This window comes from Protomyctophum bolini, assembly GCF_963924005.1.
Source record: "Protomyctophum bolini genome assembly, chromosome: 8".
In the NCBI taxonomy this organism is placed as follows: Eukaryota; Metazoa; Chordata; class Actinopteri; order Myctophiformes; family Myctophidae; genus Protomyctophum; species Protomyctophum bolini.
In genome coordinates, this window is record NC_137869.1 from 48,007,984 (window position 1) to 48,080,072 (window position 72,089).

A 72,089-nucleotide genomic window follows, 5' to 3' on the forward strand; every position below is an offset into this window, starting at 1 on the left:
TCGGTCTGATCCACACAGACATAAAAATGGAGAACATCATGCTGGTGAACCAACGAGAACAACCCCTGAGAGTCAAACTCATTGACTTTGGTCTGGCCGTTCCTGCCTCCGAGACCAAGCAATATAGGATCGTGCCAAATCTTGAGTATAGGTATGTGTGCTACATTTTTGTGTTAAATTGTGTTTATCCTGGCCTCCAGAAAGAACATACAATTGTTATACAGTTATTATACAGCTAACATTCTGTTATTTTAAAACCCACAGAGCACCAGAAGTATTCCTGGGTCTCCCGCTAACAGAGGCACTTGACATGTGGTCACTGGGCTGTGTCGTGGCCAATGGGATGCTGAGCCGGGATTTATTCCGTGGAAAGACTGAATATGATTTGGTGAGTAATCTACGGACATTACAACGCTGATTCTACGGCGTTAACATACAGTTGGTTACATGTTCGTCTTAGATCTGCATGAATTGGGATTACCCGGATTAGCCTATATGTGAAATATATCCTGGTGTTTTTTTCTGCAGGTTCAATCCATCCTCTTGACACTTGGTATGCCAGAGCAATCTCTCTTGGATGCTGGAAAAATAACCTGCAGCTTTTTCATTCAGGACGACGATACATGGAGATTTATGGTATGACACACACACACACGCACACGCACACACACACACACACACACACACACACACACACACACAGACACAGACAAACATTGTTCTTCATTCAAATCACTGAAACTCTTTGTTTATTTCTTTATTTTGTCTAGAAACCGGAGGAGTATTCCGCAGTGCTAGAGTTTGGAGCAGAAGATGAAGACCTCTTCTTGGACGATAGCTGCTCACTGGAAGAAGTGTTCGCCTCCCTGTGTGACGATGCTGATGAAAGCGGTAACGCGTGGGTCTTCATGGACCTGTTGAAACGAATGCTTCATCTGGATCCAGAGGAGAGGATAACACCTGACCAGGTGTTGGACCATCCCTTCATCACCAACAAGTCAACGTCCCACCAAACCCACTGCGTCGGTCGTAGCAAGTCCACACAATAGTGTGATCTTGAGGTGGAGGTTTTTGTTTTGAGGAACACTTTGTACACTCGACCGAATCAATGGAGAGATTACACTCCACTGCTGTTGCACTGGTACTGTCACTTACAGTGATATTTCTCCCACCTGTACAAGAGACTGCATTTATATCTCTGCTGCTACTCATTGCATGCTGCAAATCTTTCTCTGTACTTGACAAATTTGATTTCAATTTTTTTAATTTTGATATTGTAACTTGGACATTGTTTATTGGACCATGCAGCTTATAGTATATAAGACATTTTATATTTATATTAGACATTGTGGTGTGGTCAAATGTGGTCAGTGACACAGAAAAGACCAGGTGTTTCTTCCATCCTCTGCCAGTTCTCTGGTTTCTGTTTCACATCATTATCTTTCCAACTGAGGGAGACGAAATTAGCACATATTAAAGCATTACATAAATGTTTTTGTGATCTATTTTGTAAGCACAAATTGTAAGCATGATTGAAATAAAACTGGTTGAAAACAAACATTGTGTACTTTCTTATTATGGTACAGTCTGCAGTTTCATAGTTTCTTTACGACGCATAACTGTTGCTTAATTATATTTCATTATAAGGGATATTTCTTGGTTAATTTTAATGTGTATTATATAGCAGCTTCACAAACACCTGCACATCCAAGTATATGTTAAAATCCCTGCATAACTAGATTTACCTTGCTGAGGGGCCCCGGGCTGGAGCAAATTTGAGGGCCCCTTAGACTCCTTCAAAACCGCTCTCAAAGAGCACAAGTTTATGGGCAGCTGCAATTCAAAACTGCCCCCCCACTGTAGACCTACATACATTTTACTTATTTTTTTGTTGTTGTAAGGTTGTCATGGCTAGGGCATCCCAGCTAGCAAGTCATGGCGTGACACTGACGTGAGGCCGGTCCCAACACGCTGCCAATCGTGTCCTCCGCCTTTGAGCCGTCACTGCCGACACTGAAGTCCAAGATCCCCTGGTTTTAACCACTTTAACCATTATTTTAAAAGCTGTAAGCTGTTAAACGAGCTTGTAGATTTGCTAATTTTGAAACATTGTGAAAATGTGGCACAAATCTGTAAATATATATTCTTTCGCAGCAAACGTTTTAACTCAAATCTGTGAGGATTAGTCTCAAGTTTACACTAAGTGCACATTTGGTTTAAATTGTTGAATTACTTTGAAACTCCTGTAAATCCAGGAGGTATAGATCTGCTGCTGAAATGATGAAATTGTTTATAACATTATAACCATTAGGCTTACACCAATTATGTCACAAATTGTAAATCACGTTGAAAGCTTTAGAACGCAATAGCCTCAAATGATTATGATCCTTCATGTCCAACTGACAGGGGAAACTTCTACTGAACAAACTAAAATAATGGTGACTCCACCATGTTATATTTAACCCTCCAAATTCAAATAATGCTTTTATTAAGCAAATACAAATGTGATTTGGTTATTAGTGTAGGCCTACTAGATATTTGTATTATACTATATTTATCAAGGTTGAGATGAAGCATTGTGTAAATATCATATTGATTTAAATGCAATCAGTTTAAAATGAAATGAATATATAGCTTACATGTATGACATAAATAGATATTTTACTTTGTTTTAGTTTAAATTTGTATATGACAAATCCAGCGAGATGACCCCAATATAATCCTGTCACGGTCAAAGACTGTTGTGCAAGATGTATCTTTGCAGTGAGCGTAGCAGGAATTGTTGACTTAATGATGGCTCAAAGTGACATTGATGAAAAAAAAAAAAAAATGACTTTACGCATTGTGAGCTTATACATCGGCTATTTTCAAATGGCCGAAATGTATATAGGGCTGAAGTGGTTAATGTGCTTTGTAAAACTAGTAACTAAAGCATGCTGCTTTGTTGTTGGTAAGTTCTTTAAACCCCCAAACACAACAACGATGGCTGTTGTGTTTGACTCTGAGCTCTGTATTGAGACCCAGGTAAAAGCGGTCATACAGTCCAGACACGTTTCCTTTGATAATCATTTCTAGAATGTAATGCCCTCGGCCTCAAAGCTTGACATATCATTGACATCCTGTGTTCAGGGTTTGGTGAACAATAGAACAAGTCATTGGTACATTGTTGCTTCCCCACAAAACAATGGAAGCACACCTTTAATGATGATAATGTGGTCATTCACAGGTGAGCTAGCTAGTCTTGGTGGCCATTAGCACGTTTTATCACAGCAGTTACATACATGCATGCATCAAACAACCACAAACTGCTGAATCTTTACATGCAGTTATGTGCATCAAATAAGCAGTAAGCCTATATATATTCCATGTTTTACTGTAACAGTTTGACCTACTAGGGGTGTAACAATACATTTCAACAGCGATGCGTTACGTATCACAATACATGGTTGACGATATGATACATGGATCAATTTACAATTTAGGCATTTAGCAGACGCTCTTAATCCAAGTTAATCGACTTACATTAAGCAAGAACAAAAGCATGGGAATACATCACATAAAAGCATTTATCATGAAACATGCGTAGGCTAAGAAAGTAACAGTGGAATATCTATATAATTAAACTATACATACAGTATATACTACTATGCTATACATATGTACTATGGTGTGCTATGACTATATACAATGCAATTCTAGTGCTGTCTACATAAAGTCTGTTTCAAATGCTATCTAAGTCTACAGAAATGCTATCTAAGGGGGTAGGGTAAGTGCTATGGGCCATGATGGAGTCTGAAAAGGTGGGTTTTCAGACTACGGCGGAAGATTGGGAGTGATGCTGCAGTTCTGACTGCAATGGGAAGTGCATTCCACAGTTTTGGAGCCAGAAGGGAGAAGAGTTTGGGATGTGTGGAGCGTTGTCCCGGCGTTTTTAGTGAGGGTACTTCCAACTTCCCTGCGTTGGCTGGTCTGAGTGCGCGGGAGGGTTTGTAGGGTTCAATCATACTTGCAAGATATGGGGGAGCCATACCTTTGGTTGCTTTGAATGCCAGCATCAGAGTTTTGTATTCTGTGCGGGCAGCGACCGGGAGCCAGTGGAGGGAGCGGAGCAGGGGGGAGACATGTGAGAATTTTGTCTGGTTGAAGACCAAGCGATGATATTGGTTCATTATGGCAATATGATACGATTTCAATGATTTGAAATCGATACAGTAACTATTTAGCAAATATATAAAATATGTGTGAAACATGTTGATAGGGCAGGTTTTTTAAGGCAAAGATTTATTATTGTGGATATAAATTAGAAAACAGTGATTCTCTGGCAAAAATATGGACACAGTATTTGAACACATAATATAGACAAACCGACGCCTTGACATGAACACAGAGAATACACACACTAGCCACATGGTATCAGTAAGACGCCTGAGGGCGAGAATTTAACAGTTACAAAAACTGTTCAATGTGAGTGGACGACCCAATAAAGCATTACACTTGTTTGCAAGAGGGTCCACCTTGTTCAATTCATCAAAACATTTAGAGACATAACAGCTCCATATATGGAGATCTAAGGGTGGCAGTGTCTTGAGTGTACAGGCTTTGATGAGGGCCCAGGTAGGTCTGGGTCTTAACTTCTGGGCCTACAACAGCTGTGGACTCTGTCATTGAACAGGAAGTGTTTGTGTGATGAGTCATATCGTTGCTGTCGGGGGGAAACCTCATAACTCCATTTTTGAGGTTTTTGTTTTGCATAAATCAGTGCTATTGAACACCCTTTACGTATGCGACGTGTTGTTTCTAACATATTGAACCAATGGAAAGTAGTACAAAGCAATTGCCGTAGAACATCCCAGCTAACATTGCCCCGCTAGCTACCGCCTCCCGCTGTCTATTTCACAGCGTAGCACGCCCGCCGTGGCCCGGACTTCCCCCCGCTGTCCTCACGTCATACAATCTCGCTCAGTTCGATTTTCACACCTCTTCAGAGTTACAGCCGTCTTCCATTTGTACTCTGAGTTAAATTAACAGTGATTTACAATTATAAACTAGGGGTCCCAGAGATAGAAATGGGATTTAATGGGGGACTGTAGCCTAATTCAAGTCAAACTGTGGGGGTCCTTGAAATTAAACGGGTTGAGAATCACTGCTACTGTCACGTCCTGTCCTAGGACGTACCACGTCTAGACCGCCGTCCTTATGTTTGCTCCTTACCCCCCTCCTTACCCCCTGTGTGTTTGCACCAAGTCACACCGTGTCAGCTAACCTCGCCTCACCAGGCTTTCCACCGCCTCGGAGGAAAGCCTGGTCTCTGTTTCAAAAGTCCGTATGATCCCGCCTGGGGCCGGATGATGTGGTTACGTCATGTAGTATTGTTTTGTAGTCGCCAGACAGGATGAACAGGCGGCGACAACTTCCTTTTCCCTCTCAATAAAAGCTCTCGCTTACGAGAGCTTTTATTGCTTTTAATCAAACAGGAAGCAACAAACAGCTTCCTTTTTGTTGTAGGCAAACCATTGGCTACAACATTACGTAAGCATATCATCCGGCTCCAGCCCGGATCATATACCGAAATGAAATGGTGCCCAGGCTACGTGTCAGCTAAAGCCGTAGAAATCCCTTTGGGAACCACTGGTGTAGGCTACAGAAACAATAGCAGTTGGCATGCTTGCCAACTTGATGGTCACTGACTGTGTTCGATGTTCTCCTTGTTTTGTTGTGAAAGAAAGAAGATATAAACACAATGAAAGGGCCAAAAAGAGGTAAACAGAAGTGCATTGATATCTTTTTCAAACCCTGTGAGTTGAGTGAGTATAAAATGCCATGTACAACTACAATGTGTTTATGTATATTAAAGCTCATGTCGTGCAAAGCACTGAGCTAACTGTCAACTAAGCAATAATGAGTTATGTGTCGTGTGCTCCTCCGATCTCCTGCATGTTTATGATTGTAGCTCCCGTCCAGCCAACACAGTGGGAGAACCAACTGAAGTTGCAGAGGTGAGCCTCCAAATGATTGATTACTTGATTATTTTAGCCCAATTCCTCCCCACTCAAAAGGCTTTTTGCTAGGCCACAATTGTAAATAAAGATTTGTCTATAATTTGTTTGTCTGAAAGCATTGAGTTATGTCAATATGTTTTATTTGTTTTTACATTATAGGATGTTGGATTAGGAGAAGCAGGCAAACTTGTTGAAGCAGACGAGGACATTACAGAGGTGAGCTGTCAAGGTGATGACGAGGACATTACAGAGGTGAGCTGTCAAGTGAAATGATTATGATGAGTACTGAGCTTGTAGATCTGCTATTTTTCAACAGCTAGATTTTAAAATAATGTTTAAAACCTATGAGGCGACACAGATGCGTCCTCAGGTCTAAATGGGTTAAGCCAGTGGTTCTCACAGCCATCAAAACGTTATCCCACATATGCTGGGGTGTGGGTCTTCTACAATCCTCGCTCTGCAGAAACTTAATGTGCAAAGCAAATCATTTTGTGGGGATACCAATTAATACATAGTGATTTTTACATGATATTTCTGTCAGACTCAAACAAATAACTGGAGTAAAATGGTGTCCATCCATAATGTGATCATGAACAGCTGATCTATGATAACCAGTGAACATTAACAGGGATAATCTCTGCATTTGAATGTGTTATTGTTCACAATACGTGATAGACTACTAGACTCTAGAGAATCCTGGTGTCTTTGTTTCCATTGAAAATGCATTGAATGAAATGATCAAAACCCCATTGAAGGTCATTTCACACGTCACCTGAGTGCCCCATATTCCATTCCAGTCGTTGCATTGATATCATCAATGCAGAATAAGTTTAGCTACATATATTGGAAGCCCTTTTCCATTCTGGGCTAGTGATTTAAATCAAATCAATTAAATTTAAAGGAGCTTCATTGGCATGGGAAAACATACGTTTACATTGCCAAAGCAAAATACAATAAAAACAGTTGGATATGGGGAAAGTATATACAGTTGGATTTTGAAAAACAGAGCCATGTCACATTGCATCATTACATACATGTTATAAAGCGTATAAAGCAGTTTTTTAATCAAATGGCAGCATTTGTTTGCAGTTACTTTGGGAAAATGGCAGCATTTCTTCTCAAGACTATTTAAGACAGATTTAAGATGCAGTGTTTACATGTGCAGTAGGTCTACTTGGTACAGATAGTAGTATTATTAAATCCCTTGAAAGTATAAAGTGATATGACTCCACTCAACTATTACTGTTCACACTGACCAGTATCACCTGCTGTGACCAATACTGTGACAGCGCTACCGACTGCACCACCACCGTGCCCCCCGTGTAGTTGGCTGATGAGTAACTTCCAAGGCTCACGTGGTTTATGTTTTCGTCAACTTTATGATCAAGATGTATATTGTTTTGCAGATTTGGCCATGGCAGTTACGTTTATTTGTATGCCTATTGCTCTGTTTTGGGAGTTTCACATGGTGGGTTTCCTTGTTTTTTTTTCCAATTTTAAGTTTTTTATTCATCATAGAAAGAGGGGTATAGACCGGGAAAAATGCAGTACATTATATTATCCTTCTTTTTCTATTTTTTTTAGTTATTGAATTGGGTTGATACTTAGTTACAAAACTGTTTCCTTGTTTTGAAGCATTTGGTGAGCTTGCCTTGGCACCCTTTATCCAGGTGTCGACCCAACATCTTTTAACTAGAAAGTTTGGTTTTAGCTTAACCAGTTCGTGACGACGTGGACTGATGATTCTTTTTTACTGGTTTAACATTCTTTTGTACTGGTTTAACAAGATGTTTGTTGGACTGTAGCACTCGCCTGCTATTATAAAATCAGCTCAGTGTCTCCATGACTGCTGACTCAACACAATACAGGTGACTGCTCTATTAGTATTATCTATCATGTATGCATTATTGTTGTTCTTGTAGCAAGTGTTATTATTATTATTATTATTATTATTATTATTATTATTACTACTACTACTACTTCTACTACTATTATTATTGTCGACGTTTTTGGTCTTGTTCTTGTTGTTGATGTTAATGTTAATCAATATAAACTATGCCACATAGATGCCTTCATCATTACTGATGATAGTGCCGTCATATAAATCTATGTATCCATCAAAGCTGTAGCATTACCTTCAACCCATAGCACTTAAATGTAGGGTAAGGGATATTTTAGGGTAAAACCAAAAGCTTTTCCCCCCTTAAATCATCAAAGTTCTATTCTGATAGTAATCATTGCGGGTATGTAGGGGTATCTACATCTTTAATAAGCAAGAAATACCTTTTCAGGTGGTTTGCAAATGTCTGCCAATCAGGAGAGGGTACCCATTTATCAGCTTCAATTTGACCTTCCAATGTCCTTCAAAGTTCATTTCTTTGAGTCATCACTTCCAATTTCAGTCGTTAATCCTGCATCCTGTATGCGTTTTCTCTCCTGATTGGAAATGCATTTTTTGTTTAGAGCTGGACAGACAGGGGCGACATCTGTTAGTGAACAAACACCTGTATATAGCGATGATTCTTATCAGAATATAGAGCAATTTAACACTTATTTGAACAAAAAGAAAATCACTTGTCCTACCTTTAAAATAATCTCTCAATGGTCAGCAGACATTGTCAGCAGACAAAACACTGGAATATGGTGATCTAGCTTTGAAAAAGATCAAGTGGCATGGAAGCTTTCTCAAAAAAAAATTATAACACAATTCTAATAAAATACACTATGTTATATGTGGGGGTCCTGCTTCATCTCTCTCAGGTAAAGCGTCCTTGACCAGAGAAACGTTGAAGACTCCTGACCAATAGACTATTAGATCTACTAACAAAAATATATATTCAAATAATTTGACCACTTGTGTTGTGAACAGGCTGGTGAATAGGCTTGGAATTCTGCCAATCATGTTGCCTGTGTTGCTTTTAGGGATAATAAGTAAGTACATTATTGACAGTACTGGAAATGTAACTAAATTCTGTGGCTATTCGTATATTTTCTTTTCATTTATTATAATGTTTTCCCTTTATTTTGCAGGTATGGTGGCATCTGGAGGTATGGTGGCGTCTGGTAAGTTACTATACCAGAACTTACGAATACATAAGAATATATACAGGAAATATATTATAAGAAATAATACATGCATACGTGTGCGTGTGTGTGTGTGTGTGTGTGTGTGTGTGTGTGTGTGTGTGTGTGTGTGTGTGTGTGTGTGACTGTGTGTGTGTGTGTGTGTACACTCTCTGGAAAATAATGTATATCCGGCAGAGCAAAGTAGTTTTATTTATTTTTGAATAAAGTCTGAGCCCTCGCACGGCAGTGGACTTTTCAGACTTAAAGACCTGACCTGCTTGCCTGCACTTCGACTGACCTATGGGTTAGCATTATGGTATGAATTTGCAGATCAATATTACGTGCAATCTATCACCAGTGAAAAGGACTTATTGTGGTAGATATGTAAATTTACCTACCAAGTATCAACAAGGATATGGATCAATATATACATACAGGCATGTGTAGTATATTGGTATAGTGGTATGTTAGTAATTCAATATAAATATAGGTGCAAGTTTATTGTACAATCTGCTACACCAACCAACCACTTTCAAATTGAAAAAATCACTTCCCATTACAGAGCTAGCTTACTTTTTTAACACCAATTTGTTGTTTTAAGTTTGTTTTAAGAAGTGAGCAAAAAGACAATCAAGCTTGAGCTCCTATAGGGCAGGTCATTCCAGAGCCGAGGAGCCCTGACAGCAAAGTCTAGCTAGATAAAGTGCCCATCGGCACAGGTCTCCACCAGGGCAGGGCAGGTTGTGGCCTCCTGGTGGCGCTATAATAGGCCAATGTGAAAAGGGTGCCATTTATTCTTGCCGTGGATGGCAATTGGAAGATTTGAGGCTTTTTGTTCAAAACGGGGCAATCCTGCAAACGTTGTAAGCCAATGATAGCCAATTAGGATAGAAAATGATATATCGGACAGATCCGTCTTGAACACATGACTATGATAGTGTGTAAGCCAATCAGTGTAGAATCTGAGAAATCCAACAGACTCGTCTTGATCACATGACTACAGAGATCATGTGGACTGATTGGCTAAGATATGGATGAAATCTGTGTGACTAACATAAGCAATGTGTTTTACAGAAATCGGCCTCATGGTGGCGCTATAACCGGCAAATGTGGAGGGATGCAGGGACAATGTTTTTTCATGGCCTCCAGGGAGTGCGCATACATAAGTTGTATACAGATCGATGCAGTTATAGCTAAAAACAGGAATTGGCCTGTTATAGCGCCACCGTGAGGCTGATTTGGGGGGGGGGGGGGGAATTGTGGCATGTCGTCCTGGGCCTAGTGGAAATGTGCGTGTATAATTTCACGGAAATTGCACACTGTGTTTGTGATTTGTGGCATATTTTCGAAACAGACCAATCGTGTGAGCTTTGGAAGCCAATCTTAGCCAATCAGGATGGAAGATGGGAAATAGTCCCGCTCCGTGTTGATCACATGACTATGGAGATAGTGTATACCGAATTGTGTGATGTATGGATAAAATGTGTACGAGTAATCTACAGAAATGTGTTTTGCCTAAATCGGCCTCATGGTGGAGCTATAACAGGCCGTTGAGGAATATTTGGGACAGAGGTTCGTCGTTGGCATCCAGGGAATGTGTGTGCGAAGTTTGGCATGGATTGGGTTAACGGTGCCGGAGATTAGCTGATAACGGACAGACGGAAGGACTAAATCGGCCTCATGGTGGCGCTATAACAGGCCGTTGAGGAATATTTGGGGCAGAGGTTCGTCGTTGGCATCCAGGGAATGTGTGTGCGAAGTTTGGCATGGATTGGGTCAACGGTGCTGGAGATTAGCTGATAACAGACAGACGGAAGGACTAAATCGGCCTCATGGTGGCGCTATAACAGGCCGTTGAGGAATATTTGGGGCAGAGGTTCGTCATTGGCATCCAGGGAGTGTGTGTGCAAAGTTTGGCATGGATCGGGCCAACGGTGCCGGAGATTAGCTGATAACGGACGGAAGGACACACACACACACACACACACACACACACACACGGACGGAAGGACGGACAGAGTGCAAAACATACTCTCCACCCTGGCCTTCGGCCTGGTGGAGACAATTATTGGTCTTTACTCATTAACAACCACTGACTATGGCCTCAGGCTGGAACTCAGACTGCATACAGACGTGTGAAAGTGGTTCATTGGTGTAGAAGATTGTACATTAAACCTGACCCTACATTTATATTTAACGTACGCACTAAATTAACAATTTTTTTTTCTTTTTTCCCTTTATTTTGAAGGTATGGTGGCGCCTGGAGGTATGGTGGCTTCTGGTAAGTTGAAATCTATACCAGAGCTTACGAATATATACAGGATATGGATAAAAGATATTATAAGAAATAATACAGTGTGTGTGTGTGTGTGTGTGTGTGTGTGTGTGTGTGCGCTCTCTGGAAAGTGCTCTGTCACCAATAAAAACAGCAAATAGGATAAAGACTTAAAAACAAATCGTAAGCTAAATTCCACTGGCACAGTAGAGTAAATCAAATTATTTCTATCCGGCAGAGCAAAGTAGTTTTATTTATTTTTGAATAAAGACTGAGCCCTCGCACAGCAGTGGACTTTTCAGACTTAAAGACCTGACCTGCTTGACACCAATTTGTTGTTTTAAGTGAGCAAAAAGACAATCAAACTTGAGCTCCTATAGGGCGGGTCTAATTATTGGTCTTTACTCAGTAACAACCAGCTGACTACGGCCTCAGGCTGGAACTCAGACTGCATACAGACGTGTGAAAGTGGTTCATTGGTGTAGAAGATTGTACATTAAACCTGACCCTACATTTATATTTAACGTACGCACTAAATTAACACAATTTTTTTCTTTTTTCCCTTTATTTTGAAGGTATGGTGGCGCGGCTGGCGCCTAGAGGTATGGTGGCTTCTGGTAAGTTGAAATCTATACCAGAGCTTACGAATATATACAGGATATGGATAAAATATATTATAAGAAATAATACAGTGTGTGTGTGTGTGTGTGTGTGTGTGTGTGTGTGTGTGTGTGTGTGTGTGTGTGTGTGCTCTCTGGAAAGTGCTCTGTCACTAATAAAAACAGCAAATAGTATAAAGACTTAAAAACAAATCGTAAGCTAAATTCCACTGGCACAGTAGAGTAAATCAAATTATTTCTATCCGGCAGAGCAAAGTAATTTTATTTATTTTTGAATAAAGACTGAGCCCTCGCACGGCAGTGGACTTTTCAGACTTAAAGACCTGACCTGCTTGCCTGCACTTTGACTGACCTGGGTTAGCATTATGGTCTGAATCATCTGCAGATCAATATTACGTGCCATCTATCACCAGTGAAAAGGGCTTATTGTGGTAGGTATGTATATGTACCTACCAAGTATCAACAAGGATATGGATCAATATATACGGGCATGTGTAGTATATTGGTATAGTGGTATGTTAGTAATTCAATATAAACGTTAAAAACAATAAAGGTTTATTGTACAATCTTCTACACCAACCAAACTTTCAAATTGAACAATTCACTTCCCATTACAGAGCTAGCGTACTTTTTATTAACACCAATTTGTTGTTTTAAGTTTGTTTTAAGAAGTGAGCTATAGGGCAGGTCTAATTATTGGTCTTTACTCAGTAACAACCAGCAGACTACGGCCTCAGGCTGGAACTCAGACTGCATACAGACGTGTGAAAGTGGTTCATTGGTGTAGAAGATTGCATTAAACCTGACCCTACATTTATATTTAATGTACGCACTAAATTAACACTCTGGGTTGTACAGTGTTAATTGTACTGTAAATTACACATGCCTGTATCATGTACAGTATACGTATGTCACAGTATGATTGGAAAACCAGATTGAAAAAGGTCGCCTTCGCCGAAGGAGGTGCCCCGTCTGAAGGGTACGCCACGAGCGGCACCAGCAATTGTCACCTTCAGCCGACTCAGTGCTGTCCCGAGTTATTTCCTTATAGGGACAGAATCGTTAATCATTGTCCTCCCTATAGCCTCTGTACCCTTGAGTCATTTATTCTTTTGAAGGGGCGGCCCGCCGATTCGTGTGTCATCATCAGATGTCCTGCAGCTTCGTAGCGTGCAGCAGCCACGCCCTCGTCTCAGGTCGCACAACGAATAGGCTGGCCTCCGAGGGTGGTTATTATGTGGTCAGGGGGATTATGTGGTCAGCGGTCCGCTCCGGCTCCCCACACTCGCATACTGGTCCGTCCGTCAGGCCCCACTTCGTCATGGATGTTTTGAAACGTCCGACCCCAGTTTGTAGGCGGTTCAGCAGGGTCCATTGCCGCAGCGTGGCAGTTCCTCTCCTTCAATGCCGTTGTACTGCCGGGTCCTAGATGTAACGGTGGATGCGTGTTGGCCCGGCTGACTCCCACTCCTGCTTCCAGGCTGCTGCCAGCCATGCCTCTGTAGACCTCAGGTCCTCAGGGATGGACCTGAGCAGCTCTTGTGTCGCCTTGTTGTACGGGTGGCGGGACTTGAGTCTTTTTAGAGGCAGTTCTGTTGTGGGGGTGCAGGATATGCCAGTCGTGTATTTGGGCTTCACTTGCTAAGGCTATAGGGTAGCAGCCTCTCGTCGGAGGCCGGCCGGGGCAATTCCTGCTAGTACTTGCAGATGGAACATGGGGGTGTGCAGACAGCCAGTTATGGTCCGTAGAGCGTTGTTTATGGCAACGTCAACCTTCCTGGCATGTGGGCTTCTGCACCAGGCTGGGGCACAGTACTCAGCTGTGGAGAAGACAAGGGCTTGTGTGGAGATTCAAAGCACCTCGGCAGATGCACCCCAGCTAGTACCGGCGAGATCGAGATTAGTGAGACCCTAGATTAGTGAGACCCTAGATGACACTTTGGCCGTCGCTTCTTCAAGATGTTGTTTGAAGGAGAGTGTTCTATCCAGACGTATACACCAAGGTACCGCAGGGCTTGCTGGAACTCCAGGCGCTTGTTGTTGACGAAGACATCCAGTTCCCTCCTTGCTTCCCTGTTGTTGAGGTGGTAAGCTGCTGACACTGTCTTGCCAATGCTGAGCTGTATAGGCGCCAACTGCTCAGATAGGCTGCCAGGATGCTCATATCCTGGTTTTAGGCCGGCTTCCATCACCTCCCATGTTGGTCGTCGCATCATGAGGCCAGGTCGTCAGGTTTTCCTGTAATATATACACTGATCCATATCATGGTTGATACTCGATACATCTACAATACTACTGTTATCAAAATCACAATCAGTAATTTCCTAAAACAGACAATATGTTCTCTTTTCCTTGTTATTATAGGTAACAGTTCAAAGTTTAATATGATGGGTACAAACATCGGTTATAACACTAAATTACAAAATTGTAACCCTAACCCATGGCTTGTTTTCATTTAAATTGAAACCGCGTTTCCTCGTTCTGAACATTATGAACAAACAAGTTTTGTTTTGGTCAGGCCTTTATGGGAATCTGAAATGAATATCCTCTTTAACTGGTATAACAAGGCTTAGTTAGCATTCCATCTCCCATTGTAAAATGCCCTACTGCAGAGACTGGTGACACTGATCAATAGGCTCTATATGCACATACGCTATTTTGGAAATAACTCTTCCTACTTCCGGGCCTCTTCTGACTTTTCACCTTCCGAGGTGACTGCAATATAGCCTGAGAAGAGCAAATTAATGTATGTGATGATATGTGTTGTTGTTGTTGTTCTTCTTCTACTTCTAAAGAGTTGCAACTAGTAAAGTTGCTATTGAGAAAGGTTTTAATCCAATATTATGAACAAGGAGAATACAATTACAAGTGTCATTGGTATAGTAGGGTGGGCGATATGGAAAAGTATAATATCATGATTCTGTTTCAAGCAGTATCTCGATCCACGATATTGTCATGATTCTTTTTCATGTTGGTTTTTGAGTGGTGCAACCACTCCTACAACCAGCAATGTCCGTGTACACCTATGTGACATGTGTACACCTATGTGGCAGTGGCAGTGGTCATGAGCACGAGTATATGACTTATTAGTACCAGTAGGGGGTGCCAGAAACAGAGAGGGATAGGCCTCTGTGCCTGATGCCTGCTAATGAGAGAGAGAGAGAGAGAGAGAGAGGTGGGGGGGGAATTGCAACACTCAGTTCACATGGGTGTGATTTTTATGGTTATTTTCAAGTTACTTAAAAGTACAACCACCTACAAGGTACTGTAACAAAAACTAAAAGAAAAAGGAGTAACAGAACATTTAGACCAAAATACGTTGTTTTGGCGAACAAAACCGTTATTCTACTAAATTAAGCTTAAGGTTCAATGTTGTCTTCATTTGTCTCCCTTGGGAGAAATTTGTCTTGGAGACAGAGTCACAGCTGCATACAAATAACAGACACGTTCACATACTAAAAGGAAAAACACCATGAAACAGCACCCACATACACAAAACACACATATATTGAGATATTGCACACATTCCCTTGATAAAGTGCAACTAGTCAAAAAAGTGCTTTTGGCAATCCCTGAATCTCTGAGTCAGTAAAGTGCATTCGGCAATCTCTGATAGAGCATTTTGATTGACAGGGGAACAAAAGAGTGTTTAAATCTATTATACACACACCGTGGAGTTCTATACCTCCTACCGGATGGCATTAGTTGTTCGTACTCTCGTACCGAGAGTACGAACTCTCTGTACAATACATGCAAGGGGTCAGATACAATATTCCGAGCTTGTCTCAACACTGCTTGTTCAAAGATGGCCTGGGGAGTGATGGGGTGGGGGGGTGGACATGCCCATGATCTTCCCAGCCATGCATGCTAGCCTACTTATTTGAGATTTGTACTTCACAGCTATACAGTAGAACTGCAAATCATAGAATGTGCATTCACTGTATCACAATGTTATACGATAATGGTAATAATAATAATAATAAACTTTATGTATAAAGTATCTTTCATACATGCTGCTTTACAGGGCACAACACAAGCAAGCCGTTAAAACAATAAAACAATGGAAAAGAACATAAAACATATAAACATAAAACGGCAGCAAATCAGTCAGAACAGAGAGACACAGATATTAACCCATTTTGACCTGAGATCAGATTCTAAAAATGTCTTCTACAATCTACATCCTGACAGTTTTCTGAAAAAGCAATTTTTCTATGTCAGACGTTCTTCGATTTTTCAAAAATAGCAGACCTACAAGCTCGTAGCGCTATGAGCTTGTAGATCTGCGATTTTTCAATAGCTAAAGCATATAACATAATCAACTAAACTAAAGTCATATCGTGGTGACATTGTCGTCTTGACAATATTTATCACCAATTTGCCCACCCCTAATTGGTACCTACCCACCAACCTATCATACATCACTCCATAACGAATCTTAATTATTTATCCTTAACGCGACGGAGGCGTGCCGTATCAAGCGAACTTGAGCCATGAGAGGCACCGGCAAGCAAGCTAAAGCAAGCGAGTCACAGTGCCAAACCTTGCAAAGTTTTGGTTGAGACGACTCTGCGCCGTCCGAGTTATGTTCCGATAGGGACAGAATCTTAAATCCTCATCCAAATCGACACAGAGCAGCGCTCCCTACCCATGACGGCCTGTCTCAGCCAATCACAAGCCACGTTTCCTGTCTCATCTCCTACAGACTCAATAGTCTCCTACTGAGTCTCCTGTTGACCTGATCATCAAATTATTGGCTCAGAATGTGACAAAACTAAAAAGTCTCTCTGAATTCAAGGCTTCATGGAGTGTGTAATTGATAGAAAATAAGTAATTCACCGGTAGGGGAGAGCCGCCTTGGATGTAACGCGTCACGGTTGTAACATGGACGTTATCTCTTGATTGGTCAACGCCACCATGACGCCATCGCGTCAGTATGTGTACAGCAACGTACTCTACGTGCCCAGGAAGTTTGAAGTGTTTGCCTTCATCCTGCGGGGAGCTATTGGCGAAAAACTGACTTTTTTCAAAATGCGTATAATTTTACACCTGGAGTATTTGTGTGCTACAAGTTTTTTCTTTGGTGTTGGTGAATAAAAATCCACATGGATGTCTTCATGCTTATGTTCTTCATTAGTTTGCATCGTGTTTAGACGGAATTCACGTTCATTCTGGTCTGTAAGCAACGGCAAAGAAAACTTCGGAGGGAGGGTCAATTGTAACATGTGTTACAAATGGTCCGCTTCCATTCAATGCCATTATAAGTAATATTTACATATTTGACATATTGGCCAATATTATATGTTCTAAAATTGTATTGTATTGTGTAGTGTATTCTAAAATTAGTTTAGGGTTGTATAACATTGTACAACTCAATCAATCAAACGTTTGTTTAATCAATGTATTTCCCCATTGAACTGAAAAAAAAAGCCCAAACGGTACACCCGATACTATTTAATATTTCCCAATATGTTTGATACATTTTCTTATCACATCCATGGTATGAAAACAATGCTAAGGAGTTGCTTCAATGAAATATAATTGCTTTAAGCTGAAAACGATATGTTTAATGGTGTTTTTTAGCGTTGTTACATTTATACTCCATGCTGTTACAATTAATCCGATATGCGCAGCAAATGTAACACTGAAACAGCGTCCACGTTCGGTTTAATAACTCCCGACCTGTTTTATCAAAAAAATAACTTGAAGTGGTTTATGGTAGCTGACATGTGTAGGTCCGTTGCCTGAAAATATTACATGTGTAGCTAAACGGATCTCCGAGTAAAAAAATGAAACGTGCAAAATGTTACATCCAAGGCGGCTCTCCCCTACTAATTTATGTGTCAGTATAATATTCTGTATTCCAGGGGATTACAGGGGGATACACATACTGTAGTAGTGTAGTTTACATAATGCTTATTTTTTTTACTTTTAAATCAAGGCTTGTTTCAGCTTTCAAGCAGGAAAAAGCAGCTTGTGCAGGCTGCTACTTTTTTGCCTATTGGATTGTGGTGATTTTTTTACGAATGCCTATTTTTACGAATGCCTATCATATAGTATTCCTATAACAGCAAGTACGACAGCAATTGTTTAAGTCAAGACCTGAGGCAGATTCTACAATTGTCTTCTAAATGTACAGCAGCCTTGTGTTCCTAAAACAGAAAGATTGGGTATTGGTAAGACTGACGTTAATATGTATCTTTCAGGACCTTTCACTGCTTCGTCTCAACCATTACTATTATGGCTCTGGTCTCAGCCACCGCGGTAGATATTTTGACAAAACATTTTATTTTATTTTTTATGTTGCCTCTACTGTAAAATAGTAACGTTTGAGGCAGACTAACTCACTTTTCCATTCACTGTAGTAGAATGTGGAGTGCGGGAAACCGCAGATATGTCGTCTCCGCCTACAGGAAATACGTTGCCTGCGAGTCTGAGACCATGAGACCCGTTTCTGAATCGGTCTATAGGGAGCAGGGTAATTGCCGTTCACAGGTGTGGAAGGGGCATGGCACTGTTGGGCTGGAGAGGGAGTGGGAACAGGTGTGTGACAAGGACTGAGTCGGAATGGAGAGTGGCTGACATGGAAATGCAGACAGGGGAAGAGTCAAACCATGACAGTTAGCTACAACTAAGTCATTGTAGTTTGCCAATTTTGGGCAAAGAGATGTTTTAGAATAACTCGAGAATCTAGTATAGAATCCTGTCAAAGTGAGCTTTATTGTCACATCACAGTTTTACAAGTAAAAATGTGGTTTGGTGCATAGTTTCTGTCCATAGTTTTTGTGCATAGTTCCCATATGTTATTTTTCCAAGAAAACAAAGAAAGGGAAGTGTGTGTGTGTCAGTGTGTGTGTGTGTGTCGTGCGGGATTAATACTTCATCGTATGATAAAGAGCATAAATTATGCATTAATCTATTGGCTTTGCAACCCAGATCAATTGACGGTTGTGTCTCTCTCAGTGTGCGGCCTGCCTGCTCTGAACACCAGGATAGTTGGAGGTGAGGACGCTCCTGCAGGGAGCTGGCCGTGGCAGGCCAGTCTACATTCAAATAGTACTTTTCCAAGTCACTTCTGTGGAGGATCTCTTATTAACAATGAATGGGTGATGTCAGCTGCTCACTGCTTCACAAGGTGGGGTGTTATTATCAGCAAGAGTCTCTGAGACCATTTAATTAATACTTGAAAAGGAAAGTGAATATTGTGCTAATTATGGATTGCCTTTTTTCTTTATTCCTAGTAACACCGTACCATCTGGTCTCACTGTTTATCTGGGTCGGCAGAGTCAAGAACTATCCAATCCTAACGAGGTCTCTCGGTCGGTTAGACAGATCATCCGCCACCCCGACTATCACAATGTTACCATATATAATAATGACATCGCTCTCCTGAAACTTTCATCGCCGGTGACTTTTACCAGCCATATCCGACCAGTCTGCCTGGCAGCATCGGGGAGCACCTTCTACAGTGGCATCGACAGCTGGATCACCGGCTGGGGTAAAATTGGATCTGGACGTGAGTACAGTACAGTAAAGGTCCATTTTAATGGTAGCATTTCAAACCAGGTGAATTACAATAAAACAACAAAGAAACCACCATACAGAAATTAACTCAGTGACTGTGATGAAAGAAAAGAAATACGGTTGATATGATAATTTGCTCATGAAACTAACTTTGTGTCTCCCTAGTTGCCCTTCCTTCCCCGAAAAACATCCAGGAGGTGGAGGTTCCAGTGGTGGGGAACAGACAGTGTAATTGTGACCTTGGAGTGGGCGCCATCACTGACAATATGATCTGTGCTGGCTTCACTGATGGAGGGAAGGACTCGTGTCAGGTGATCATTTGAATGGTTGTGTTCATTGTGAGTATTTCTTCCCGGAAAATACCTCATTGTTTTAATACAGCATGTGTTTCCTTACACGACAGGGAGATTCAGGAGGCCCAATGGTGAGCAAAGAAGGTTCTCGCTGGGTTCAGTCTGGAATAGTGAGCTGGGGTCGGGGTTGTGCCCTGCCTAATTTGCCTGGAGTCTATGCCAGAGTGTCTCGGTACCAGGATTGGATCAACGGTCACATCAGCGGCGACCAGCCAGGATTTGTCACCTTCACGTCCTCTGGGACTAACAGTGACCTGAGCGTCACCTGTGCTGGCCTGTCACCACTACCAGTTGCAACAGCTACACCAACTACACCCGCTCCAGGTACCACCACCATCCTTCCTACAACCAATCGATGTGCTGTACAAGATTGGAGTAAAACATTTTCACTTGCCATATGTGCCACGCAGACAGCCCTTCCATGCATTAATGTTATGTGATATTGCAGATAATTATACAATTATCTTTGTACATACCGGTATACAACAAAGGTTAGTTAGTCCACTTAATTTGTAACCATGCAGTAGGCCAAGTCAAAATACTTTCCTGTGACAGTGCTAGTAATTAACTTTGCAATGTTAACCCTGCAAGGGGTCTAAAGGTGAAAATGTCTGCTACTTCAAACAACTTTAGTATGGTTGTGTGTAAAGGAGAAGTACAAATTCTTATTATTTTATCTCTGCAGTCTGTGTACATGGACAAAGTAGGAAAGCCAAAATTGTTTGCTTAGAATTGTAGAGGCATTTTCATACTGTACTGTACATGTGTGTCCAGGTATTGCAACCACAACAGAAACAGGGGGCAGCCCTACAACCACACCAAGTCCAGAGACACATTTGACAACTGCAGTTCCTGGTCCCACAACAGCAAGTACGGCAGCAACAGTTTCTAATAGTAAAACCATCATTGTCTCCACCAGGCCGAAGGCATGGGGGGGAGTATGTTTTGCACTCCGTCCGTCCGTCCTTCCGTCCGTCCGTGTGTGTGTCCGTCCGTCCTTCCGTCCATCCGTTATCAGCTAATCTCCGCACCGTTGGCCCGATCCATGCCAAACTTTGCACACACACTCCCTGGATGCCAACGACGAACCTCTGCCCCAAATATTCCTCAATGGCCTGTTATAGCGCCACCATGAGGCCGATTTAGGCAAAACATATTTCTGTAGATTACTCGTACACATTTTGTCCATACATCACACAATTCGGTATACACTATCTCCATAGTCATGTGGTCAACACGGAGCGGCACCATTTCCCATCTTCCATCCTGATTGGCTAAGATTGGCTTCCAAAGCTCACACGATTGGTCCATTTCGAAAAAATGCCACAAATCACAAACACAGTGTGCAATTTCTGTGAAATTATACACGCACATTATACACAAAATTATACACGTGCGTGTGTGTGTGTGTGTGTGTGTGCCGCGCGGAATTAATACTTCATCGTATGATAGAGAGCATAAATTATGCATTACTCTATTGGCTTTGCAACCCAGATCAATTGACGGTTGTGTCTCTCTCAGTGTGCGGCCGGCCTGCTCTGAACACCAGGATAGTTGGAGGTGAGGACGCTCCTGCAGGGAGCTGGCCGTGGCAGGCCAGTCTACATTCATCTAGTACTTTTCCAAGTCACTTCTGTGGAGGATCTCTTATTAACAATGAATGGGTGATGTCCGCTGCTCGCTGCTTCACAAGGTGGGGTGTTATTATCAGCAAGAGTCTCTGAGACCATTTCATTAATACCTGCAAAAGGAAAGTGAATATTGTGCTAATTATGGATTGCCTTTTTTCTTTATTCCTAGTAACACCGTACCATCTGGTCTCACTGTTTATCTGGGTCGGCAGAGTCAAGAACTATCCAATCCTAACGAGGTCTCTCGGTCGGTTAGACAGATCATCCGCCACCCCGACTATCACAATGTTACCATATATAATAATGACATCGCTCTCCTGAAACTTTCATCGCCGGTGACTTTTACCAGCTATATCCGACCAGTCTGCCTGGCAGCATCGGGGAGCACCTTCTACAGTGGCATCGACAGCTGGATCACCGGCTGGGGTAAAATTGGATCTGGACGTGAGTACATTACAGTAAAGGTCCATTTTAATGGTAGCATTTCAAACCAGGTGAATTACAGTAAAACAACAAAGAAACCACAGAAATGAACTCAGTGACTGTGATGAAAGAAAATAAATAAGTTTGATATGATAATTTGCTCATGGAACTAACTTTGTGTCTCTTTAGTTGCCCTTCCTTCCCCGAAAAACCTCCAGGAGGTGGAGGTTCCAGTGGTGGGGAACAGACAGTGTAATTGTGACTATAGTGTGGGCGCCATCACTGACAATATGATCTGTGCTGGCTTCACTGATGGACGGAAGGACTCGATTCAGGTGATCATTTGAATGGTTGTGTTCATTGTGAGTATTTCTTCCCGGAAAAGATCTTATCGTTTTAATACAGCATGTGTTTCCTTACACGACAGGGAGATTCAGGAGGCCCAATGGTGAGCAAAGAAGGTTCTCGCTGGGTTCAGTCTGGAATAGTGAGCTGGGGTCGGGGTTGTGCCCTGCCTAATTTGCCTGGAGTCTATGCCAGAGTGTCTCGGTACCAGGATTGGATCAACGGTCACATCAGCAGCGACCAGCCAGGATTTGTCACCTTCACGTCCTCTGGGACTAACAGTGACCTGAGCGTCACCTGTGCTGGCCTGTCACCACTACCAGTTGCAACAGCTACACCAACTACACCCGCTCCAGGTACCAGTACCACCACCATCCTTCCTACAACCACAGCTATAGGTAAAGAATGACTGGCACAAAATAATCATGCAGTTCCTGCCGTTGGAATTTTTAACCTGCCTGCTATTCTCCACAACAGATATATAAAATATGGGATCCATATTTGCGATTTATTGGCCCTCAATAACTGCCAGCCTGTCACCTTGACCATAGGGTTCCTTGACAGAAGTGATACCACTAACCTTGATGGATAGGATCATCATTCCTGTTTATTTACTTTATTTAAATTAATCATTCCTTGTTTATTTACTTTATTTAAATTAATCATTCCTTGTTTATTTACTTTATTTTAATTTACTTTCTACCTTATGCTGTGGATATTAATACTATTATTGTTTTTTATGTAATTTTCTCGGGGTAGCCGTTCCCATCTAGACTGCCAAGCACCATGTGTCCATATACAGTATATTGTGTATTTTTATGTTTGTATTTTATGATCCGATGTAGGTACGTGTATGCGTGTATATCTGTGTCCTTTCTGCAACGTGTCTGAGCTGAGCTGTCTGTTTGTTTTTGTTTTTTCTGTCATAAAAATGTAAAAATCACTGAACATATTATTAAAAGAAAATACAGCTATAAGTGAGTCCCTAAAAAAACACTTAGACGTATAATGATTAAACCCAATGACTGGTACAGACACTTTATGTAGTACAGCAGTAAACATAAACCTTTTTCATTGCAAGGATATGCATAGGCAACGGACACGCCATACAATATCTTATTTATTTATCTCTGCTACCCCAACCTTAAACTCTCAAGAACAGAACTGTAAAATCCGAGTGTACAAATTAACTCAATGAACAAAACCAATCGATGTGCTGTACAAGATTGGAGTAAAACTTTCGGTATACACTATCTCCATAGTCATGTGATCATCACTGAGTGGCACCATTTCCCATCTTCCAGATTGGCTAAGATTGGCTTCCAAAGTTTTCAGGTGTGGCCCGTTTCGTTCAAAATGCGAGGGAAAATGCTGCACTCATCCATAATTCTATCCTCAGAGATGCTATGAGTGATCTGGCTCTGCATTTCCTCAACAAAATGAAGAAAATTGATGCAAAAAACTAAAACAAAAAAACATGTTGATATTATTAAATTAAAATTTCTTTCAAATTTACAACATACATGAAGCTACATCACTGCTTTAACTGCTGCCAGCATTTTCCATTAATTTACAATATTTCTAAAGGTACAGCTTCTACAACAGTTGCTCCCACGACTGCTTCAATTACTACTGCATCATCGTTCAACACAACTTCATCACCAGTTACTGCAACTTCACCACCAGGTAAAGAAACTCAACCATTAGTCAAAACAACTTTACCACTATATCGCAAACAGAAACCATGTTCATGGACTCCTCTTGTGCACAAGTGCTGTGTCTGTGCCATGATTAATATAAATATCAAATGAATCAGTTCAACTGTGACTCAATACATCTTTATTGAAATTGAATCTGACTTAATCCTTAGTAATAACAATTTACAGCAAATAATTGTGTCCTATCCTTTGTGCTCCAGTATCAGTGGCAACGATCGATTTGGAATTCAAACTTGAGCAAACCTTCACAGCAGATCTTGAAAATCCAAATTCAGCAGCATTCAAAAACTTATCAACTGTAGTTGCCACAGCGGTAAGTCCACTCTGTCAAATATCCCTCAAGGTCTCTACAGATAATTAATTCAACTTTTATTTAGATTTTTACAGGTGGATAATGCTAATATGCATGTGTGTGTGTGTGTGTGTGTGTGTGTGTGTGTGTGTGTGTGTGTGTGTGTGTGTGTGTGTGCGTGCGTGCGTGCGTGTGTGTGCGTGTGTGTGCGTGATATTTCTGGGTTCTTTTCACAGCTGGATGATGTGTATAGCAGACAATTTCCTAACTTCTATCAAACTGTAATCAACGACTTCAGGTATGCTCTTGACATAATCTTTTTTTGGACCAATAAATACCATAGAAATATTCATGACAAAATTCATAATAATTATGAAATCTAACAATAATCATCTTTTCACAGCCAAGGTTCAATTGTGGTAAATGCGACCCTGCAATTTAACAACGCCAACTCTAGTGCACCAACAATCGACGCTGTGGCTAACACTTTAGTGGAGGCTGTGAGAAATGGTAGTTCCAGCTTCTCCCTACCTGTGAATGCATCAACAGTTGTTGCTACAAGTATGAGCTTTTAATTATTATTATTTTTTTAATTTACAACATACATGAAGCTACATTACTGCTTTAACTGCTGCCAGCATTTCCATTAATTTACAATATTTCTAAAGATACAGCTTCTACAACAGTTGCTCCCACGACTGCTTCAATTACTACTGCATCATCGTTCAACACAACTTCATCACCAGTTACTGCAACATCACCACCAGTTACTGCAACTTCACGACCAGGTAATGCAATGTCATCATTACTCATTTCAAATTTGTTTAGTTTTAAGTGCTGGTTCAAAGACGAGAAAGTCCATGTCTGACTACAGCCTGTACATTTGTCAGTGAGTATTTTATATACCATAGAGAGAGGGTCAGGGCAGGTGCTCAAAGTATAAAGTAAAACAACATACGGTAACCTGTTGAAATATGCTCACTTTGGCTGTGGACGGCTACATTTCAAGGTCTGGTTTTGTGCTAGGAGTGTCAGGATTTGCAACTACATCACCAGGTAAATCAACTCAACCATATAGTCAAAACAACTTTACTACTATATCGCAAACAGAAACCATACTCCTCAAGTCCTCATGAACTCATCTCGTGCACAATTAAGTGCTGTGTCTGTGTCATGATTAAGCTGTTAAGATAATATCAAACAGTTTAACCATGACTCAATACATCCAACTTCACCACCAGGTATAATGCAATGGCATCATTCATTTGGACTCCTCTGAATATAGCTGAACTATCAGATCATCTGGGGAAAAATATAAAAGGAAAAAAACACAAAAAACAACAATAAACACAGTTTACTCATGATAAGTAAAGACAAATATATGTGTGCTATCGAGTGTTTTGTTCAGGATCATGGTAGGCCTATCACAGAATGATCTTATAGCACAACTTCATACACAACAACTAATTATTTTGTAACCAATCAATTAATTTGTATCATAATTATTGTTATTCTACATTCTAGTAAACACAACCTCACCACATATCAACTCTATTTCACCACCAGCCAATGCAATTTCACCACCAGTTAATGCAACATCATCACCAGTTAATGCAACATCACCACCAGTTAATGCAACTTCACCACCAGTTAATGCAACTTCACCACCAGTTAATTTGACATCACCACCAGTTAATGCGACTTCACCACCAGTTAATGTGACATCACCACCAGTTAATGTGACATCACCACCAGTTAATGCAACCTCACCACCAGTTAATGCAACATCACCACATGTTACTGTAACTTCATCACCAATTATTGCAACTACATTACCAGGTAAAACAACTCAAGCATTAGTCAAAACAAATATAACAGAAACCATACTCCTCGTGAATTCCTGGTTCAAGTTAACCATGACTCAATGCATTGCAAATTGATCTGACTTAACAACTTATAACAACTTACAACTTACAGCTACTAATTGTTCCTATCCTTTGTGCTCCAACATCAGTGGCAACGATCGATTTGGAATTCGAACTCGAGCAAAACTTCACAGCAGACCTTGAAAATCCAAATTCAGCAGCATTCCAAAACCTATCAACCGTAGTTGCCACAGCGGTAAGTCCACACTTTCAAATATCCCTCAAGGACAGAGAATTAATTCTACCATTATGTTGATCTTTAATGCGGGAATAATACTAATATACATACACGTTCTGTGTTATTTTCACAGCTGGACATTCTGTATGGAGCACAATTCCCTAACTTCAATCGAACTGTGATCAACAGCTTCAGGTATGCTCTTGACATAACATTTCATAATTTCACGCATTAGCTACAGTAGTTCTATGCAGAGACACCCCAGCATACCACTGCCTAAAACAGAATAATGGCTACAACAGACCGATGAAACATTTCCAGTACCCTGCTACACACATCAGAGGAATTTAGACTTGAGGTAGAGTCTGCTCTGTCCCATTTTTATAGACAGCCTCTGCCCTCTGTGTTGTCTCTCCAGTCCAGATCTTTGTTCAGATGGACATGTCGTATAACTTCCAGATGCAAAGTCACAACTGTAGCTGCATATTTCTTCTTCTCCCTCCTTGCTTTTTTCATGCTGTTCTGGCTGATAGAAACTTGCGACGTCTTCTTTTAGTCCGTTTCCATTGTTTCCAATGCATATATTAATAAATAATGCCTATGTCCTAAAGGGCTCGCAGTTTAGACTCCATGCTGGATTGTTGTTCTTTTTTCGCCGCTCCTCCAACACACATCACTACGTACAGAGTAACACACGCTTGATGATGTCAACGTCCGTGTGAGCAACACAGATTGATTTTACGAAGCGACAACGCGAGATATTTGCATCTGCCCATGTGAACGCAGAATTTATTAATTACATATTTCACTAGCCTTCTGAGGTGTGCATCGGCCTTTTGCTAAAATAATTCATTACATATTTGACAAAGGAAAAACTGGGACCATAGAAATGTACATGACAAAATCTATGACAGGAAAGAAATATAACAATAATCATCTTTTCACAGCCAAGGTTCAATTGTGGTAAATGCGACCCTGCAATTTAACAACGCCAACTCCAGTGCACCAACAACCACTGCGGTGGAAAACGTTTTAGTGGAGGCTGCGACTAACAGCAGTTCAGGCTTCTCCCTTCCTGTGAATGCATCAACAGTTGTTGCAACAAGTATGTGTTTGTTTATTTTTGTATTTAGTTTTCCTTTTAAAATTGAACAGAAAGCTGTAACCATTGCTGCAATACATTACCACCCAAGGCCATGCATGCTCTCATTTACTCTGTGTTTTATAGGTGCTGAAACAACAACAGCTGGGTCAATATCAAATTGCGGGACTTTTTGAGTTTAAAATTTTCTGGAAAAAAAGTTATTATTTTCTAATATATTATTATTTTATCTTACAGAGTATTCCTTAGAGATTATGTTTTCAGTAATTGCCAAGCTCAGGCATGTTCTGATTTTAGATATTTAATCAAAAAACAGAGATGGTAACTCATTTTTGGTCAACTATGTTACGGACAAAAACTGTAATTGTCTGTATATGGATAAATGTCAGATTTTTAAACAAATCATTGTTCTTGGAAGAATATGCGTCCGCTTACCTTCATTTTCAATTATAATCTCCAATTATTAAAGGAAATGTGTTTTTTTTGCATTAAACCTCCTAATTTCACAGAATGCTGTTACCGGTCCAGATGTTTTCTCCTAAAACTCCTGAAATTCATGATAATTTTATTGAAAAAATTATACTGAGCTACATATTTCACTGCTACTAAGTTGCTAAGTTATTTACTTGGAGTTTATGGAACAACTATATATATTTTTTCTTTAAAAACCTAATGGTAACTTAGTTGACAGCATGGTAACATAGTTGACTAAAGTAACAGAGTTGACTGGACATGAAAAAGTATAATGATTTATTTATCAAATAACCTAATCATGAATAAAATGAATTCATGATTATTATTGTATGTTAGCAAACTGCATATTCCACCTCTTAGTGTATTGAATTAAGACCATTTGATATATTGACAAACAAATACAGATAGTTAACATGGAACACTTGCCAGTTTATTAACACAGATTTTACAGACATTGTAAAATGTGCTCCTAACCTGCAAAAAGAAAACGTTGTGTGAAGTGAGTGGTGCAACTCCGTGTGGGGGTCCCCGGGGGGTCCCCGGAAGTTTTCGTGCTCAGACGGACACAGTCAGCTAGCCAGCCAGCCAGGGACGGACACAGCCAGAGACACACATAGCTGTCTATAGGAGTGGTTGCACCACAAAAAAAACACTCTTAGCTGACAATAGATGACTTTCATTCTATTCTTTCACATCGAGTGACAGTGACTGCAGACTACACACTTGTAGACAGATGATTCCTCATGGAGGGCGTCCCCCTGGGATTGGCCCTAGCCAGGAAAGTCACCAGCCTGACAGGGTGGGGGCCCACCCACGGTGACAGGATGACCAGGGGTGTGTATGGAGCCCTGAGGCTTGCCCACATCAACTCCTGATTTTTTTTCTTTCCCTAAGCATTTCAAACCATTCATACAAGTTTGCCATGTTCTGGTAAGAATCGAGAACACTACGACCATGTGCTACATCAACAGGAAAGGGGGACTGAAGTCTCTAAGCTGGCACATGTTTGGCACACAGGCTGTTGACGTGGTGCGACAAGCACCTCTTGTCACTCACGGCCTGTCACGTCCGGGACTCCTGAATACAGGGACTGGTGTGCATTCCGTTACCACAACTGGTCCTTTGCAGAGGTGGCGGCCCAGATATGGGACAGGTTCGGGGCACCCGAGATGGACCTGTTGCCTCAGAGAAAAACAAGAAGTCTTGACTCCTTATCTCCCTGGCAGGATCACCAACCCTAGGCCTGGATGCCATGGAACAGGCACTGGCCCAAGGGTCTGCTCTACGCATTCACTATTGGACCTGATTCCTCCCGTTCTGGCCAGTGTGAGGACTCCAGCCTGGAGGCAAGAAATATTTCCCCTCCTTTACGACCAGCCTTGGTGGCGCCTCCTATGGAGGGACCTGCTCACGCAGGCAGGGCGCAAGATCTTCCACCCACATCCACAGGACCTGGGCCTCTGGGTCTGGCCCGTGAGGGGTCAAACCTGAACGCAGAGGGCCTGCCCCTGAATGTCGTCGCGATGATTCTAGGCGCCAGGGCCCTGGCGACTATAGACAACAGTACAGCATCGCTTGGAACATGTTTGAACGTTGGTGCTCGGCTAGACCTCATCGGGTGGTCCCGTTCCAGGCCTCGGTGGTGCACATTCTGACCTTCCTGCAGGAGATCCTGGATAGAGGCCTGGAAGGCCTCCGTTAAGGTCAACTTGGCAGCCATTTCGGCATACCATGTCGGCATAAAGCAAGATGGTGGGAGAACACCTGCTGGTTCGACAGTTCAAGAGAGGCGTCAAGCGTGCCTGTGCGGTTTCCAGATCTCTGGTCCCGTCCTGGGATCTGACTCTGGTACTGGATGCCCTATGACATCATTCTTTTGAGCCGCTGGAGAAGGTGCAGGACCTGAAGTTTCTTCCGCTCTATTGGTTGCCCTGACAACTGCAAAGCGTGCTAGTGACATGCATGCACTCTTGGTCAGCCCGAGCTGCATGAGATTTAGTGGGAACTCAGGGTGTCTATTAGGCCGAACCTGGTTTTCGTGCCTAATAATTTCCCCTCTGTGAGTGCTCCAGTCGACCTAGTGGCGTTCCATCTGCCTTTGTTCTCCTCGGTGGAGGACAGGAGACTGAATCTACCCGGTTAGGGCATTGAAACTGTATGCGGACAGAACTGCTCCCTTCAGGAAGGGTGATAAGTTATTTGTGGCATGGGGTTCTCAGGTCAAGGGAAAACCCATATCAAAGGTAAGACTTTCAAAATGGATTATGGAGCCATAGAGAGGAATATAGCCCCCAGGGGGTCTGAGGGCACACTCTACTATAGAGGCATGTCTGCATCCTGGGTATGCCTCCCTTTTTGCAGGGTCGGCATCTCGCCGGGGACAAATTACCAACGCTGCTTCTCTGCAGGTGATAATCGTGACATTTTCCCGAAAAACATGTTTGTCTTATATTTATTATATTTATTTATTTATTTAATATTTAAAACAGTGTTTTTATTTAATGTACAGTTAGAATAGTAAATTAACTGCTGAAAACTATAAGAACATGACATGAGTGTCAACTATGTTACTCTTAGTCCACTAAGTTACCTATACAAGGGTAACATAGTTGACAGTAACATAGTTGACATATTTGCTGTTTTTTGGTCTAAAATCAACATGGCTGCCTATCACCAAACACCACATGGCATTTTTACAGAAAGATTCTTCTAAATATTAGATCCACGTTTGAGAAAAGTTTAAATTAAAAGTTATTTATAACAATATTGTAGTAACACTGTTGACATGCGATAATTCCACACATGACTCACACACTACTTCATGTTAAATATTGAAGAAAGAGGAGGAAGAACATACATTGGAGCCATGCCAGTCTGTTCATCAGTAGTTAATGACATCATGTGTAGCAGGTCATGTGATTTAGAAATGACACACCCCCTTGAGAGGTGTTTTTGTAATGGGTAACTTAGTTGACAGTGACTTCTCGGACACGGATAAAATGTGTTATTTTCCATATAATAGTTGATATATTGCCAAAAACGTTATATATGAAATGATTATCTTAGCCGTATAAAAATAAAATTATCAAAACAATTTTTGATTAAGCTCATTTTATTGCTGTTTAACTAATTAGAAGATGGTTGTTATTACATTCGGACAGTAACTTAGTTGACATTTTAGTGATATCCAGCCATTTTTGTATTAATTAATGATAAAATTTGTATAAATAAGTATAGTATTTGTAAAGACATGATCATAATGATCATAAATAGCATTAGTTTTTTTAATTTCACTAAAAGTACATACAAGTTACATCCCTCGGACTTCAAAACTCCCGCAATTTGATATTGACCCAGCTGCTCCCACCACCATCGTTTCAACCACTCCGACCACAGTTGCTCCCACTACGGTTGCAAATATGACATCTTCTCCCACTACAGTTGCAAATATGACATCTGCTCCCACTACGGTTGCAAATATGACATCTGCTCCCACTACGGTTGCAAATATGACATCTGCTCCCACTACAGTTGCAAATATGACATCTGCTCCCACAGTGGTTCCCACTACAGTTGCTCCCAACACTGATTTTACTACCACAGTTACGGCCGCTGCTACCACAGTCACTGTCACCACTGCTGCAGCTACCACAACTGCAGCTGCCACCACCGCCACTGTCAATACAGACGCTCCCACTGCCGACGAAGACACCGTAACTCTTACGTTTAGTCTCGACCAAACCTTCAGCTCTGATCTCTCCGACTCCTCTACCACAGCATATAAGACTTTGGCTGCCACAGTGGTCTCACAAGTAAGAAAAACGATGTGCTTTTAATGATGATGTAATAATGCATACAGGAATGTAGCTTTTAATATGTATTAATCTAATTTAAGTCAGATGTGGATTGATCAATCGATCGATCAAATGATTGAATGAATACTTTATTAGCAGTTTGCAAAAGGTACAATAATGCTAAAAGGATAACTCAGAAAGCCGTGAGGGCTTGTTTCTATTTGTGGTCCTTAATAAAGTAAATCATCGAATTACATGCCATGTTTAAGCACCTGCTTCGGTTTAAATAAAAATTAATTCAGTTCAACACGAAACATTTGCATTCTTCTCTTTCAGGTAAACTCGATTTACAGCACCAGCAGCAGCACTTCATCTTTCAAACGCTCTATAGTCAACAGTTTCACGTAAGACAGAATTCGGACCAATTGCTTACTTTGCATTTTCAGTTTAGCAATTGGTTTACAATATAAAAGTCACATTCTCTTTCTCGCTCATTACAGGTCAGGATCAGTCGTTACTTCAATGAGTCTGGTGTTCCCGACGAGCTCAGTTCCTTCTACAAGCGCAGTAGAAACAGCGATGACTACAGCAATAAGCAGCGGCTCCACCGGCTCCCTGAACATCATCTCGAGCTCCGTCAGCGCAACCGTTTCCACCACTGCTACCACCACCACTGCTGCAGCTACCACTGCAGCTGCTACCACTGTTGAAGCTACCACTGCTGAAGCTACCACAGCTTCTACCACAGCCGCTGCTACCACTGAAGCTGCCACCACTGTTGCAGCTACCACTGCAGCTGCCACCACTGTTGCAGGTACGACTGCAGCTGCTACCACTGAAGCTGCCACCACTGAAGCTGCCACCACTGTTGCAGCTACCACTGCAGCTGCTACCACTGCAGCTGCCACCACTGTTGCAGCTACCACTGCAGTTGTCACAACTGCAGCTGCCACCACTGAAGCTGCCACAACTGCAGCTGCCACCCCTGCCACTGTCAATACAGATGCTCCTACTGCCGATGAAGACACCGTAACTCTTACGTTTAGTCTCGACCAAACCTTCAGCTCTGATCTCTCCGACACGTCTACCACAGCAATAAGCAGCGGCTCCACCGGCTCCCTGAACGTCATCTCGAGCTCCGTCAGCGCAACCGTTTCCACCACTGCTACCAACACCACTGCTGCAGCTACCACTGCAGCTGCTACCACTATTGAAGCTACCACTGCTGAAGCTACCACAGCTGCTACCACTGAAGCTGCCACCACTGAAGCTGCCACCACTGAAGCTACCACCACTGCAGCTGCCACCACTGTTGCAGCTACCACTGCAGCTGCCACCACTGAAGCTGCCACCACTGTTGCAGCTACCACTGCAGCTGCCACCACTGCAGCTGCCACCACTGAAGCTGCCACCACTGTTGCAGCTACCACTGCAGCTGCCACCACTGCAGCAGCCAACACTGTTGCAGCTACCACTGCAGCTGCCACCACTGCAGCTGCCACCACTGTTGCAGCTACCACTGCAGCTGCCACCACTGCAGCTGCTACCACTGCAGCTGCCACCACTGCAGCAGCTACGACTGCAGCTGCCACCACTGCAGCTGCCACCACTGTTGCAGCTACCACTGCAGCTGCCACCACTGAAGCTGCCACCAGTGTTGCAGCTACCACTGCAGCTGCCACCACTGCAGCTGCCACCACTGTTGCAGCTACCACTGCAGCTGCCACCACTGCAGCTGCCACCACTGTTGCAGCTACCACTGTAGCTGCCACCACTGCAGCTGCCACCACTGTTGCAGCTACCACTGCAGCTGCCACCACTGAAGCTGCCACCACTGAAGCTGCCACCACTGTTGCAGCTACCACTGCAGCTGCCACCACTGCAGCTGCTACCACTGCAGCTGCTACCACTGCAGCTGCCACCACTGCAGCTGCCACCACTGCAGCTGCTACCACTGCAGCTGCTACCACTGCAGCTGCCACAACTGCAGCTGCCACCACTGCCACTGTCAACACAGATGCTCCTACTGCCGATGAAGACACCGTAACTCTTACGTTTAGTCTCGACCAAACCTTCAGCTCTGATCTCTCCGACACGTCTACCACAGAATATAAGACTTTGGCTGCCACAGTGGTCTCACAAGTAAGAAAAATGACATGCTTTCTCAATAATGTAATAATGCATACAGGAATGTATTTTTTAATTTGTATTAATCTCATTTAAGTCTGATGTGGATTGATTGATTGATTGATCGATCAACTGATTGAATGATGGGGGGACTTTATGAAACTTCACTGCAGTGCAGCTTATAATTTTCTAGTTGGGACACGATATTTCCATCAGCAATTGAGCTAAACCTATTTGCATTCTTCTCTTTCAGGTAAACTCGATTTACAGCACCAGCAGCAGCACTTCATCTTTCAAACGCTCTATAGTCAACAGTTTCACGTAAGACTTTTTTTTTAATCAATTGTTTACTTTCCATCATGAGTTTGGCAAACGATTTGCAATTTAAAAGTCACATTCTCTTTCTCGCACATTACAGGTCAGGATCAGTCGTTACTAGAATGAGTCTGGTGTTCCCAAAAGGCTCAGTTCCTTCTACAAGCGCAGTAGAAAAAGCGATGAATACTGCAATAAGCAGCGGCTCCACCGGCTCCCTGAACATCATCGCTGGTTCCGTTAGTGCAGGTATGTTTGTCATTTTTAAATACATAATTACAATTTATTTCAATAGCTGAAATGTCATATGATTTTTATCGTTGCTGTCGGGTGGAAACTGTTCCTTTTTAAAATTATTTTAAAGATATCTAGTGACAACCACAGTAGGGTTAGGGTTAGATCTACAAGCTGTGGCATGCCTCATATTGCGAGGCATTGTGAGCTTGAAGATCTGCTATTTTCACTACCTTTGTGCGACACTCTGGTTTGATGAAGTATACTAGCCTAATAGTTAATTAAACTACTTAATTAAACTAATAGTAAAAGCATAAAAAGTTGAAATTTGGAGATATGAGGTTTTTGCTCGATAGCAGCGATATACTGCATGTTGCATGTCACTACTGTTGCTAATTGCTAGATATTAAAAAGAATGTGAACATCTGTCAATTGTTGTCCAGTGTAAAGGATAGGATGGGTTTTAAAAACTCTGGAAACTTGTTTATATAACCTACATTAATTATTCACTCAAATATGATTTAAAAGGATCAATATCTATCTATATCGATATATACACCGGTATGTATGTATGTGTGTGTGTGTGTGTGTGTGTGTGTGTGTGTGTGTGTGTGTGTGTGTGTGTGTGTGTGTGTGTGTACGTATCTATATCTATCTATCTATCTATCTATCTATCTATCTATCTATCTATCTATCTATCTATCTATCTAAAAAACTGAGTTTATTTTGTGGTGCACCATCCAAAAAGCTGAGGTTTAGCTGAGATGTGTAAGGAATTATAATAATAACAAATAGGGAAATCCAATAGAAAGTATCAAATGTAAATAAAATGGAAGTCTCAAGACACTTGTAAAAATAACTATTGAAGCTCATTTTGGACTACTTGAACCCCCGCATACCCATGCTGGGTGACTTTTTGCCAAAGATTAGCAGATCTATGTATACAAACACACAAAGTTTCCCATAATTGTGACGCATTGTGAGCTTGTAGCTCGGTTATTGTTGGTGAATTCACCTGGTAAAGAGCATAAATAAATATCTTGTGTATGTCCTCCTTATTAGGATTATAAAGATTTGTTAAGTGGTAAATTATGTGACCATGCGACAGGCGATGTTATGGAGTAACGCAAAAGTAATGTAACGAGTAATGTAACTAGTTACTTTCTCCAGGGAGTAATGAAGTAATGTAAGGCATTACTTTTTTCAAAAGTAATATGTAATATGTAGTGTATTACTTTTATGAGTAACGGACCCCAACTCTGCTCCTCATGAACTCATCTCGTGCACAAGTGCTGTGTCTGTGTCATGATTAAGCTATTAAGATAATATCAAACAGTTTAACCATGACTCAATATATCCAACTTCACCACCAGGTAATGCAATGGCATCATTCATTTGGACTCGTCTGAATATAGCTGAACTATCAGAACATCTGGGGGAAAAAATTAAAGGAAAAAAACACAAAAAACAACAATAAACACAGTTTACTCATGATAAGTAAAGACAAATATATGTGTGCTATCGAGTGTTTTGTTCAGGATCATGGTATCACAGAATGCTCTTATAGCACAACTTCATACACAACGACTACTTATTTTGTAACCAATCAATTCATTTGTATCATAATTATTGTTATTCTACATTCTAGTAAACACAACCTCACCACATATCAACTCTATTTCACCACCAGTTAATGCAACATCACCACCAGTTAATGCAACATCACAACCAGTTAATGCAACTTCACCACCAGTTAATGCAACATCACCACCAGTTAATGCAACTTCACCACCAGTTAATGCAACATCACCACCAGTTAATAAAACTTCACCACCAGTTAATGCAACTTCACCACCAGTTAATGTGACATCACCACCAGTTAATGTGACATCACCACCAGTTAATACAACATCACCACCAGTTAATACAACATCACCACCAGTTAATGTGACATCACCACCAGTTAATGCAACCTCACCACCAGTTAATGCAACATCACCACATGTTACTGTAACTTCATCACCAATTATTGCAACTACATTACCAGGTAAAACAACTCAAGCATTAGTCAAAACAAATATAACAGAAACCATACTCCTCGTGAATTCCTGGTTCAAGTTAACCATGACTCAATGCATTGCAAATTGATCTGACTTAACAACTTACAACTTACAGCTACTAATTGTTCCTATCCTTTGTGCTCCAGCATCAGTGGCAACGATCGATTTGGAATTCAAACTCGAGCTAAACTTCACAGCAGACCTTGAAAATCCAAATTCAGCAGCATTCCAAAACCTATCAACCGTAGTTGCCACAGCGGTAAGTCCACACTTTCAAATATCCCTCAAGGACCATTATGTTGATCTTTAATGCGTGAATAATACTAATATACTACACGTTCTGTGTTCTTTTCACAGCTGGACATTCTGTATGGAGCACAATTCCCTAACTTCAATCGAACTGTGATCAACAGCTTCAGGTATGCTCTTGACATAACATTTCATAATTTCACGCATTAGCTACAGTAGTTCTATGCAGAGACACCCCAGCATACCACTGCCTAAAACAGAATGCTGGCTACAACAGACCGGTAAAACATTTCCAGTAGCCTGCTACACACATCAGAGGACTTTAGCCTTGAGGTAGAGTCTGCTCTGTCCCATTTTTATAGACAGCCTCTGCCCTCTGTGTTGTCTCTCCAGTCCAGATCTTTGTTCAGATGGACACAACTTCCAGATGCAAAGTCACAACTGTAGCTGCATATTTCTTCTTCTTCCTCCTTGCTTTTTTCATGCTGTTCTGGCTGATACTAAAGGGCTCACAGTTTAGATTCAATGCTGGATTGTTGTTCTTTTTTTCGCCGCTCCACCAACACACATCACTTTGATTGATTTTACGAAGCGACAACGCAAGATATTTGCATCTGCCCATGTGAACGCAGCATTTCTTAATTACATATTTCTTCTTCAGCCTTCTGAGGTGTGCATCGGCCTTTTGCTAAACTAATTCATTACATATTTGACAAAGGAAAAACTGGGACCATAGAAATGTACATGACAAAATCCATGACAGTAAAGAAATATAACAATAATCATCTTTTCACAGCCAAGGTTCAATTGTGGTAAATGCGACCCTGCAATTTAACAACGACAACTCCAGTTCACCAACAACCACTGCGGTGGAAAACGTTTTAGTGGAGGCTGCGACTAACAGCAGTTCAGGCTTCTCCCTTCCTGTGAATGCATCAACAGTTGTTGCAACAAGTATGTGTTTGTTTATTTTTGTATTTTCTTTTCCTTTTAAAATTGAACAGAAAGCTGTAACCATTGCTGCAATACATTACCACCCAAGGCCATGCATGCTCTCATTTACTCTGTGTTTTATAGGTGCTGAAACAACAACAGCTGCTCCCACCACCATCGTTTCAACCCCTCCGACCACAGTTGCTCCCACTACAGTTGCAAATATGACATCTGCTCCCACTACGGTTGCAAATATGACATCTTCTCCCACTACGGTTGCAAATATGACATCTGCTCCCACTACGGTTGCAAATATGACATCTTCTCCCACTACAGTTGCAAATATGACATCTTCTCCCACTACGGTTACAAATATGACATCTGCTCCCACTACGGTTGCAAATATGACATCTTCTCACACTACAGTTGCAAATATGACATCTGCTCCCACTACGGTTGCAAATATGACATCTGCTCCCACTACGGTTGCAAATATGACATCTTCTCCCACTACAGTTGCAAATATTACATCTGCTCCCACTACGGTTGCAAATATGACATCTTCTCCCACTACGGTTGCAAATATGACATCTGCTCCCACTACGGTTGCAAATATGACATCTTCTCCCACTACAGTTGCAAATATGACATCTGCTCCCACTACGGTTGCAAATATGACATCTGCTCCCACTACGGTTGCAAATATGACATCTTCTCCCACTACGGTTGCAAATATGACATCTTCTCCCACTACAGTTGCAAATATGACATCTGCTCCCACTACGGTTGCAAATATGACATCTGCTCCCACTACGGTTGCAAATATGACATCTGCTCCCACTACGGTTGCAAATATGACATCTTCTCCCACTACAGTTGCAAATATGACATCTGCTCCCACTACGGTTGCAAATATGACATCTGCTCCCACTACAGTTGCAAATATGACATCTTCTCCCACTACAGTTGCAAATATGACATCTGCTCCCACTACGGTTGCAAATATGACATCTTCTCCCACTACGGTTGCAAATATGACATCTGCTCCCACTACGGTTGCAAATATGACATCTGCTCCCACTACGGTTGCAAATATGACATCTGCTCCCACTACAGTTGCAAATATGACATCTGCTCCCACTACAGTGGTTCCCAATACAGTTGCTCCCAACACTGATTTTACTACCACAGTTACGGCCGCTGCTACCACGGTCACTGCCACCACTGCTGCAGCTACCACAACTGCAGCTGCCACCACCGCCACTGTCAATACAGACGCTCCCACTGCCGACGAAGACACCGTAACTCTTACGTTTAGTCTCGACCAAACCTTCAGCTCTGATCTCTCCGACACGTCTACCACAGCATATAAGACTTTGGCTGCCACAGTGGTCTCACAAGTAAGAAAAACGATGTGCTTTTGATGTTGATGTAATAATGCATACAGGAATGTAGCTTTTAATATGTATTAATCTAATTTAAGTCAAATGTGGATTGATCAATCGATCGATCAAATGATTGAATGAATACTTTATTAGCAGTTTGCAAAAGGTACAATAATGCTAAAAGGATAACTCAGAAAGCCGTGAGGGCTTGTTTCTATTTGTGGTCCTTAATAAAGTAAATCATGGAATTAAATGCCATGTTTAAGCACCTGCTTCGGTTTAAATAAAAATTAATTCAGTTCAACACGAAACATTTGCATTCTTCTCTTTCAGGTAAACTCGATTTACAGCACCAGCAGCAGCACTTCATCTTTCAAACGCGCTATAGTCAACAGTTTCACGTAAGACAGAATTCGGACCAATTGCTTACTTTGCATTTTCAGTTTAGCAATTGGTTTTCAATATAAAAGTCACATTCTCTTTCTCGCTCATTACAGGTCAGGATCAGTCGTTACTTCAATGAGTCTGGTGTTCTCGACGAGCTCAGTTCCTTCTACAAGCGCAGTAGAAACAGCGATGACTACAGCAATAAGCAGCGGCTCCACCGGCTCCCTGAACGTCATCTCGAGCTCCGTCAGCGCAACCGTTTCCACCACTGCTACCACCACCACTGCTGCAGCTACCACTGCAGCTGCTACCACTGTTGAAGCTACCACTGCTGAAGCTACCACAGCTTCTACCACAGCCGCTGCTACCACTGAAGCTGCCACCACTGTTGCAGCTACCACTGCAGCTGCCACCACTGTTGCAGGTACGACTGCAGCTGCTACCACTGAAGCTGCCACCACTGAAGCTGCCACCACTGTTGCAGCTACCACTGCAGCTGCTACCACAGCTGCTCCCACCACCATCGTTTCAACCCCTCCGACCACAGTTGCTCCCACTACGGTTGCAAATATGACATCTTCTCCCACTACAGTTGCAAATATGACATCTGCTCCCACTACGGTTGCAAATATGACATCTTCTCCCACTACAGTTGCAAATATGACATCTGCTCCCACTACGGTTGCAAATATGACATCTGCTCCCACTACGGTTGCAAATATGACATCTGCTCCCACTACGGTTGCAAATATGACATCTGCTCCCACTACAGTTGCAAATATGACATCTGCTCCCACTACAGTGGTTCCCACTACAGTTGCTCCCAACACTGATTTTACTACCACAGTTACGGCCGCTGCTACCACGGTCACTGCCACCACTGCTGCAGCTACCACAACTGCAGCTGCCACCACCGCCACTGTCAATACAGACGCTCCCACTGCCGACGAAGACACCGTAACTCTTACGTTTAGTCTCGACCAAACCTTCAGCTCTGATCTCTCCGACTCCTCTACCACAGCATATAAGACTTTGGCTGCCACAGTGGTCTCACAAGTAAGAAAAACGATGTGCTTTTGATGATGATGTAATAATGCATACAGGAATGTAGCTTTTAATATGTATTAATCTAATTTAAGTCAGATGTGGATTGATCAATCGATCGATAAAATGATTGAATGAATACTTTATTAGCAGTTTGCAAAAGGTACAATAATGCTAAAAGGATAACTCAGAAAGCCGTGAGGGCTTGTTTCTATTTGTGGTCCTTAATAAAGTAAATCATGGAATTACATGCCATGTTTAAGCACCTGCTTCGGTTTAAATAAAAATTAATTCAGTTCAACACGAAACATTTGCATTCTTCTCTTTCAGGTAAACTCGATTTACAGCACCAGCAGCAGCACTTCATCTTTCAAACGCGCTATAGTCAACAGTTTCACGTAAGACAGAATTCGGACCAATTGCTTACTTTGCATTTTCAGTTTAGCAATTGGTTTTCAATATAAAAGTCACATTCTCTTTCTCGCTCATTACAGGTCAGGATCAGTCGTTACTTCAATGAGTCTGGTGTTCTCGACGAGCTCAGTTCCTTCTACAAGTGCAGTAGAAACAGCGATGACTACAGCAATAAGCAGCGGCTCCACCGGCTCCCTGAACGTCATCTCGAGCTCCGTCAGCGCAACCGTTTCCACCACTGCTACCACCACCACTGCTGCAGCTACCACTGCAGCTGCTACCACTGTTGAAGCTACCACTGCTGAAGCTACCACAGCTTCTACCACAGCCGCTGCTACCACTGAAGCTGCCACCACTGTTGCAGCTACCACTGCAGCTGCCACCACTGTTGCAGGTACGACTGCAGCTGCTACCACTGAAGCTGCCACCACTGAAGCTGCCACCACTGTTGCAGCTACCACTGCAGCTGCTACCACAGCTGCTCCCACCACCACCGTTTCAACCCCTCCGACCACAGTTGCTCCCACTACGGTTGCAAATATGACATCTTCTCCCACTACAGTTGCAAATATGACATCTGCTCCCACTACGGTTGCAAATATGACATCTTCTCCCACTACAGTTGCAAATATGACATCTGCTCCCACTACGGTTGCAAATATGACATCTGCTCCCACTACGGTTGCAAATATGACATCTGCTCCCACTACGGTTGCAAATATGACATCTGCTCCCACTACATTTGCAAATATGACATCTGCTCCCACTACAGGCGTTCCCACTACAGTTGCTCCCAACACTGATTTTACTACCACAGTTACGGCCGCTGCTACCACGGTCACTGCCACCACTGCTGCAGCTACCACAACTGCAGCTGCCACCACCGCCACTGTCAATACAGACGCTCCCACTGCCGATGAAGACACCGTAACTCTTACGTTTAGTCTCGACCAAACCTTCAGCTCTGATCTCTCCGACACGTCTACCACAGCATATAAGACTTTGGCTGCCACAGTGGTCTCACAAGTAAGAGAAATTACATGCTTTCTTAATAATGCATACAGGAATGTCGTTTTTAATTTGTAATAATTCATTTAAATCAGATGTGGATTGATTGATTGATTGATCGATCAACTGATTGAATGATTGAATGATATATAATAATAAATTTTAACGGATAACACAGAGAGCATGAGGGCTTGTTTCTATTGTGGTCCAAAATCATGGAATTAATGCCATTTTTCAGCACCTGCTTCGGTTTAAATAAAAATTAAATCAGTTCAACACGAAACATTTAAGAGCAATGGGGAGGGGCTTTATGGAACTTCACTGCATTGCAGCTTATAATTTTCTAGTTGGGACACGATATTTCCATCAGCAATTGAGCTAAACCTATTTGCATTCTTCTCTTTCAGGTAAACTCGATTTACAGCACCAGCAGCAGCACTTCATCTTTCAAACGCTCTATAGTCAACAGTTTCACGTAAGACTTTTTTTTTTTATCAATTGTTTACTTTCCATTATGAGTTTGGCAAACGATTTGCAATTTAAAAGTCACATTATCTTTCTCACACCTTACAGGTCAGGATCAGTCGTTACTTCAATGAGTCTGGTGTTCCCGACGAGCTCAGTTCCTTCTACAAGCGCAGTAGAAACAGCGATGACTACAGCAATAAGCAGCAGTTCCACCGGCTCCCTGAACATCATCTCGAGCACCGTCAGCGCAACCGTTGCCACCACTGCTACCCCCACCACTGCTGCAGCTACCACTGCACTTGCCACTACAGCTGCACCTGCCACCACTGCAGCTGCCACCACTGTTGCAGCTACCACCACTGTTGCTGCCACCACTGCAGCTGCCACCACAGCTGCAGCTACCACTGCTGCAGCTACCACTGCTGCAGCTACCACTGCAGCTGCCACCACTGCAGCTGCCACTGTCAATACAGATGCTCCTACTGCCGATGAAGACACCGTAACTCTTACGTTTAGTCTCGACCAAACCTTCAGCTCTGATCTCTCCGACACGTCTACCACAGCATATAAGACTTTAGCTGCCACAGTGGTCTCACAAGTAAGAAAAACAATGTGCTTTTGATGATGATGTAATAATGCATACAGGAATGTAGCTTTTAATATGTATTAATCTAATTTAAGTCAGATGTGGATTGATCAATCGATCGATCAAATGATTGAATGAATACTTTATTAGCAGTTTGCAAAAGGTACAATAATGCTAAAAGGATAACTCAGAAAGCCGTGAGGGCTTGTTTCTATTTGTGGTCCTTAATAAAGTAAATCATGGAATTACATGCCATGTTTAAGCACCTGCTTCGGTTTAAATAAAAAATAATTCAGTTCAACACGAAACATTTGCATTCTTCTCTTTCAGGTAAACTCGATTTACAGCACCAGCAGCAGCACTTCATCTTTCAAACGCGCTATAGTCAACAGTTTCACGTAAGACAGAATTCGGACCAATTGCTTACTTTGCATTTTCAGTTTAGCAATTGGTTTTCAATATAAAAGTCACATTCTCTTTCTCACACCTTACAGGTCAGGATCAGTCGTTACTTCAATGAGTCTGGTGTTCTCGACGAGCTCAGTTCCTTCTACAAGCGCAGTAGAAACAGCGATGACTACAGCAATAAGCAGCGGCTCCACCGGCTCCCTGAACGTCATCTCGAGCTCCGTCAGCGCAACCGTTTCCACCACTGCTACCAACACCACTGCTGCAGCTACCACTGCAGCTGCTACCACTGTTGAAGCTACCACTGCTGAAGCTACCACAGCTTCTACCACAGCCGCTGCTACCACTGAAGCTGCCACCACTGTTGCAGCTACCACTGCAGCTGCCACCACTGTTGCAGGTACGACTGCAGCTGCTACCACTGAAGCTGCCACCACTGAAGCTGCCACCACTGTTGCAGCTACCACTGCAGCTGCTACCACTGTTGCAGCTACCACTGCAGTTGTCACAACTGCAGCTGCCACCACTGAAGCTGCCACAACTGCAGCTGCCACCACTGTCAACACAGATGCTCCTACTGCCGATGAAGACACCGTAACTCTTACGTTTAGTCTCGACCAAACCTTCAGCTCTGATCTCTCCGACACGTCTACCACAGAATATAAGACTTTGGCTGCCACAGTGGTCTCACAAGTAAGAGAAATTACATGCTTTCTTAATAATGCATACAGGAATGTCGTTTTTAATTTGTAATAATCTCATTTAAGTCAGATGTGGATTGATTGATTGATTGATTGATTGATCGATCAACTGATTGAATGATTGAATGATATATAATAATATAATAATAATTTTAAAAGGATAACACAGAGAGCCATGAGGGCTTGTTTCTATTGTGGTCCAAAATCATGGAATTAATGCCATTTTTCAGCACCTGCTTCGGTTTAAATAAAAATTAAATCAGTTCAACACGAAACATTTAAGAGCAATGGGGAGGGGCTTTATGAAACTTCACTGCATTGCAGCTTATAATTTTCTAGTTGGGACACGATATTTCCATCAGCAATTGAGCTAAACCTATTTGCATTCTTCTCTTTCAGGTAAACTCGATTTACAGCACCAGCAGCAGCACTTCATCTTTCAAACGCTCTATAGTCAACAGTTTCACGTAAGACTTTTTTTTTTATCAATTGTTTACTTTCCATTATGAGTTTGGCAAACGATTTGCAATTTAAAAGTCACATTATCTTTCTCACACCTTACAGGTCAGGATCAGTCGTTACTTCAATGAGTCTGGTGTTCTCGACGAGCTCAGTTCCTTCTACAAGCGCAGTAGAAACAGCGATGACTACAGCAATAAGCAGCGGCTCCACCGGCTCCCTGAACGTCATCTCGAGCTCCGTCAGCGCAACCGTTTCCACCACTGCTACCAACACCACTGCTGCAGCTACCACTGCAGCTGCTACCACTGTTGAAGCTACCACTGCTGAAGCTACCACAGCTTCTACCACAGCCGCTGCTACCACTGAAGCTGCCACCACTGTTGCAGCTACCACTGCAGCTGCCACCACTGTTGCAGGTACGACTGTAGCTGCTACCACTGAAGCTGCCACCACTATTGCAGCTACCACTGCAGCTGCCACCACTGTTGCATGTACGACTGCAGCTGCTACCACTGAAGCTGCCACCACTATTGCAGCTACCACTGCAGCTGCCACCACTGTTGCAGCTACCACTGCAGTTGTCACAACTGCAGCTGCCACCACTGAAGCTGCCACAACTGCAGCTGCCACCACTGCCACTGTCAATACAGATGCTCCTACTGCCGATGAAGACACCGTAACTCTTACGTTTAGTCTCGACCAAACCTTCAGCTCTTATCTCTCCGACACGTCTACCACAGCATATAAGACTTTGGCTGCCACAGTGGTCTCACAAGTAAGAGAAATGACATGCTTTCTTAATAATGCATACAGGAATGTCGTTTTTAATTTGTAATAATCTCATTTAAGTCAGATGTGGATTGATTGATTGATTGATCGATCAACTGATTGAATGATTGAATGATATATAATAATATAATAATAATTTTAAAAGGATAACACAGAGAGCCATGAGGGCTTGTTTCTATTGTGGTCCAAAATCATGGAATTAATGCCATTTTTCAGCACCTGCTTCGGTTTAAATAAAAATTAAATCAGTTCAACACGAAACATTTAAGAGCAATGGGGAGGGGCTTTATGAAACTTCACTGCATTGCAGCTTATAATTTTCTAGTTGGGACACGATATTTCCATCAGCAATTGAGCTAAACCTATTTGCATTCTTCTCTTTCAGGTAAACTCGATTTACAGCACCAGCAGCAGCACTTCATCTTTCAAACGCTCTATAGTCAACAGTTTCACGTAAGACTTTTTTTTTAATCAATTGTTTACTTTCCATTATGAGTTTGGCAAACGATTTGCAATTTAAAAGTCACATTATCTTTCTCACACCTTACAGGTCAGGATCAGTCGTTACTTCAATGAGTCTGGTGTTCCCGACGAGCTCAGTTCCTTCTACAAGCGCAGTAGAAACAGCGATGACTACAGCAATAAGCAGCGGCTCCACCGGCTCCCTGAACATCATCTCGAGCACCGTCAGCGCAACCGTTGCCACCACTGCTACCCCCACCACTGCTGCAGCTACCACTGCACCTGCCACTACAGCTGCACCTGCCACCACTGCAGCTGCCACCACTGTTGCAGCTACCACCACTGTTGCTGCCACCACTGCAGCTGCCACCACAGCTGCAGCTACCACTGCTGCTGCTACCACTGCAGCTGCCACCACTGCAGCTGCCACTGTCAATACAGATGCTCCTACTGCCAATGAAGACACCGTCACTCTTACGTTTAGTCTCGACCAAACCTTCAGCTCTGATCTCTCCAACACGTCTACCACAGCATATAAGACTTTGGCTGCCACAGTGGTCTCACAAGTAAGAGAAATGTTGTACTTTATCAATAATGTAATAATAATGCATACAGGAATGTAGCTTTTAATGTGTATTAATCTAATTTAAATCAAGATGTGGATTGATCGTTCAATCGATTGAATGATTGAATGAATACTTTAGTGTGCAAAAGGTACAATAATGCTAAAAGGATAAGACAAAAAGCCCTGAGGGCTTGTTTCTATTGTGGTCCTTAATAAAGTAAATCATGGAATTAACGCCATTTTTCAGTGAATTGATATTTTTTCTGTTTGAGTTACAACTTGCTTCGGTTTAAATACATTTTAAATCAGTTCAACACGCTTCGGTTTAAATACATTTTAAATCAGTTCAACACAAAACATTTAAGAGAAATAATAAACTTTATTAAAATTCACTGCACTGCAGTGCAGCTTATCATTTTCTAGTTGGGACACGATATTTCCATCAGCAATGAAGCTAAACCTATTTGCATTCTTCTCTTTCAGGTAAACTCGATTTACAGCACCAGCAGCAGCACTTCATCTTTCAAACGCTCTATAGTCAACAGTTTCACGTAAGACTTTGTTTTTAATCAATTGTTTACTTTCCATCATGAGTTTGGCAAACGATTTGCAATTTAAAAGTCACATTCTCTTTCTCGCACATTACAGGTCAGGATCAGTCGTTACTAGAATGAGTCTGGTGTTCCCAAAAGGCTCAGTTCCTTCTACAAGCGCAGTAGAAAAAGCGATGAATACTGCAATAAGCAGTGGCTCCACCGGCTCCCTGAACATCATCGCTGGTTCCGTTAGTGCAGGTATGTTTGTCTTTTTTAAATACATAATTACAATTTATTTCAATAGCTGAAATGTCATATGATTTTTATCGTTGCTGTCGGGTGGAAACCGTTCCTTTTTTAAATTATTTTAAAGATATCTAGTGACAACCACAGTAGGGTTAGGGTTAGATCTACAAGCTGTGGCATGCCTCATATTGCGAGGCATTGTGAGCTTGAAGATCTGCTATTTTCACTACCTTTGTGCGACACTCTGGATTGATGAAGTATACTAGCCTAATAGTTAATTAAACTACTTAATTAAACTAATAGTAAAAGCATAAAAAGTTGAAATTTGGAGATATGAGGTTTTTGTTCGATAGCAGCGATATACTGCATGGAGCTCACTACTGTTGCTAATTGCTAGATATTAAAAGGAATGTGAACATCTCTCAATTGTTGTCCAGTTAAAGGATAGGATGGGTTTTAAAAACTCTGGAAACTTGTTTATATAACCTACCTTAATTATTCACTCAAATATGATTTAAAAGGATCAATATCTATCTATATCTACACCGGTATGTATGTATGTATGTATGTATGTATGTATTTGGTTAAAATGGGTGGGGTTTAAAAAAAAGGCAAAAGCTTGCTCTGGTGCACTGGCCTAAAAGTGGGTCCTTAATATGTATACGTACTGTATCTATGTACGCATCTATCTATCTATCTATCTATCTAAAAAACTGAGTTTATTTTGTGGTGCACCATCCAAAAAGCTGAGGTTTAGCTGAGATGTGTAAGGAATTATAATTATAACAAATAGGGAAATCCAATAGAAAGTATCAAATGTAAATACATGAAATGGAAGTCTCAAGACACTTGTAAAAATAACGTAACTATTGAAGCTCATTTTGGACTACTTGAACCCCCGCATACCCATGCTGGGTGACTTTTTTCCAAAGATTAGCAGATCTATCTATACAAACACACAAAGTTTCCCATAATTGTGACGCATTGTGAGCTTGTAGCTCGGTTATTGTTGGTGAATTCATTTTGTGTAGAGTGAATAAAAGGAACAGTCTAAGACAAAAAACTGAAGAGGCTACTGGATATTGGAGAACCTGATTTGGACATGATTTGATGCAGGACAATGTCACTATGACAGAAAGAGAAGATGGGTCTGGCCACATTCATTCACCCCATAATCTCAGTGGAAATTGGGGAATATGTTGACAATAGTCGACAGCTCTGCCGATTAATAATCGATTCATTGAACCCAACCCCCATATTAATCAATATCAGATACAACTTATAAGATTTTATATTATGCACATGCCATGGTCCCATTATATGTTGAGTGCATGCTTTGATGGTTACAGTTTTATAATCAGTTTTGATGAGTAAACCTTTGTGGAGATCTTCTCAGTTCTCATTGTATGCTAGTTACTGCCATTCAGGATGGAAAATGAAATCCATTTGGATTTGGGGAGAAGTAGTTTCATAAGGGACTGGTATGAAGTACTTGATATAAAGAGAGTTCACTAGTCTACACTCTACTCTACACCTGCCTTCATTTCATCTGATTGTCAGTCTGGCAGGCACTTAACAAGCGATCGTTAACTGTGTCTGTTAGAGAGAGGGGCAGAGAATAGTGGCTTTGCTCAACTTGATTTATACTTATATTCTCCACTCTGATGAAGGTACATGTTCGATGCAGCCTTACTTATTAGCCCATATTTTAGCTATTAAAAAAAATATATATATATATATATATATTTATTTTTTATTTTTGCTTGAGGCAGGCGGGCCGCATAAGACGACGTCACCAGTTTGACACCCCTGGTCTAAGTTGACTTGAAATCCAGGTCCAGGCCCCTTTTCCACCGGTTGGGAACCGGTTCAGACTAGTTCAGAAACAGTTTTCCAGTCCATGAGCCAGACCTCCAAAATTGGAACGTTAATTATGAATTGAGTGTGCAAAACCATACCTATATACTGTATTAAATTGTTTATAGGATCAATATAAGTAAATTAATATATGATAACCCTTCCACAGGAGTATGGCTTTTTCATATTTATCGCACATTTTGTAATTTTCACCTACAGTAGGCCTATACAATACGTGATAGGTGAATAGGTAAAAATGTAATTAATGATTTCGAAAACACCGGATATGATGATAAGTCCAAAGTGCCTAGGAACTCTGCAAGGCAAGACATTGAACCCCTAATTGCTCCTGATGTGCTGGTTGGTGCATTGCGTGGTTTCCGCCGCCATCGGTGTATGAATGTGCATTACTTCCCCAGTTGATTACTTTCACGAAGACAATGATTTATTGTATTGCACATTTTCTGAAATTGTACATTTTAATTATTTAATTATGTAGGAAAATATGCAAACATTTTAAATATGAAAAAGCTACTACTGTGGAAGGGTTGCCATATATGAATTTACTTATATTGAAAATGTAATATAGTTATGGTTTTCCAATCAATTCATAATTAACGTTCCAATTTGGAGGCCTGGCTAATGGACTAAAAACTGGTTCTGAACTGAACCGGTTCCCAACCGGTGGAAAAGGGGTCTAAAGGTGGTTGCACACTGGACACTTTTTTCGGAAAACCGACGGATAAACGCCGCAAAAAATCTGAAAAACTTGTCCAGTGTAAATGGTGCATTTATTTAGCGCCTTTATCCAAGGCGCTTTGCATAGATTGTGTATTACTGTACATTCACCCATTCACACACACAGTGACATTCATACACCGATGGCGGCGGAAACCACGCAATGCACCAACCAGCAACACCGTCTGCCACTGACAACACCTGTACCTGATCAGGAGCCTGGTTAAATACCTGGGCTGGCCTAGACACTCACCAAGCTGCAGTGACACTGTCAATCAGCAAAACATTAGGTCATAATGGCTCTTACAGAGGCTTTGAGTGGTTACGGGCCTGTGAAATCTCTTCACATGTGGATTGTGGAGGTGAATTCCCATTTCTCACTCTTTTTTTTTTCTCCTTCTCTTCCAACATTTCAGAGTCGTCAACGATATCAGGCAGCAGCCGGCCTCGGCCGACGGTCTTCTCCGTGGCCGTGCTGCCACTTATTGTACTCTATGTGGCTCACCTACTGGCTAGGTTATAGCTGCCATCGTCGTAGGTGACATTAGTTGACCCCGTTTTACACTCCTATACCAAGCAGAAAAAAACTCCAGGAAGCCACAGAGAATTATGCGCTATGAATTTTACCATGCGCTTGTGGTTAAAGGATGTGTATGTGTACAGCCTACAACTAGGCTTTACAGCAGGGAAACTGGGTTGTACGTGTTTGACGTGTGATTAAATCAATGTCCAGAGAGTTTTCTTACTTTGGGATATGTCAATCCATTTACTGAACCTTATAATGACCACGCACGGTCGAAAACTGTCTCGTCTTCCCCTGTCGCACCTGAGTGCCGTCACAGTGACAGGTAAATGAGCGTTTCCAGGACAACCAATTCTCATGACGTCATCGTCAAGAAGGACATCATTAGTTAGTGTAAATAAACAAAAGAAAATAAACAAAAAGCATTTTGGCTCCAACAGTATGTGTTATGGATATGTTAAAGCTTAACGTACAGTATTTCCCCCCATTTTATTGCTTGTGTGCCAATTCCATTTTAATTCATGGAAACTGTACGAACGAAGGGTTTATAATAAATCTTTTAACGGCAGACGATTATAATACAAAAAGGGCAGAGCAGAAGAAATGAGGGGAAAGGAGAAATCCAAAGGCATCCATTTGGGGTGTCTTGTAATAATTTCTCAACATTTTCTACTGAATGTTTATTTATTTGAGAAAAGTAAATATTTGTTTAATACAACTTAATATATGTAACCCCCGCTAAATAAATAGATTTGACAGGATACAGAAGTATGGTACAAGCATAACAATAGTTTTATTTATGAAAATGGTACAAAAGGCTTTTATTTGTATATCAAAAATTGTTAAAAGTATTGGTTGAGAGGATTTAAAATGGGGAAGAATGGTTGTTTCACAAAACACATAAAAACTACAATAAATATACGTCTCACTTAGGACTCTACTACCCTCTAGGGGTTACATATATAATGTACATACTGTAAGCTGACAGAGCAGATCATATTTTACTCCAATGATGTGTGTATGCTTACTTTGATTAGGGGTGTCAATGAATCATTATGCCTATATTTGCAATGTGTGGTTGAGGAGTTACTATAGCAAGGTGTGTGGACGTACATCATTGGGTAGAATAAAATGTAATACATTCTTAGCAACAGAAAGCACATTATCACCAATTAAAAGCACCAAAATGGATGAATCACAAAAAAGCCAAAGCTTGTATATGTTGTGGTCCATAGTGGATATTGTATTTAACAATGGAATTGGTTTTCAATTTGAAAAAAATAAAGCATATAGCCAAGTGCTATAGGTAAGTATGGACTTGTTTGTGAAGAAAACAACAAGCCTATACTATCTACATTTAAGAAATACCAATTGACGGACAACAGCAAATGCATTTTCTAAGGAAAGTATAATGAAATTGCTATTGTGTTCGTCAACTGCATGCAGTACAACTAAGTCTGACGTCAAAACCACACACCTGGTGCTGGGTCATGAATAATTGTTCCCATTTAAAAATCCCATTGCCTTATTTAATATAAGAACTCAGTTAATGTAGCAACTTTATTTATTATTGTGCCAAACCAATCTTTATTATTATTCATATTTTTGTTGTTGCTATGTAGTGAGTTCGGAAATATTTTAAACTTGGCAAGGTGATGATGCAGTGCTTTCTTATTGTGCGTCATTCCAGAAACCTATATTTTTTATGTCGGCATGAATTGTTTTATTTTAAACTGTCTAATCATGAAATAAACTGTTTCAAATAAGAAGCATAGTATCTGCATAATGTGTCGCTTGTTATTCAGCAAGTTATCCGCGTACACTGTAATTACGCACCCATAGCAATGTTTTATAACAATATTCACAATACATTATAAACTAGATAAAGTACCCCTCTGGGCACCAGGGCAGGTCAGGTTGTTTCTTCCATCCTCTGCCAGTTCTCTGGTTTCTGTTTCACATCATTGTCTTTCCAACTGAGAGAGAAGAAATTAGCACACTTAATGCATTACATAAATGTTTTTGTGATCTATTTTGTAAGCACAAATCGTAAGCATGATTGAAATAAAACTTGTTGATGGAAACATTGTGCCTTTTATTTGGTGTAGTTGAGGCCATTAATTTCACTCCTATCCCACTAAAATATGGAACGCCCTACCAAGAGCCATAAAGAAAAGTGAACTCCTTCAAAACCGCTCTCAAAGAGCACAAGTTTATGGGCAGCTGCAATTCAAAACTGGCCCCTGTAAATAAGTCACCCCCCCTTTTCCCCACACTGTGTAGACCTACATACTGTACATTTTACTTTTTTTTGTAAGGTTGTCATGGCTAGGGCATGTTCTACGGCAATTGCTTTGTACTACTTCCCATTGGTTCAATATGTTAGAAACAACACGTCACATACGTAAAGGGTGTTCAATAGCACTGATTTATGCAAAAAAACAGCAACGATATGACTCATCACACTAACACTTCCTCTTCAATGAAAGAGTCCACAGCTGTTGTAGGCCCAGAAGTTAAGGCCCAGACCTACCTGGGCCCTCATCAAAGCCTGTACACTCAAGACACTGCCACACTTAGATATCCATATATGGAGCTGACCTGTTATGTCTCTAAATGTTTTGATGAATTGAACAAGGTGGACCCTCTTGCAAACAAGTGTAATGCTTTATTGGGTCGTCCACTCACATTTAACAGTTTTTGTAACTGTTAATACATTTTTCAATCAATCAATATGCCATTCCATGTGTTGATCTGACCTCATCAAAACCTGTACACTCAAGACACACTCCATATATGGCCAGTACAGAATTAATTCCATATGTTGATCGCCCAGTAGTCTGCTGTCAACCAGGTGCATACGTCAGGATTCTTGCCCTCAGGTGTCTTACTGATACCATGTGGCTAGTGTGTGTATTCTCTGTGTTCATGTCAAGGCGTGGGTTTGTCTATATTATGTGTTCAAATACAATGTTCATATATTTGCCAGAGAATCACTGTTTACTCATTTATATCCACAAAAATATTTGCCTTAAAAAACCTGCCCTATCAACAAGTTTCACACATATTTTAATATTTGCTAAATAGTTACTGTATCGATTTAAAAAAATTGAAATCATATCATATTGCCATAATGAACCAATATCATCCATGTATCGTGATATGTAACGCATTGCTGTTAAAATGTATTGTTACACCCCTAGTAGGTCAAACTGTCACAGTAAAGCATGGAATATAGATAGGCTTACTGCTTATTTGATGCACATAACTGCATGTATGCATGAAATGACGATGCATGCTCGTCATTTCAATGTATTTGCGTATGTAACGGAGGGTTACACTGTAACCCAGCCCAGGTTCTCTGAGTGGAGAGACTGGCTCTCCACTACATATTATTCAATATGTACGCATTGTACGGGAACTGACCCCACGGGGCAGTGTACATGGATATCTCTTTAAGACACATCTATGGTGGCCCTAATACATTTTTAATAATACATTTTATTTATAACGCACTTTATATTTGAAGCAAATCTCAAAGTGCTACAGATTAAAAAAGTAAAATAAAAATAAGAATAAAACAGTTAAAAACAGGGCAGCTTAAGAGTCCGACTGGGCAAATGCCTTACTAAAAAGGAAAGTCTTTAGTCCCTTTTTAAAAACATCCACGGACGTGGCCCTGCCCAGATGCCAAACAGCAGTGCCACTTCGATTAACTTTATTGACACGAATTTTGGAGCGGCTCTTTCGTGGAGAGCCAGTCTCTCCACTCAGAGAAAATTAGGGTTACAGTGTAGCTCTCCGTTCTCTATCGTGTTCGAGACTGGCTCTCCACTACATATTATTCAATATGTACGGGAACTCTCTAAGACACACAGCGAGGAAATAAGCAGACCAGCTGCCCCTGCGGCAGCCCGAGGCAGTTTACCCTGAATTCCATCAGAGCCTATAAGTGGTGAGCGCCATGGCCGTAGCCATCCCTGGCGTCAGCTCACCAATGTGCATCATCGCCCTCAGGGACCTGAGCCGCGGGTGCGCCCATTCCCATATCGTCCGAGCTAGACTGCAGAGGCGAGGCGAGCCCAAGCCCCCCTGCCTGTTCACCAGGAGAGTGGTGATCTCTGCTGCCAAGGCCTTCCTGTGTTTCACGTCTGCCACCACTGTGACAGTGACAGACCGTGTCCGTGGGGGCGAGCGCAGGAACTGCAGCCGATACCCCTGGGTCATGGTGGAAATCACCCAGGGGTCCGCCCCAATTGTCCCCCAGAACAATGTCTGTTCCGCCCACCGTCAGGAGCGCAAATGGGGCGTACGGGGCCCTCTGCCCCGCCCCTGCCCCCGCCTCTGGAGTCCAACTGGCCCCTTAGGTCCCCTGGAGGGTCATAAGTCGGTCGGGGTGGCCCTGCCCGGGGGGTCGTGACACGCTGGCTGCGGCCCCTCTGGATATCCCCTGACACCTCCCTAGCACACTTGCGGGCCTCCTGGGCCTGAGCAATGTCATGGCACTCGGCCCGAACATGGCCGATGGTACCACGGGTAGCTCCGTCAGACATTTCATGTCAGCCGGTTAAATATAACATGGTGGAGTCACCATGATTTTAGTTTGTTCAGTAGACGTTTCCCCTGTCAGTTGGACATGAACGACTGGCTATTGCTTTCAAAAGCTTTCAATGTGATTTACAATTTGTGACATAATTGGTGTAAGCCTAATGGTTATAATGTTATAAACAATTTCATCATTTCAGCAGCATATACCTCCTGGATTCACAGGAGTTTCAAAGTAATTCAACGTTCAAGCAAAGACAATACAATGTTTAGGCCTATATGCATTGGCTATAACACCGTATTGGACAGATGCATAGAGTTTGTCAAGAACAGTTTGGATGATACTGAGAAATATGTTTCAACAATTTAAACCAAATGCTGTGTGGGTCTTCTACAATCCTCGCTCTGCAGAAACTTAATGTGCAAAGCAAATCATTTTGTGGGCATACCAATTAATGATTAATGATTTTTACATGATATTTCTGTCAGACTCAAACAAATAACTCTAAAGTAAAATGGTGTCCATCCATAATGTGATCATGAACAGCTGATCTATGATAACCAGTGACCATTAACAGGGACAATCTCTGCATTTGAATGTGTTATTGTTCACAATGAGGCATCAGCCATCATCATTTAGATTTCAACCGTGATAGACTACTAGGACTCTAGAGACTCCTGGTGTCATTGTTTCCATTCAAAATGCATTGAATTAAATTATTTTTACCAGCCAGGTAATGTACAAAAAATGTTCAGTGATAGAAAAGGGGGTTATAATTTAAGACCAGAACTTAACTAAATTAAAATCGAAGAGTATGTGCATCTCAGTTTGTGGAGTTCAATTGTCAAACGGACTAAGTAAGGAGGTGCAACTCAGCCCTATAACATCAACCACTTTAGGAGGTCATATAAAACTAATCAAACGCAGCTTGCGGAGTCAGTTCAGTCAGTCAACCTCAAGGGAAGTTCTTGCCATGCTCAAAGGCCCATGCTATGCTCAAGGGGTTAACATGCTGCATTACTATGTGGGAGTATACGTGTGTACAAGTCTCACACGTCATTCGCCGATGCGGCAGTCAGCTGACTAACTGGGCAGGCTACTTAAGCTCACTAGTCTCCATGCTCTTCCTGCCTTCCTCTGCTCATGGTTTCCAGCTGCATGTGATGTTTTCTGTTCCTCGTGGTTGTTACTACTGCTTTTGCTGTCTGCGGGTGCAGCTACTGCGTCTGCTGCTTAAATTATGCTTCTCAGCAAAATATTGAGTTTGATATGATTCTGCTGATGCTGAGTTCTATCATGTGGCTTCAACAAGCTTCATAATAGCCTGTTCTGGTTATTAAGCCGGATGCGCAGACAGTGCTGCACCTTCTATTGTATGTGGTATATGTGTCTACAGTCAAAGCCACGTTTTCATTTAGCTGATGTTTGCCAAGCCAGCTCAGGCGCAGTGTTTGTCCCCTCCAGCTATGGGTTCTCAAATCATGTGCAGTGGTTGCCACGTGTGCTTTTATAAGCAACGTTGGGCTTGTTTTCTGTAGTCAATTGTTTGTTCTGGTTTTGGTCAGGGGCCCAAATGACCTTGTCCAATGAAATGTGTTGTTCAAGTAAGCATAGTCATTGGGGTGTATATATATTGTAAGTTAAGTTCTCATGTGGTGAGTCCTAGTCGGGCATGGGATGGTTCTACACCTAGTTGCTTTCTTTCTCAAGATCTGGCAACTCAGCTGCCTGTTGTGTCTCTTAACAGTTTCATTCATTTTGAAGCTAGACTTCAGTCACACTCTGCTTACCAAAGTATTAACAAGTATTACCTAACACTTTCTATATGTGCTTGGAAAGTATTGCTGTGAGTTAACTACCTTAATGGCAATCTCTATATAGATTTGGTGCTTTAATACTGCTTGTAGCCATGTGGTTTGTTGAGGTTCCTCATTGCCATGAGGGTTGTTCATGCTAAACTAATGCTAAAGCTAGCACCCTTTTCACCCTGTGATGTATCATGCTTCAGTTTATGCCTGGCTAACACTAATACTTCTATGCAGCAGCAGCTGTATAAGAGCTTTCTGCCCATCAATTAATTCATACGTGGCATCGTTATTAATCTTAAAGTTTTTTCCATGTTTCCAAGGACAGTATCATACGTTATTGTTAATTCATCTCAATGGATTTCAGTCATGCGCAGTGTCATATTAAAGTAGGTTAAGATTGCAAATTGCATTTGCAGTAATCTCATGTCAAGTGTCATAGCCTTCTGTCTAGTTTATTTACTTCCGTAGATTTGTTTCTAGCTGTTATTTTGGATGTATTTCTTAATGGGCATTTAATTAGTGCTTCCTTTGTCGTTCTATCATGTCTCAGCTTCACTATCTGGGTTGAGCTGTCTTGGAGAAGAGCTAAAAGCTTAACAAACTGCTGCCTCCGTCCGCCCCCCAAGCCTATCTAGCTGTCGGTCCAGTCACTCTAGCGTATACCCTCCTCACTCTCTTTGAGGTCAGAAGTTCAGATTAAATATACGTATACGTATATAGCGTTCCGTCACCGTGCGTCCCATTGCCCATTCGTCACTTTAAATGTCTCAGATTCATATTGTATGTTCTGTTGATCAGTCCTCGAGTAAGATTAGGTAATGGCAGTTGCTTTGTGGGACTGAAGATGTTTCAGAAGGTGGTAGGCTAGCAGCTTGCTGTGTCGCTTCATTTCTGCACAGCTAACATCCACTGCCAGGAGCTCTAAATTGAAACTCCTAAGCATTAATTCATCACTTATCTGCGAGAGGATCTGGGTTGAAGGAAGGCAGCCATAGACTATGTCTATGTTCGCAGCAAGCTTGGCTTCTGTGTCGCAGTGCTTGTGCGACCTATCGGTTGTGGTTTCCCCGGTGCAGTCTGGGAAATGTACTCTGCCAGTTGTATTCAGATCAGTAATCGATTTGATGTCGCTCAGTGCCACTATAGTATTGAGTAACAGCATTAGGAAAATGTAACCAAGTGTAACCCTAACCCTAACCTTAACCCAACAGGATAATTATGTCATGGTATACATGGAGGCCTCATATCTGGTCTCGAAACGAGCCTCCAGATTCCTAGGCTGCCCCTGGTTAGTTGTGTGACCTCATGCAGCGTGTCATCAGGACGACGGATCCAAATGTTTGGCTCATGGTGCTCATTAAACGTTAAAGTAGTCTATAGTAGTGCAAGATGGCCAGTATATCTTGTTAACCTATTCAACGTTGCAGTTAGTAGGGATGGGGCAGATTTTCTTGTGGCTGCTTGGTAGCTACTTTTTCAGGTGGAATCCTACTGTAAGCCTACATTTTCTGGTACCAGCTCAGCGGCCTCGTGGTTAGACCCGGACTGGGAGGTTGCGGCTCGATCACCGGCTGGGTCATTCCAAAGACTAAAAATAAAATGGGACCCAGTGCCTCCTTCGATCCTCGGCACCAATGGTCGGAGTGGAGTAAGTCCCTGCGTCATACTAGTGTCACGTCCAGGGGCTGTACGTGTACATCAATCTGCTCACTCTGCTGAAACAAGAGTTAGGCTCCTGCCCTCGGGCCTCATGACTCGGCAAGGCTGTTTTCTGCCCATCTTAGTTATTGCAACTAATGGCATGACAGTAATCAATTCATAGTTAATTGCATAGATGTTGTCAAACAACCGTAACCTTTGTCATTGCTTCTTCATAGAAGCTGTTTAGCGTTGTGTTAAATTAATTTATAATATTAATTAATTATTAATACTAATTAATATTTTATACAAAAGTGGCTATTCAGGACAGGCACATATCTAGGCATGCTTTCTCTCAAAGCATATCATGTTTTATCTGTTATCTGTGGCTCATCCGTTCATCAGGTCATGACCCCCAGATGATCTTCTGGTCCTAAGCTTTCTTTCAGCACAATCACAGATGTCCTGGGTCGCTCAGTCAGGAGATTCACCAATACTTCTTCAGCCGGTGTGGGCCCGTTGGGGTTTCTTCGAAAGTGATGGTTCTAGTATCTAGCGAAGAAGTAAGTCCATCACCATCACCCACGTTTAGGCTGCAGTGCTGTCAATCCTGCAGCATTATAGATTTCTTGCATGGGACATAGTAGTGTATCTCATCTTAGTTCTGGACGAGGGTGGTCTCGAACAGTTCTCGGGTCTGTATGACATGAAGCTTATTTTAACTTCTTTAAAGCTCATAATCAATTGCTCAAAGGCTGCATGAAGAGCATATGCCGCTTATGTAAGTTATTCATAAAGGGCCTCTATCACTTGGGTGTTTAAATAGTTTAGGATTAAGATCTAAGGCTTCTCTCTTTAAGTATTGGTATCTCGGCTTGCGCGGTGTGGGAAGTCTCTCCTGCTGATCTCGACCCTCAGCATGATCTCTGTTTTCCGATCCGCGCTAGGATCCCCTATTCACTCTTTAATTCATTCATTCAGTCAGGATGAAGTATAAGTAACTCTGTCTCTGCTTGTGTCTTTAGTTCTGCATCGGGCAACCTGCTCTGGCTGTGTTCTGGACTCCTTCAGGTGGCGTGAGCCCTGCTTAATCGGCTATCGGTCTCCTCAGCTCATTCCCTGGCTACTCCCGATTCTACCGCCACGCTGATGCATCAGTCGCCACCTGAAACTCAGGCCAATGGTCCTCAGCTGCCCATGAATCATCATGTGCATCTAATCGGAAGAGCTTTCAGTTGTTTATTCAGAATGTAATGAGTGCAAGTGCTGTATTCGATCAGGGATGGTAATCTTATTTCCTTGCATATACGGTGGTCGCTGGGGGCAGTTCAATTGGTGGCATTTCACAAGCTAATGTTAATAATGGTTCGTTGATGTTCCTCTACAGTGGCATTAAAGGAACATCGGGGTAATGGTGGTTTCCTCACTCTGGCGTTAGAGGGATGTTGGGGTAACATGAATGGTCGCACTACATGTAAGATCTGTTTCGCTGGGTGAAGTTCCTACAGGTCGTTATAAGCTAATGGCTTATAGTTCAGTTTCTCCTCAAGCTCATGTTTATAGTGGCTCTAGAGAAACAGCGCATGCCGATGGAGTTTCCTCATTATGGCATAGAGGACGTCGGCATAACGGCGAGCATGCCGATGGCGTTTCCTCATACTGGCGTAGAGGACGTTGGCATAACGGCGAGCATGCCGATGGCGTTTGCTCATACTGGCGTAGAGGACGTTGGCATAACGGCGAGCATGCCGATGGCGTTTCCTCATACTGGCGTAGAGGACGTCGGCATACCGGTGAATGGTTGCACTACACGTAAGCCCTGCGAAAGCAGCATAGAATATTCCTCCATATGCTATGGAGGAATACCGGTGAACGGTTGCACTACACGTAAGCCCTGCGAAAGCAGCGTAGAATATTCCTCCATATGCTGTGGAGGAATACCGGTGAATGGTTGCACTACACGTAAGCCCTGCGAAAGCAGCGTAGAATATTCCTCCATAATGGCGTTATGGAGGAATGGCCTATCGGCTAGCGCAGCCATGCAGGCCTCATTCAGCTTAAGCTTAAAGTCTAGCATGCCTATTCTCAAAAATGGTTTTGAGTCCGGCGCTCACCCCACACATATAACTTTCCCAGATAAGCCTCACGATTACCAGCGTGGCGTCATGGCACACATAGCTCACATAAAGTTAAAATATCCGTGCAGATCCAGAAATTGCATAGCGTTGCATTTCGTCACTATCGAGTGGGATATCTGCCCGGATGGGTATCGGTTGAGGATTCCCGTAGGTTTGATAGATTGAAATATTTTCAATGTAGGAATACAGTACATTTTAAGCACAAACTCAATACAGAGACTGTCCACTGTGAGTGTAAGCCCCGCGAAGCAGCGTAGAATATTCCTCCATAATGGCGTTATGGAGGAATGGCCTATCGGCTAGCGCAGCCATGCAGGCCTCATTCAGCTTAAGCTTAAAGTCTAGCATGCTTATACTCAAAAATGGTTTTGAGTTCGGCGCTCACCCCACACATTATTTTTCTCAGCTAAGCCTCACGATTACCAGCGTGGCGTCATGGCACACATAGCTCACATAAAGTTAAAATATCCGTGCAGGATCCAGAAATTGCATAGCCGTTGCATTTCGTCACTATCGAGTGGGATATCTGCCCGGATGTGTATCGGTTGAGTCTTCCCGTAGGGCGTTCTCGGTTCTGCTTGTTGGGGGGTTATCCGTGCAGGTTCCAGAAATGCATATTCGCATTTCGTCACTGTGCATTCATAGTGGGTCACCTGCCCGGATTGACGGTGAAGGTTCACCGAAGGTATGCGTGTTGGGGGGTTATTGTATATCTATCTCCCTGCTCTTATGTTTTATGTTGTTGCTAATCATGCCGAGCAGGGAGAATTCCAGCAGAGCCGAACGCCAAGTCAAATATCATATGCACACTTGTTACTCATGCTGCAATAAATATTGTTTAATCTATTCGTGAGTTGTCTGACTGAAATCAAACGCAGCTTGCGGAGTCAGTTCAGTCAGTCAACCTCAAGGGAAGTTCTTGCCATGCTCAAAGGCCCATGCTATGCTCGAGGGGTTAACATGCTGCATTACTATGTGGGAGTATACGTGTGTACAAGTCTCACACGTCATTCGCCGATGCGGCAGTCAGCTGACTAACTGGGCAGGCTACTTAAGCTCACTAGTCTCCATGCTCTTCCTGCCTTCCTCTGCTCATGGTTTCCAGCTGCATGTGATGTTTTCTCCCACCACCACCCCAGCACCACCGGTGGGCTCTGCTATCTATGCTCCCCACGGGGGGGTTATTGTATATCTATCTCCCTGCTCTTATGTTTTATGTTGTTGCTAATCATGCCGAGCAGGGAGAATTCCAGCAGAGCCGAACGCCAAGTCAAATATCATATGCACACTTGTTACTCATGCTGCAATAAATATTGTTTAATCTATTCGTGAGTTGTCTGACTGAATTATATTTAGGAGGTATTTAGACGAGGAGGGGCGGTGTTGACGCATTGAGTCAACACAACTGGTTGTCTGTCCTAGCACCTTTGTGGCAATCCAGCCCGTTGTGGGCCTTTGGAATATATATATATATATATATATATATATATATATATATATATTTTTTTTTATTAGTTAAAGTACCGGTTTTACCAGTTGTATCGATTTTATTTCTGTTATTGCAGAGATTGTTTTTATTTGCTCTATTTTCATGTCTTCCTTTAAACAACGATAAACCGGGTTGTTATAAATATATGTGTGTACACATACATATATTCTTTTAAGTTATATGGGTAAAAGCAAAAGGGGGTAGGGGCTTAATACAGTACGTTTAATACTTCACCCTACTCCTTTTCGGACATTGTTAGAGTATTTAAGGGACCAAGAAGACACGCAGTGACTTTGGTCACTTCTTGTTTTTTGTTTATTTTTCTTCTTCTTTTTCTTCCGCCAAAAATAGCTGTTCTGACTGAACCGTGCAGTCGCTTTTCGTGAAACTCGGTAATCATGCCAAACGGTGACTATGTGAAGCCCATGACCATTGGCCAAATGGTGGCGCTATAGCACTGAAAATTGAAGTTGAAAATGCAAACTTTGAATGTGCATATCTCATGAACCGTTTCACCGTTGGCAATGACACTTTGATACACATATTTGTCTCCTCATGCCGAACAACTTCCATATTCTGACCTTTAGATTACCCACCATTTTGAAATATATGAAAACCATTTAAAATGTATCTTCTCCCAGAATCGCACAAAAACGTCTACACTTGAACTTTGGACTTATACGAACAAATAATCGTAACAGATTTCTTTTAAGTGAAAAAATTAAGATTTTATGAGCCAAAAACTATTAGCTGTTTTGTGAAACCTCTCATGCACCTAATACGTCTACCAAATACGGTTGGTAGAGCTAATACCTATACTGCATGATGTTACTGTATAGAATGAGTCAACTGACAGTGTCAGTGTCACCTTTGGACCACAGGGTCACTGGTTCAAATCTGGGTAGCGACTACTCAGCCTGTGATTCTTATTTGTGCATATTGCTCTCTCTCTCTCTCTCTCTCTCTCTCTCTCTCTCTCTCTCTCTCTCTCTCTCTCTCTCTCTCTCTGTCTCTCTCTTTCTCTCTCCCTCTCTCTCTCTATCTCTCTCTCCACCCCCCCCCTCTCTCTCTCTCCACCCCCCCTCTCTCTATCACTAGGACATGACATCACACTAATAGAGATACTAGTAACTGTAATAGAGTAATACGTCTAATAGTGTAATAAGTGTATTTAGTGTAATAGTGTAATAGTGTAATAGTAGTGTAATAGTGTAATAGTAGTGTAATATTGTAATAAGTGTAATAGTAGTGTAATAGTGTAATAGTGTTAGTGTAATAAGTGTAATAGTGTAATAAGTGTATTCTGTCTTCTCTCTCTCCACCCCTCCCTCTCTCTCTCTCTGTCTCTCTCTCCACCCCCCCCCCTCTCTCTCTCTGTCTCTCTCTCTACCCCCCCCTCTCTCTCTCTCTCTCCACCCCCCCTCTCTCTCTCTCTCCCTCTCCTTGGTCCCGCCTTATCGCTGCTTGCAGCTATATTTTCTTTTTGTTTCAGTGTTTTAATGTATTTGATTTCAAATAATGTTTGAAATAAACTCATTCATTCATTCATCAAAACCCCATTGAAGGTCATTTCACACATCACCTGAGTGCCCCACATTCCATTCCACTCAAAGCCTTGTCGTTTCATTGATAGCATCAATGCAGAATAAGTTTAGCTACATGTATTGGAAGCCCTTTTCCATTCTGGGCTAGTGATTTAAATCAAATCAATTAAATTTAAAGGAGCTTCATTGGCATGAGAAAACATACGTTTACATTGCCAAAGCAAGTGTCAAAATACAATAAAAACAGGTGGATATGGGGAAAGTATATACAGTTGGATTTTGCATCATTGCATACATTAAACGTTATAAAGGGTATAAAGCTGTTTTTTAATCAAATGGCAGCATTTGTTTGCAGTTACTTTGGGAAAATGGCAGCATTTCTTCTCAAGACTATTTAAGACAGATTTAAGATTTTCAATTTTTGTTTTTTTTGTTATTGAATTCAGGTTCAGGTTTATTTGTCATGTGTATAGCACTCATTCTTGAGATGAGGGACAAAAGTGGAAAAAACATGTCCCACACATAAGAGCCTTATTTTATGTAAAAAATAAATTAATTCATAAAAATAAAAGCACTTGCAAAGTTAAGTGTAATACAGTTGTGTATTATTATGCCCTTAATTTCATTATAATTGTTTTCATATTCCATCTAAATTAGTTAAAAGCAGGCCCTGTACCCAAAAAGGCCTGTATTTAGCCTGTCCCCAGCAAGTGGCCACAATTTCAAACTGCCAAAAAAGTGTCTAATACTGTCACAATCACATAAATATACATACTAAATTAAAGTAGATTGTCAACAACATAGCAAATAATATACACAGTTAATTTTTATTTATATTTTCTATTAAATATCTCATATCAAATGTTCGTCCCACGTCTCCGTCAACTCCGTCAGGTTTTTTTAAAAGTCTTAAATTAATCAGAAAATATTGTCGACAGATTTAGCCTGAAGACTCCTTTTCCAAGTCCCATTTATATTTGTTGCAACAGTGGAGTACCTTGTCTGACAAGCATTCAATTGTTTGATATTTTAAACAAACAATGTTGATAACAATGTGGTCACAGCTTTTACATGTCAACTCCGTCTGCACATTTTTATGATCTTTGTTAAGAATTCCAAAATAATGTTTATTATTTTAGTTTAGGGGTTAGGTTTAGCTAACAAAATTAAGCAAAAACAAAATGGCTACATTGTACTAAAGAGGGTTAAGATGAAAACAAATGCCATTTTGTCAACTCCGTCAGACGTCAACTCCGTCAGATTTTGTGTCTGACGGAGTTGACGTGTATCTGACGGAGTTGACAAAAGTGTTCCTAAAACAATAAAATTATTGTTTTTGAATAATGGGCAGTATTCTAATTTGGCACACAGTTAGAGCATGCCATAAGGAACATTTTTGGCTATGGGGCCATCACAGATTTGTCTCGTGGTGACCATGGCAGCCATATTACAAAAGAGCCGCCACCTGATGTTATTTTACAATAACTCAAGTTCTACACCACCTAGGATCTTGATTCTGGTGACTAAGACCTCATTTTCAAGGATGAGGGATACAGTGGTACAATTTAGACTTTCCCTGTGACCATGGCAGCCATTTTTCAAAATGGCCGCCACCTGCTGTTATTTTACAATAACTCAAGTTCTACACCACCTAGGATCTTGATTCTGGTGACTAATCATACATTTTCAAGGATGTGGGGTACATTGGTAATATTTAGATTTGTGCTGTGACCATAGCAGCCATTTTTTTTTCAAAATGGCCGCCACCTGCTGTTATTTTACAATAACTCAAGTTTTAGACCACCTAGGATCTTGATTTTGGCGACTAATCATACATTTTAAAAGATGAGAAATACAGTGGTACTATTTAGATTTGTCCTGTGACCATGGCAGCCATTGTTTTTCAAAATGACCACCAACCTGCTGTTATTTTACCAATAACTCAAGTTTTAGACCACCAAGGATCTTGATTCTGGCGACTAATCATTACATTTTCAAGGATGAACTTTCTCTGGGAGAGGTAAGGGCTTATTTCAGGTGCAGGTTGAGTTTCTACTGACAGGACATTAAAAGGAGGTGGGCTTTCTGGCCTTTGACTTGCCCCTTTCAGGTACAGATGCACAGTTTGACTTCACTGGCCACTGCAGGGAACTGTGGGGGAGAAACTTTGGTCTCTTGACACCCCGATTAGGTTCAGGGTTTTTTTTGGTGGAGACTTGCCTTTCATGACATCTTTGCTGCAGCAGTTGATCTCCTTACTGCCAGTGGTGGCACACTCTGGGTCTCTGGGGCATTGTATCTTGGTGGCCTCCTGCCAGTGTTTCTCCATCCTTCTCCTGAGCTCTGTGTTCTGGGGCTCTGTTATAGTCAACTTACATTGTCTTGGCTGGAGATTGCTTTCCTGCAGGGTCCAGCCCAGTCTTGTGCAGATGGCTGCTGGCCCACCTGGAGGCCCCAACCTCACTTGTTCGGTTGGTGTGATTAGGTGGGGTGGTCTTCCCCAATCAGGATGAGGGGTTTGACCCTTTCAAACGGCAGTCTGGCCAAGTCTCTGTATTTAGTTGTGAGTTTAGATACAGGATACGATTGCTCACCCAGCCCCAGGTGACATGAGGTGAAGGCTCCTTTGATTTGGTAACATTGCTTTGGTTGACATGCTGGGGACACAGAGAAAGACACTGATGCCTTCAGTGTCTGCACATCCTGCCTGATGGTCCTGAAGCCAAATCTTCTGTCTTCAGTCTTTCGCTCACTGTTCACTGCTCACTGTTCACCTCACCGAATTTAGCCCAAGGAGTTTGACCCCTAGTTTGGCCATAGACCCCCTAGTTTGGCCATAGCCACTTGCCCAAATGTGCCGACATGTGCTGACCTCATCACATCTGTGATGATGGCAATGGCCGTTTTTAGCCAACGTAGTGTTTTTTGTGCAAAACTAATGCTTGGAATGGATCCAGAATCATGAAAAGCCCCTAGTTTGACATGCCACATGCTACTTAAAGCATAATGAAATTTAGAACATATAGCCTTATATTGGTTGTTGATGGTACCCAACTTTCAGCAGCTGTCAAACATGCCCCTATGGTGGTCAAATAGAAACCAATGTGGGATATATTAGTAGACACCTTTACAAACATTGGTGAAGAAAATTCTTGGTAAGAAATGTATTCACAGATTTTATATTATTCTGATAATATTCCCTGAGTAAATTGGTAAAATAATAGCAGGTCCACCATTTTTGAAAATGTCTACCATCCATGGTCACAGGATAAATCTAAATAGTACAACTGTATTCCTCACCCTTGAAAATGTATGATTAGTCACCAGAATCAAGATCCTAGGTGGTGTAGAACTTGAGTTATTGGGAAATAACAGAAAGTTGGCGGCCTTTTTGAAAAATGTCTACCATGGTCACAGGACAAATCTAAATAGTACCAATGTATCCCACATCCTTGAAAATGTATGATTAGTCACCAGAATCAAGATCCTAGGTGGTGTAGAACTTGAGTTATTGGGAAATAACAGAAAGTTGGCGGCCATTTTGAAAAATGGCTGCCATGTTCACAGGGCAAATCTAAATAGTACCACTGTATTCCTCATCCTTGAAAATGTGGGATTAGTCACCAGAATCAAGATCCTAGGTGGTCTAGAACCTAAATCAGTTAAACTTGTCAACTCCGTCAGATGTTCGTCAACTCCGTCAGACGTTCGTCCCGTGATGTTTTTGTTAATTTCCAAAGAAATAGAAAATTTGCTGTCAAATCTTTTGTGCTTATGTATTGAAACACCAACTGAAATGATACGTAATGATGATTTCTTTTTTTTTTTTACATGGTTTTCATGTTATAATATTGAAAATAAAGGTTGAAATGACGGTTTTGAGAAATGTGTGATATTGGAACAAAATAATATTAAAAGATTTGTATTACTTAACTTGATTACTGAAAGCCATTATAAGATAACTGAGGACTTTATATTATTGTTGAAATGATAAAATTCAATTAAAAGGGATTTTAGTGTGTCTGACGGAGTTGACATGAATCAGGTATTAAGTGCAAAATGACATGACAATGAACACAATATTTTGGGACGATCAAATCATTAGAAAGAAGAAAGTCAGGAGACAACACTATTTGTTTTATTTTTCATCTTATAAATTATTTGATCGGCCCAAAATATTGTGTTCATTGTCATGATTCGTCACGATCCGAATTGGCTTTGTCCGCGGCGTAACCGTCTTTAAATAAATTATATTAAAAGTGCCGATGGGAGAATGCATGGGGCTTCCACTTCCTGGGCCACTCACTTTTCTGAAAGGGGGCGGGACTGTGGCGCTCTATACAGTTCAAGGTCAGCTGTTCAGCAGCCTGACTGCCTGGGGGTAGAAACTGTTACTGAGACGGGTGGTGCGAGATCTGATGCTCTGGTAGCGTTTTTTGGAAGGGAGTGGTTTGAACAGGGTATTTGTGGGATGGCTTGTGTCTTTCATGATGTTGTGGGCTTTTTTAATACAACGAGTGGTGTAGATGTTGTGAAGACTGGGTAATTCTGTGCTGTTGGCAGAGCTGCCATTACAGCAGTAAGGTAGATATGCCTGGAGCTAGTCGGGTTAAATACTCATAATGGAGGAACGTAAATAAGTACTCAGGAGGCAGCAATACATCCAGCTCGAAACCATGATAATACGAGTGTCTTTATTAGTCATTATATACACATTTAGTTGATAGGCATATCCGGTACTTCCAGTGTAGCACTTCAGTATAAAAGCATTGCATAAACATACACATACAATAAAGATCATCTCAACACCCCCACTTGATCGTGAATTGGTAAACAAAACAAAACAAAACAAAACAAACAAAAACCTTTGGACTGTATGTTACTATCCAAACATGAATCTTTCAAACTTCTTCAATTGGAACAGTTTAGCTGGTTTTGTCATAACTGTTGTGATATCGGGATGACTGAACCCAAAATGCAGAGTCACGACAGTATGTTCAAATAGAAAGGTATTTATTTTAGCAATGAGGCAGCGGACAACAAAAACTAGCTTCAAGCTCAGGAAAACCCAAACATGTCCAAAGGGCAGAAAATGCCAAAACTGAAAAATACTTTACAAACACAAATGCAAAGCGCAAAATACAAAGTCCAAAACTCAAACCTCAGAGGAGCATACGGAACCAGGAACACACAGGGGACATCGACAACATCAAACTATGAACTGACAACAGTGTCTTGCAATGAGTCCAGTTAAGTAGTGAGCAGGTGAATTGTCCAAGTGTTCACAGGTGGGCTGACGAGGGAGTTGGAGACAGGTGAGTGCAGGGACTGAGTGAGTGGAAGGGAAAAATGGGAGTGGCCGGGGCTGACATGGTCTGAGGAGGGACAGATCCTAACAGTACCCCCCCCCTCAAGGGACGGATACCAGACGTCCAACAACATCAAAGAGGGACGAGCAGGGCGGGTGGAGGGGGCCTGGAGGAGGGAAAACTGAGGCAGAGCAAAGGGGATCTTCAGGTGGGCGGCCAGGACGACGGCCAGAGGCAAGTCGGGTGACCTCAGGGGGACGTCCAGGAGGATGGGGGGCGGCAGAACGAGCACCATCGGGGGGACGGCCAGGATGCTGGGATGAGGCAGTGACATCATCCGGAGGGCGGCCCCGAGGCCGAGACGAGGCTGAGGAGGTGGAGTCAGGAGGGCGGCCTGGAGGCTGAGACGAGGCGGAGGACCGTGGAAGCGGAGCCGGGTATGCTGCAGGAGCTGGACGTGATGCTGCAGGTGACATCAGGGGTGCCGCAGGCGGAGCAACAGGAGATGCTGCAGGCTCTGGGGCTGCAGGCTCTGGGGCCTCAGAGGCGAGCTGCAGCGGCGGGGCCTCAGAGGTGAACTGCAGCGGCGGGGCCTCGGAGGCAAGCTGCAGCGGCGGGGCCTCAGAGGCGAGCTGCAGCAGCGGGGCCCCAGAAAACGCTGCAGACGACGGGACCGCAGAGGAAGCTGCAGGCGGAGGCGACGCCGGGAATGCTGCAGGCTGAGGCGACGCCGGAGATGCTGCAGGTGGGACTGCAGGCGGAGGCGGAGCTGCAGGTGGGACTGCAGACGGAGGCGGAGCTGCAGGCGGGACTGCAGGCAGAGGCGGAGCTGCAGGCGGGACTGCAGGCGGAGGCGGAGCTGCAGGCGGGACTGCAGGCGGAGGCGGAGCTGCAGGCGGGACTGCAGGCAGAGGCGGAGCTGCAGGTGGAACTGCAGGCAGAGGCGGAGCTGCAGGTGGAACTGCAGGTGGAAGAGGCAGAGCTGCAGGTGGGACTGCAGTCAGAGGCGGAGCTGCAGGCGGGACTGCAGGCGGAGGCGGAGCTGCAGGCGGGACTGCAGGCAGAGGCGGAGCTGCAGGTGGAACTGCAGGCGGAGGCGGAGCTGCAGGCGGGACTGCAGGCGGAGAACAGGAGGAGGGTGCTGCAGACTCTGGAGACGGGACCCCAGAGGACGCTGCACACCCAGGAGACGAGGATGTTGGGACCCCAGAGAACACTGCACACCCAGGGGATGAGGAGGGTGCTGCAGATTCTGGAGATGGAGAGCCGGCAGACAGCAGCTGACGGAAGCAGCCGAACAAAAAGCCCAGGGCCAGAGCTTCCATAACGTCAGGCTGAGGCCGGTCACCACTGGAGTTGACTGCCACGGGCTCTGGCAGGTCACCGGCTGAAAGGACTGTAGAGGGTGCAGAGGGCGCAGGCAGGACACCTAGGGAGATGGCCGGCAAGGGCTCTGGCAGCTCAGCAGGAGGTACAGTCGGTGAGGGTGCAGAGGGCGCAGGCAGGTCACCAATGGAGGCCGCCGGGGAGGGCTCGTGGACGCCGGGCAGCACAGCACCCAGTGGAGTGCTGGGCAGGCTGGGCGGAGGAGTGCTGGGCGGCAGAAAACAGGACGACGGAGAGCTGGGCAGGCTTTTCACAAAGACTGGAGACAAAGTCACTGGGGGCGAGGAACAGGGGTCAGGTAGCTGAAAAACACCCCCGGGGTCCCGCTGCCGTAGTATAGGCCCGTGACGGGGCTGCACCGCTGCAGGCGGGAGTGCATCAGGACGTGAAGGGGCTGCAGGCGGGACTGCAGCTGGACGTGACAGGCTGGGTGGCGGTGGTTCCTGCCGTTGTAGGCGGCCATGCCTCTTTCTAGCAGGCCCCCGGTTCCCCACACTGTCAGGACAGGCTGGTCGGGTGGGCTTGGTGACTGGGAGACCCAGTGAGACACCCCCCCGCCTGTTGACACAACGGGGACCCCCCCGAGCCAGACGGGTGCCATAAAACGGATTTTGAGTGTGAAGTTCAGAACAAACTTCATCGCTGGGAAAACATGGAAGATAATCCACACTCTGAGTTTTCTGCCGGTTAGCACCAGGGCTAGTGGGACGCAGGCTGAACACTCCAACCCTAATAGAGTGGGCCTGCTGGGAGGCACTGGGAAATGAGCTGGTCTCAAAGTTCTCAAGCCTCCTACAAACCACCTCAAAGTGGGGGACAAAATGGCTCACCCATGGCCTCTCTTTAAACCACTGTTGCTGGATAGAAATCTCCCTTCGAAGTTCAGCATGCAGGTTAGGGGAGAGGCCACAAGACGATCCACATCACTTCCAAAAATCAACACCTTCTTTGTCAAAAAAAGTAGCTCTGCTGGGTTCATCTTTATGGTCAGTTCATACTGTTGTGATATCGGGATGACTGAACCCAAAATGCAGAGTCACGACAGTATGTTCAAATAGAAAGGTATTTATTTTAGCAATGAGGCAGCGGACAACAAAAACTAGCTTCAAGCTCAGGAAAACCCAAACATGTCCAAAGGGCAGAAAATGCCAAAACTGAAAAATACTTTACAAACACAAATGCAAAGCGCAAAATACAAAGTCCAAAACTCAAACCTCAGAGGAGCATACGGAACCAGGAACACACAGGGGACATCGACAACATCAAACTATGAACTGACAACAGTGTCTTGCAATGAGTCCAGTTAAGTAGTGAGCAGGTGAATTGTCCAAGTGTTCACAGGTGGGCTGACGAGGGAGTTGGAGACAGGTGAGTGCAGGGACTGAGTGAGTGGAAGGGAAAAATGGGAGTGGCCGGGGCTGACATGGTCTGAGGAGGGACAGATCCTAACAATAACATCGGCAACCATTTGTTCAGTTGGACAATACTCGAGAATCATTTTACCATCATTAACAGTTGATCTTACAAAATGGTATTTGATGTCAATATGTTTTGACCTCTGTCTCTGTACAGGATTTTTAGCTAACGCTATTGTACCTTGATTGTCCTCGTAAATCTTTGGCTGCATGTAATGAAAGCCATCAATACATTGTAACAATTGAACCAAATACAAGCACTCTTGTAGAGTTGCTGCCAGAGCCATGTACTCAGCTTCACAAGTTGAAAGTGCTACAGTGCATTGCTTTTTAGACCTCCATGAAATCAAAGGACCTGGGTTTAAGCTGACACAATAACCACTAGTGCTACGTCTGGCACTTGCATCTTCTGCCCAGTTTGCATCACTATAAGCTAGCAATCCTAGTTCTTCACATTTCCTGTAGCATAAGGGTTTGTCACTGGTTCCCTTCAGATATCTCAGCACATGTTTTACTGTGGTCCATTGTTCTTCTGTTGGTTCAGAAAAATATTGTGAAAGTTTTCCCACTACAAAACTCAGATCTGGCCTGGTACATGTA

General features: G+C 42.5%; 3 protein-coding genes across 3 annotated transcripts; all 3 read left to right on the forward strand.

Annotated features, from left to right (window-relative positions):
• Positions 1 to 18,329: 18,329 nt before the first annotated feature.
• LOC308320317 (transmembrane protease serine 9-like) lies at positions 18,330 to 29,132 on the forward strand (the record flags this gene model as incomplete). Its single annotated transcript, XM_080770630.1, has 13 exons — positions 18,330 to 18,438; positions 18,924 to 19,095; positions 19,202 to 19,476; positions 19,650 to 19,795; positions 19,888 to 20,161; positions 21,359 to 21,530; positions 21,638 to 21,912; positions 22,081 to 22,226; positions 22,319 to 22,592; positions 23,082 to 23,139; positions 23,824 to 23,922; positions 24,915 to 25,034; positions 29,054 to 29,132. 13 exons carry the CDS (start codon positions 18,330 to 18,332, stop codon positions 29,130 to 29,132), a joined length of 2,199 nt encoding a protein of 732 aa, XP_080626756.1.
• Positions 29,133 to 31,464: 2,332 nt separating this feature from the next.
• Positions 31,465 to 41,157, forward strand: LOC308320319 (uncharacterized protein; the record flags this gene model as incomplete). Its single annotated transcript, XM_080770632.1, has 9 exons — positions 31,465 to 31,737; positions 32,056 to 32,123; positions 32,220 to 32,533; positions 33,275 to 33,861; positions 34,100 to 34,167; positions 34,265 to 34,410; positions 39,702 to 39,833; positions 40,784 to 40,851; positions 40,948 to 41,157. The coding sequence occupies 9 exons, from the start codon at positions 31,465 to 31,467 to the stop codon at positions 41,155 to 41,157; spliced, it is 1,866 nt and encodes a 621-aa protein (XP_080626758.1).
• Positions 41,158 to 45,918: 4,761 nt separating this feature from the next.
• LOC308320320 (uncharacterized protein) lies at positions 45,919 to 50,302 on the forward strand (the record flags this gene model as incomplete). The annotated part of the gene is made up of 4 exons (XM_080770633.1): positions 45,919 to 46,317; positions 46,800 to 46,867; positions 46,965 to 47,110; positions 50,110 to 50,302. 4 exons carry the CDS (start codon positions 45,919 to 45,921, stop codon positions 50,214 to 50,216), a joined length of 720 nt encoding a protein of 239 aa, XP_080626759.1. The 3' UTR covers positions 50,217 to 50,302.
• Between the last annotated feature and the right edge of the window lie 21,787 nt (positions 50,303 to 72,089).